This window comes from Hyla sarda, chromosome 11, assembly GCF_029499605.1.
Source record: "Hyla sarda isolate aHylSar1 chromosome 11, aHylSar1.hap1, whole genome shotgun sequence".
NCBI classification, from domain to species: domain Eukaryota; kingdom Metazoa; phylum Chordata; class Amphibia; order Anura; family Hylidae; genus Hyla; species Hyla sarda.
Genome location: NC_079199.1, coordinates 53,836,187 through 53,908,275, shown reverse-complemented (window position 1 = coordinate 53,908,275; position 72,089 = coordinate 53,836,187).

Below are 72,089 nucleotides of genomic sequence, written 5' to 3'. Positions count from 1 at the left end.
TGGGGCCGAGGAGGCCTACAACCTACCCCCGCTACCGGAGGACGACGAGTGGCCGGCTACTCTGGAGGGGCATTACCCGGGACATCGGAGACGGCATCACCGGTGAGACTGTCCCCTCACCACCGGACATTGGGGTCCTGGGCCAAGATCCCAAGGGAAGACTCGTATGTGACTACCCCGGCAGAAGCCAATTTCTCTTCCTCATCCAGAAAAGTAATTAATTTCTTTTGTTTGCTTACCATTAACTATGTGGTACTCCAGTACCTTTGTTTCTATACAGACTGTTCTATCCAGTTGTAAACTGTTCAAAAGGGAGTGCCTGGCAGGACTATGCCAAGAAGTTTGTTCACCTGTTCAGTAACGTAACCACCTAAGCTTGTGCCCGGCCTATGGCCAAGAGACTCCTTGTCCGAGGAGATTCATGTAAGTTTATGCCCGGCTACCATAGAGCCATGATGTTTTTGGACTCATAACATAGGTGGACTGCTGATCCTTACGGGTCTGTTTTTTGTACATATCCTCACAGTAATATATTTATGTGCACTAAATGTTGCACATATACAGCAGGTAAATGTACCTGAATGCATCAAATGTTGTGCTGCTATCAAGTAGCCTTTGTGTTCTAACAAATAAAATGTCTGTTATTATAAAATGTCAAATCAATGTTCATGGTTATTGTACAGAAGTCTCAATTCCTGTACACAAAATACTTATTTTCTTTCAGGTGTTATAGTGTTACTTAGGGGTGCCCTCCCAGCTCCTCTGGCAGTAACAAATAGTGCCACCCCTCACTAACGCCTACGGGAAATATTCCCATCAGATACCAAGACTGACTCTATTCATTCACTACAATGCACACACAGTACATTATACAAAATTCACTAGTGTACATTCAGAATCCAGTACACATAACTTAGAAATATATATCTCACACACAACAACATATTTCTTAGGAACTATAACATGCTATATCTCAGTTCTATACCACTGTTTAAGCACTAATGTGTTCTTTTGTCTCTTACGTGTTCAGGATGTTCTTCCTGGCCAGAAGGTTCTCCTATAGCTCAATAAAAAATGCATGTATCCAGAAAGGTAACAGTATGTCATTGTTATCTAGTTCAGAGAGTTCTAGGGGCAAGTGTGTAATACCTATAAACCCTAGTAACCAAGGCATTGGGCAGAAAGCCTCAGGCAACCCAATCGGCAACCAGTGTATAACTCTAGAAAATAAATAAGTGGTATAATAAATGTTTGGTGTAATATTTGCTATCTGTCCAAGGGAAAAAAAATAGTGAGATCTGTTAAAGTGTGTAGAAGCCTTGCTGTCACTATACATACTTCATAGTCAGTGATTAAACAGTAATTTACAAATCTGTTCAACTTTCTGGCACCAGTTGATTTAAAATAAATTGTTTTCCACCGGAGTACCCCTTTAAACAGAATGAAATAACAGCTGGTCATTCCCATTCATTAAAATTTTAGAGCTGCAATTTTATAGCCGTGAAATTTGGCCCAAAGTCCATTTTTTGCCTTTTACATCTTTAAAAAGATCAGTTTTCTGGAACATTCGTTCATATTTTTTATGGACTGTTTTTTTTCTCAGTAATGAGTTGGTTTGCAAATTGCATAATAACATTTCCTTTATCACAAATAAAAAATATAAAAGCAAGTCTGAAAAAAACAAACATTTAAAAGATGCCTAAAAGGTTAAAAATGGCAGAATAACAGCTGAAATTTACAGTTGTTTTATTTTTATTTTTACCAAATATGGACCACAAGACTGAGAGTGCAAATGGATGCGCCAAATATTTTACAGTGGCTCATTCTGATGAATAACTTTCGTGCATCTTTTAGACTTGTCTAACTTTTCATACCAGCTATTGGGTGGTATACTTTGTACTAACATTCTATGTCAGAATTTTGGTGCAATTTTGATGCACTATAAACTAGGCCATGGCTTTCCTGCTAAGCCACTACCCCTTTCAGCCAAACCACACCTCTTTTAGGGTGACACAGTAACAGTGTCCAAAACACATAATAAATATACAGCATCAAAGTGAGAATACATAAAAAATATCCATAGACGGTTTCCCACTTTGATACTCTTTTTTCCTGTAAATTTATAGGCAGGATGGTGTAACTAAATCAAATGTTCCTTTTTGGTAATAAAGATTATATACATTTGCATTATACTGTCTCAGTGTGGTTTGATGGGGAACCTATTAGATTCGTATCCACAAGGGACATATTCTATTATCCTCAATAATTGAGCCCTTCTTTTGGTTTACCTCCATAATAATATACAAAAAGAACAATCTGAAAATAGTAACAGATTAAAAAAAAGAATATGTTACAGTATTTACCTCCAATCAGTAAATAAAAACCTAGGCGATACAAAAGGTTAAAGGGGTATTCCAGGAAAAACTTTTTTTTTATATATATATATATATCAACTGGCTCCAGAAAGTTAAACAGATTTGTAAATTACTTCTATTAAAAAATCTTTATCCTTTCAGTACTTATGAGCTTCTGAAGTTAAGGTTGTTCTTTTCTGTCTAAGTCCTCTCTGATGACACCTGTATCGGGAAACGCCCAGTTTAGAAGCAAATCCCCATAGCAAACCTCTTCTAAACTGGGCGTTTCCCGAGACAGGTGTCATCAGAGAGCACTTAGACAGAAAAGAACAACCTTAACTTCAGAAGCTCATAAGTACTGAAAGGATTAAGATTTTTTAATAGAAGTAATTTACAAATCTGTTTAACTTTCTGGAGCCAGTTGATATATATAAAAAGTTTTTCCCTGGATAACACCTTTAAAGCAGTGATGTACAGCCTATGGTTCTCCAGGTAAACTACAACTCCTAACATACTAGTTGTTAAGGCCTGTAGGATGTTTTGTTCCACAGAAACCACAGCTTGCAAACTGAAGAGCTCAACATGTTGTAATAATAATCATATTCTCATAATGGAATAATCATATTCTCATAATGTTTACTTTAATTCAGAGTTTATCATCAGTAGTGCATATTTTATGAATCCTCAGCTCTGAACAGCTGAACTGGGTATATGAAACTGCGTGGCTGCAAACGATTTCTCCATCGCTGATTTACACTCCATTGATCAGAGTTAATCGCAGTAAAATAGTGGATTAATGAGGAAAAGCTAGCTGCCATGCTTAATGTCACACTGTGCCCTTGGCAAGTGTCTCTGTTACCTAATGGTGAATTTGGCTTGGGTGCAGGCTTTCTTGATCACAGTTATCTTGAATAGGATGTCCTGCATGCTGTAATTATTGTAATTATCCATAAATGTGAAAATGCCATATTCCTGAACTGCCGCTGAGGTGGTATGTGATACGTGAAAGGCAACCTGTCACCAAGACATCCATCAGATAAGCCAAGCATACGTTGCTCTAGAAAAAATAAAGCAGTAAACCCAATAAATTTCATCCTCCACCTAAAGTGAAGATTGCTCATAGAAATCAGATATCCCCGCTACTCATAAGTCTTGACCTATGCACTATGGAAGCATCTTCTGTGGCTTCTTTGAAACCCATGTATAGAGGAAATACCATTTCTACTCAATCTAACCTTCCTGTATCATAGATTGTAAATACCTGGGCAGAAATTGCTATCTAAAAAAAGACTGTCTGGGGGAAGGATTCCTTTTACCAGCTGAAATGCATAGCAAGCAGGTGCAGCATTAGGGCCAATGTACACTACCAACCTTCTGATCAGAATTAAAGGGGTACTTCAGGGGATAAATAATGTTTTCATATTAACTGGTGCCATAACTGCAACTCCCAGCATGCACAGACAGCCAAAGGGTATGCTGAGAGTTATATTTTTGCAACAGCTGGAGTTTTGCCCCCCCCCCCCAATGTGAATGTACAGGGTACATTCACACGGGCGGGGGTTTACAGTAATTTTCCCACTGCAAGTTTGAGCTGTGCTAAATTTTCCGCCACAGCTCAAATTCCCAGCAGGAAACTCGCTGTAAACTCCTGCCTGTGCGAATGCACCCTAAAAACACTACACCTACAAAAAATAAAAAGTAAAACACTACATATCCACATACCATTACACAGTTACCCCTTACACAGTTTTCTCCTTTTACCACTTATGAAAAGGTAAAGTTGGGGTCTACACCAGCATGTTAGTGTAAATTTTTTTTTTTTTACACTAACATGCTGATATTGCCCCATAGAAAAAACAAAAACAAAATTTGTAACAAAATTTCTCATGAGTACGGAAATACCCCATATGTGGATGCAAAGTGCTCTGCAAGCGCACAACATGGCTCAGAAGTGAGAGCACACCATGTACATTTGAGGTCTAAATTGGTATATGTGAATCAATGTATCATTTATTTGGGATGTCCATTTTCCTTATAAGCAGAGAGTTTCAAAGTAAAAAAAAGTGCTGAATCTTAAAATTAAAAATTTTTCATCAAATTTGGGATTTTTCACCAAGATGCAAGTATCGACAAAAATTTACCACTAACATAAAGTAGACTATGTCACGAAAAAACAATCTTAGAATCAGAATGAAAAGTAAAAGCATCCCAGAGTTATTAATGCTTAAAGTGACAGTGGTCAGATGTGCAAAAAATGCTCTGGTCCTTAAAGGGGTAGTCCAGTGGTGAAAAACATATCCCCATCCTAAGGATAGGGGATAAGTTTGAGATCGCGGGGGGTCCGACTGCTGGGGCCCCCTGTGATCTCTCTGTACGGGGGCCAGGCTCTCCGGCCAGATAGCGGGTGCCGACCTCCGCACGAAGCGGCGGCCAACACGCCCCCTCAATACATCTCTATGGCAGAGCCGGAGATTGCAGAAGGCAGCGCTTCGGCTCTGCCATAGAGTTGTATTGAGGGTGCGTGTCGGCCACCGCTTCGTGCTGAGGTCGACACACCCCCTTCCCGGGGGCTGTCGGGGCTCCGTACAGGAGATCGCAGGGGGCCCCAGCGGTCGGACCCCCCGCGATCTCAAACTTATCCCCTATTCTTAGTATAGGGGATAAGTTGTTCACCACTGGGTTCACCACTGGACTACTCCTTTTAGGTGAAAATGGGCTGGGTCCTTAAGGGGTTAAAGGAAAAGGTAATCCTGGGTTATACTGTGGGCGAACAGGGGACTGATGAGGGGTCACGGACTAAAATACGTACCCTAGGTCTAACTTATGTCCCACCGAAGATCCACTTCTCTCTTCTCTGAATTGCCTGCTGGAGGCAGACCCGCCAGCTAAATTTGCATATTTATTGTAACTCTACATCCTAGTGACCTCAAGCTGCTGGTCATGTGAGCGCATGCGCCAACTGAGCATTCACGTAACCAGCGAATTGAGCTGTCAGGGCCTGCCTCAAGCACACAATTCAGTGAAGATAGAAGAGGATATTCGGAGAGACATGTCCAGGACCTAAGATATGTATTTTAGTCAGTGACCCCTCATCAGACTCCTGTTTCCCCATAGTATAACCTAGCGTATTGGGTTTAGTGTGGGTGAACAGGATGACTGTTTTCCTTCCAGGCCCATTATCATTACTATGCATACATATGTGTGTCTATGTAAATTTAAGAAAAGGATCAGCGATAAATCATGCTTCCATTTATGGCTGATCTTGCGTGAGTATTCCCTAAAAATTATCAGCAAATGTAAATAAATGCTTTTCATGTGGACATTTCCATTTACACAACAACGTTTGAGCAGGACATAACCTGTATAAGGCCTCTTTCACACTACCATTATCCCCCTGCAAAATCTTCTGTCACAAACTCCCGTCTGAAAGTCCCTAATATTGCCGTCAAAATATCCCGTTCATGTCAATGGGATTTTTTGACCATCCTTCAGCACCAATTATGTCCTGTTATGACTAACGACATTATTTTTGACGGCACAAAAGACAGGGCATGTACTAATTTTTTTACTGTCAAAAATAAAGGTGGTAAAACTTTTACATTGAAGTCTATGGGTGACAGATGTTCACGAATGACATCTGTTAGTGCCCGTTATTTTAACGTCCCTTATGATCAGTTAGTTGTACTGCACATGCTCAGAACATGGAAATAAAATAAGAGACATAAAATAACAGACTATAACGGATGAAATAACAGGTGACAATGGATGGAACATGTCCGTTATTTTGACAGAATGTCCATTAAAATAACAGACATTAGTCATCCATCATCATCGTTATGTTCAGTTATTTTGTCTATTGTTTCATGACCTCTTTCAGCAGAAAAACAGCTGTCAAAATGCAGAAACATGACGGTAGTGTGAAAGAAGCCTAATGCTCCAGGCACCTGCAAGTGATAGTGCATGTGTGGTTGCTATGACCGCACTGTTAGGCTAGGTTCACACTACAGAATTTCACACTGGAATTCCACTTGCAGCAGAGACCCATTGCCTGCAACTTAACACAATGTGAAGCTCTAGAGGGGACTCACCCCTGATTTTGCGGCTATGGCCAGGCCTAGCCCATATTCACCACTCCTCCCCCTGCTCCCTGCACTACTAGATATCAGAGAAAACAGAGAGGGCTTGTACGGCGCTGACCAGGACCAGAAGCATAAGGTAAAAACAGCAGGTTTACCTTATGCTTCTGGTCCTGGTCAGCGCCATACAAGCCCTCTCTTCTTTGGAAGTCTCTGTTCTCTCTAGTTTTGTGATTGGGAAGGCTGCAGACCGGGAATTATTACCCCTCCACGCTTACCATTGTTGTGTGTGGGGACACGCAACCACCGATGATAAGGGTTTCTAGTTAATATACTAGATTACCCGAAGGTGGTTTTATGCTATGGAGCGCTCTCCTTGTTTCTCTTGCTACTAGATATCAGGGATGCCAGGACTGATCAGACCTTAGACGTACGTGATGTCATGCCCTGTTCCCCTGCATTTCTTAAGGGAACATGCAGAAAATTAACTCAACACCTGCTGCTGATCATTCCCTGCCCTCCAGGGTAGTAGTTTTCTTCTGTGGTGGGGCACACAGGGATAGCTGCAGCTGTAAATCTGCTTAATTGCTGTCACTGGTTGCCTGTTTGCCTCTGCAGCCAAAACAATTCACCTGTCCGGTACCCAGAACTACATGCCCCGGGCGTCGGGCAATATGAATTCCACACCATTGTAGTGGGATTATTTGATAACCATGCAAATAAATATTTTGTGTGTTTTTAAAGGAGAAATATTCCTTGTGGTTTGTGCCCCTGATTGTTTATGACACCAGAAACATTCCTGTCATGCCACCCTGCCTATATTGGCTGAATGTGGTAGTGGATGTAGGGCTTCAAAGGATCCCCGCTCACGTCGCTGATCGACCAAGCTGGAAGATATGCTTAAAAGAGAATTTATTGACCAGAATGCAACGCATTTCGTTGCGCATGCGCATCTTCCTCAGGCATCTGATGCCTGCGGAAGCTGCGCATGCGCAGCGAAACGCGTTGCATTCTGGTCAATAAACCCTCTTTTAAGCATATCTTCCTGCTTGGTCAATCAGCGCCGTGAGCCGGGATCCTTTGAAGCCCTACATCCACTACCACATATACTCCGGAGAGCAGCAGACGACCATCTTCTTTTACATACTTGTCCCATTGTGTTGTATGTGCCTACACAACCACACAGGGTGAGCAGTTTTAACTTATATATAATTGGCTCCCTGGGCTCAACAATATTATTCTATGGAGCGCTTACTACCTTGTTTCTATATTGGCTGAATGTGACAGCATTGATGGTACAATATATTACCATTTGGGGCCAGGCCTCCGGCTCTTATTTTTGTGCCCGCCCCAGCTCACCTGTAGACTACAGCCTGTAGTTGCCGGGAAGTGAACTCAGGAGGATGTATCCACCCCCAGTGCCGTACAGCTATGCGGTGATGCTCACATCACGTCACGCTCCCAGAATTCAAGGGCCGTCGTTACTATGTCCAGACGCCTGCCCTAGAGCGTGACGTGCGCGGTGCGCATAGGAACAGTGCAAGCAAGGTTCTGCCCTGATTCAGCGCCTGAATTCCTTCTGGCAACTGCAGCAGCAGAGCGGGTACCATTATCTAATGATAATCTAAGGGTACTACTACCTGCCTACTGGGTCTGGGTGGGAGGGGGTTCATCTGGGGGAACAACCTTCCTACGGGGGGGGGGATTCTGGGGCCCCCAGATTAACCCCCCCAGTAGGCAGATAGTTAATCTGGGGGTACTACCTGCCTACTGGGGGGAGGGGGTTAATTGGGGGTACTACATGCCTACTGGGGGGAGGGGGTTAATCTGGGGGTAATACTTGCCTACTGGGGGGACAGGGGTTTATCTGGGGGTACTACCTGCCTACTGGGGGGTTAATCTGGGGGTACTACATGCCTACTGGGGAAGGGGGTTAATCTGGGGGTACTACCTGCATACTGGGGGGGTTAATTGGGGGGTACTACATGCCTACTGGGGGAAGGGGATTAATCTGGGGGTACTACCTGCATACTGGGGGAGGAGGGGGTTCATCTGGGGGTACTACCTGCCTACTGGGGGGGTCTAATGTGGGGCTACTTCCTGCCTACTGGGGGGGGGAGGGGGTAATCTGGGGCTACTACCTGTCTACTGGAGGGGAGGGGTAATCTGGGGGTACTACCTGCATACTGGGGGGAGGGGGGCAATCTGGGGGTACTACCTGCCTACTGGGGGTCTAATTTGGGGGCACTTCCTGTCTACTGGGAGGGGGAATGTTAACATAGGAAGAGAATGTGACAAGGGGGAAGATGAGACAGGGGGTAGGGATGGGAAGGGGAGAATGTGACATGGTAGGAGAATGTGACTAAGGGGGGGGATATAAATGAAATGGGGGAGAATATGATTAAGGGGGATAGAAATGACACGGGGAAGATGTGAAATGGGTGGTGGTTATAAAATGGGGGAATATATGTAAAATGGGGAGATTGGACATGAAATGGGAGGATTTTACTATTTGTTTATAATATTGAAATTGCAATATTTAGTTTCATAATCGCAATCGCACAGTTTCCCCATAACGTGCAGCCCTACTAGCTATGTACCTGGCTACCTAACTACCTACATCAGTGTTACCCAAACATGGTGCAAAACTATAACTCCCAGCATGACCGGAAAGCCAGAGGTCGTCTGGGCGCTGTAGTTTTGCAACAGCTGGAGGCACCATGATTGGGGAATGGTGACCTACCTACATATCTGGCAACCTGCTCTGTTACTGAGTGGGACACGAAGGGGGGCATTATTACAGGCCTATAGATGAGGAGATTGTGTAGTGTTAAGGAGAGCACTGGAAAAATGCAGAGTCTAAGATGTTTATTCTGCAGATGAAGAGAGATGAAGTTTTGGCTGGAAGAAGACATCATGGCGGTCTGAGTCGGACAGAGAAGAAAAGGACCTGTGAGTTCCTTCATGAAGCTGTAATCACTTATATGGGGTATATATCCTGTGTACAGCTGGTATATACCTCTATATGGTCCTGTATATAATCACTTATTTGGTATATATCCTGTGTACAGCTGGTATCTTCATCTATATGGTCCTGTATATAATCACTTATATGGTATATATCCTGTGTACAGCTAGCATATACCTCTATATCGTCCTGTATATAATCACTTATATGGTATATATCCTGTGTACAGCTGGTATATACCTCTATATGGTCCTGTATATAATCACTTATATGGTATATATCCTGTGTACAGCTGGTATCTACCTCTATATGGTCCTGTGTATAATCACTTATATGGTATATATCCTGTGTACAGCTGGTATATACCTCTATATCGTCCTGTATATAATCACTTATATGGTATATATCCTGTGTACAGCTGGTATATACCTCTATATCGTCCTGTATATAATCACTTATATGGTATATATCCTGTGTACAGCTGGTATATACCTCTATATCGTCCTGTATATAATCACTTATATGGTATATATCCTGTGTACAGCTGGTATATACCTCTATATCGTCCTGTATATAATCACTTATATGGTATATATCCTGTGTACAGCTGGTATCTACCTCCTTTTTTATTTATATAAAGTGTAGGTGAACTTAAACTGTATGGCTATGCTGTGGTTCCTGTAGGTTTTGTGTGCATAAGGTGGGAAGGGGGTGAGGGGGGGGGGGGGGCCTCCATGTATATTTTGCTTTCGGCCCCCAAAATTCCTTCAAACGGCCCTGTTTGGGGCCCCACTTTTAATTTTATGCCCAGGGCCACACATTGTCTAAAACCGGCTCTGGTTAACACTCAGCCACAACTTTTTGGCCCACAAAAAGCCATGGGATGAGTATGTTTTTTTTTTGTGAGTGCTTTGCGTACACAAACAGCAGATGTGTGTTTTCAGCCCTATAGAAGTACTGTCAAATGTTAAATCATTTAAAGATAGGTTCACTTTTAGACGACATGTACACTCAAAAGTAGACAGTTTTAGAGCAGTTTTTCAGCTTATAAAAGGACCATAATACAGTGTCTGAACATAACCTTAGTGTGTATTGGCACACCGTAGATGTGTTTCAGAAATTTGTGTAACTGTCCCATACATCTGAATGGAGCTTGCTGAAATCCATGTGCTTGCTGAAACAACTCCATTAAAATCTGTGCAACTAATTTTCACTGGCAGATCTTTCTTTAACAGATCTGATGTGTGAATAAGCCTGATGAAGCTATTTTTCAAGAACTGGATGAGAGTGTTTGACAGACAGGACTTCTCTAATGCTACATCTGCCTACCTCTTCTGATATGTAACTGAGAGATGCTGACTGCTCGATTGCTAGAGTTTTAGGTCTGAGGTGTTCCCCTGAGGAGTGCTGTGTCCACTTATTCAGCAGTTTACTCTGTCTGTGTACAGTCCTCCAATTACATCCATAGGCATCAATAGAAACCCCTGTAAAATATGTGAGTATTCACATACACAGAATCTGTCGTGGATCTGACGTTCTCAAATTTGCTGTTGAGGATTTAAAATTGTAGTTGCAACTGCATATTTTACAAGGCAATTCCTATATAGTTTTGATTGCCAGGTAAAATTCACAATTGTTGGTCCGCAACAAATCTGCAGTGTATCCAATGTGTGTGAATACACCCTATAACAAAATCCCCAACTATTACAAGCTCCCTCAGTTTGGGCTCCTTTAGGCACTCATGTGCAGCGGGGCAATATTTATAGTTGGAAAAGAAAAAACACATCCCAGTTGGGTTGGGTTGGGTTGGCTGGGTTAACATATGTACGACATCCGGCATAGGTGAACTCAGCCTAGATCTGGATGGAACTGATGCCACAACTGATGACAAGTTGTCATCAGTTGTGTGGCATCCGGCGTCCATTGTTTCTGAACAGCCGACAGGGGAACTCAGCAAACTGCGTCCGCCTGTCCAGTGCTCTCCGGCGTATCCAACCATCTGGCATCAGAATTGAGAGGCTGGATGATCGTGGACTGTACCATTGAAATTAATGGGATCAGTTCGAGCATCAGTTTCCCTCTGGTGCATGCCGGAGGGGAACTGTGCTAGAGGGGAACTGTGAACCCAGCCATACTTCTCCACTATTCAGGTAGTTTGTTACAATCAAGCTTTCTACCCAAACATTCTATCCAACCATTTATCCTACAGGACTACATAACTAGACTGATTTGATATTCTGGACTGTAGGAAAGCTGGATGACATCCTGAGAATTATCGTTGTGGAAATTTAAGTTCTCAACCAACTTTTCCAGTAACACATATAACTAAAGATCATTTGCGCAGTGGGTAACACAACGGTGCAATACAAACTGATATTGATAAAAGTTCATTTTTATGGGAGGCTTTCACAGTTGTTGCATTAACTTAGTACATTTTGTATATTTTAGCTGCATACTGGAGTACTAATGGAGTTGATTCGCCATTCACTTGAGTTTCTTTCAATCTGGGTTAGGCCCCATGGTCTTTATTCACTGGTAATAGATTGTGATAGAACCAATGCCTTATTTCATGGGGTGACATGGAAGTCTGGAGGACAATGCCGGTTTCTAGGGCTACCAATGAAGAGCTTAAGAGCATTGTCGCTCATTACAGATTCTACTTGAGGTTTGAGAGCAGCTGGGGTTAGCACAAGCAGCACAATCCTCCTCCCGCAATGCCCTTGAACTGACACCTGTCTGTTCCTATAATTTAGATGGCAAATCATAGTCTTTGTAAACTTTCTCTGGTAGGAAAATTATTTGGCAGTTTTCCTTTTTTGTATAAATTGGATATAAAAATCTTCGCAAATATTCCTAGAGGGGAACTAGGGAGGGGCGCAGAGAGAGACTGGGCTAAGTTTAGGCTTTTAAAGTAATAGAACTGCATTGAGAGAGTTGTACATTCATAGTTGTTTACAATGTACTAAACAGTTCATATAATTTAAAGTGTATCGGCACCTTTAGCTGACTTTTCAAGGTAGGCTGTCATCATATGTGTGTCCATGAGGAGTAGCTCTATTTCTGACCATTATATCGCTTAAGTTTTCATCAGTTTTTCCATCTCCGTGGTCTATCTTTAATTTTCTGTTGTCTCTGAGCTACTGGGTTGAGACCACTACAATGTTTCCAATACGGTTAACACACAGAGAAGAAGAAATCCGGCTCCTCTATCTCTCTAGCGCATGGCCATAGAGCCAGCAGCAGCATGAAAAATACTACAGAGCTGTCCTCAGCAGTGTAAGCTGTATATCCAGCACTGGGGAGAGATATATCACTTATGCATCTCAGTGTATCTCTCTTCTTCCATCTTACTTTGTAGTATCCTCCACCTCCCCTGTAAAGGAGGTTGCTTTTCTCCATTGGTCCTTTAGAAAGGCGTGGAGTGGCGATTAGGCAAGTGAACTTCGGCTCCATTCATAAGAGGCACGCAGGGATCTCCATTCTTGAGATTTCTGGGGATCCTGACGGTCTGACCCCCTGCAATGATACTTCTCACCCGTTCTGTGAAATGCTGTTGGTGGGCCAACCCCTCGAATGCAGTCTACATTTTCAATGATGCCTCTGGCTTTGCAGACGGCAGAGACAGACGGCAGAGTTTCATTGCATCATTAGATCTTTTGTCAACAGGTTGTCTGTTATGACAACTCATAACATTTACTATAAGGCTAGGATTCCATTGAGGTTTTTCATGCAACAACAGCGATAAAAACACCCATTTTGCCGCGGACAGATGTTAGCTGCAAGTCAATAGTGAACTGCAAAATGCTGTTTTTCAGTTTGGCATTTTTTTTTTTTTTTATCCTTTTGGCATTTTTCAACTCTTTTTGGCTCCTTGGCAGTTTTTCAAAAAGAACCACTTTGGCGTTTTTTTCGGGAAAATCTTGGCGTTCCAACCAATCACAACTCTCTATGGGAAATATGAATAGGTGTATATATACAGTATGTCAGTGCAGGGGACCATAGAAGAGTGGACGTCCGCCCGCATCTATACATTATAAAGGAGGATCACAGCGGGTGTCAGGATTGATACCCACTGTGATTTTTCCTTAACTGCAGATACTACTGCTCCCAACATGGAGCACACTCCATGCTGGGAGCTTTAGTACTTGTATTAATAGACAGATTGCAACAGGTGTCAGAAGTTACACTCACTGCGATCTGTCTATTAATGCAGGTACTACAGCTCCCAGCATGGAACAGTGTGCGCTCCATGTTGGGAGTAGTAGTACTTGCAGTTAAGGACAGATTACAGTGGGTGTCACTCCTGACCCTTAATGCGATCCTCCTATCTATTGCAGAGATGCGGAGCAGCTCTCTACAGCGCTTGAATTTCTGCACTATACTCTGGCCGGCCAGTGACATGAATAGAATTCACATCACTCATTCATATTTCCCACTGAGAGCGGGGATTGGCTGCAACTATCCGGCCAATCACCACTCTGGGCAGAAAATATGAATGAATGAGGTGAATTCCTATTCACATCACTGGCCGGCCAGAGTACAGAGCAGAGATGCGAGTGCTGTATAGAACAGCTCCTCATCTCTGCATTAGATAGGACGATCGCATTGGGTGTCAGAAGTGACACCCAGGACGATCTGTCTATTAGTACAGGTACTACTCCTCCCATCAAGGAACAGTCTCTTCCATGCTGGGAGTAGTAGTACTACCTAAAAAATGTAAAAAAATAGAGGGAAAACAAAGTGAAACACACACACACAAACTTTATTAAACACATTATTAAAATACTTTACTAATAAAAATTAAAGAAAATATTTTAAAAAATATATTAATTTTACATTTAAATGGCCCCTTTCTACATTGCCCCTTTCTACAGTTTTATTATTGTCAGCTACATTTTTAGGTCCCTGCCCGCCCACATAAATTGGTCCCTCTTTAAAAATTAATAAAAAATGTTGTTATAAAAAAAAAAAAATTTTGTTAAATAAATTTTTTTCCATCCCTACTGGATTTTTTTTTTATTCTTTTTTTTTTGGGTACCCAACAAATTTTGAAAGAAATGCCAAAGGGCCCAAAAATGCAATTTCCCCTCAAAGGCAAAAATGCCAGAAAAAATGCCAAAACACAGGGAAATCAGTGGCAGTTTATCTGGTGTTTTTAAGCCTAAAAAAAAATGCAAGACAAAAACCTCAGTGGAATCCTGGCCTAATAAAGCCGAGGTGTATTATCACACACAAACCATGGAAGGTGTGGTGTTATTTTTAGATGAAAACCTCTTTGAAGTCTTTGCATACAAGCTCCTAAGCGCCCAATGATTTGTGATATTAAAGGGCTGTCCATGTTCTGGTAAATCATGTTTTATATATGGCAATTATCAATATAAGTAATTTACTAATATATCATGTGTTACAAATCTGCTTGTCCTATTCACTCTAGAAGATATTAATAAATATTATTGTCTGGTATCCAAGAAAAATGCCCATGGACAGAGAGTAGGTTTGGTGGCCGAGCCACAGCAGCATGTAGTCATACTGCCTCCACTTCCCTCCCAGCCACTTAGGCTTGCTCGACATCCTGAGCACTGGGAACTTCATGCAAAGCCCGAAACTCAAGTGTCAGTCAAGCCTTAGTGGCTGGAAAGGAGGGTGGAGGCAGCATGACTACAGTCAGGAGACTTAAAGGGGTACTCCCACCCTAGACATCTTATCCCCTATTCAAAGGATAGGGGATAAGATGTCTGATCTCGGGCGGCCCCCTCCCATAGACTTACATTGAGTGGACACGCGTGACGTTACACGGGGGTGGAGTCCTGACATCACGGACTTCCGTTCCCGTAGTCGCGACTCAGACCCTCCAGCGGTTCCGGACAAAAAACAGGTGGGTTCCGCATGCAATACTGCGGGGGTCCCCAGCGGCGGGACCCCCGAGATCAGACATCTTATCCCTTATCCTTTGGATAGGGGATAAGATGTCTAGGGTGGGAGTACCCCTTTATTAAGGGCACAATGACCTAATGCCCGACAGGTACTGGCACAGCATAAGGAAGCTAACTGGTTCCCTTTAAATAAGGGAAGGAATATAATTTGCTTAGTTTCTTGTGCTATATGTATGTTGGTAAAGCTAATGATATACTGTTTTTCCCAGTGTGTGATTTATCATTGTCTATTTCATGGCCTGTGCCCTGATAGTAAATTAACCATATAATACATAGAATTGTTAGTATGGCTAAAAAAACACTTGTTCATCAATTTACACCAAGGAGGGGAATAGATGGATGAGGGGAAAAGGTATGTGTGGATGGAGGGGAGGGGATGTCCCTAGATTTGAACTTAAAAGTGTGTGGTGCTAGAATGCAATTTTTTTGCGGTAACACTGGAAAAAATGCATTTAATAAATTCAGCACATAATATACTTGCCATTTGTGAAAGTCAGTGTCAGTTGAGTTCGTCTCTAAAAAGACACAATCTTTAAGAATTTTATGGGCTACACAATATTTTACAACAATTCAAAGCAAAATACACTGAGTAAATCAATGATAAATCGTCCTTTAGACTTAGAGCAGCCACAGTTCCCAGAATGCCTGATGACTTCATTAGTTACATAGTTCATAAAGTTGAAAAAAGACATGAGTCCATCAGGTTCAATTTATATCCTTAATGTGTTTCCACTGTGCTGATCCAGAGAAAGGCAAGAAAACCTTATAAAGCTGATGCCAGTTGTCCTATAACAAGGGAAAAAAATTCCTTGACAAATATGGCATCAGAATAAATTCCTGGATTAATGTTTTGTCCCTGTAAAACTATTATCCATATCCTGTAATGTTGTTACTCTTCAAAAAAAATGCATCCAGACCCCTTTTGAACTCTCTTACTGAGTTCACCATGACCACCTCTTCTGGCATAGAATTCCACAGTCTCACTGCTCTAACAGTAAAGAACCCCCATCTGTGCTGGTGTAGAAACCTTCTTTCCTCTAGACATAGAGGATGCCTTCTTGTAGATACAGTCCTGGGTATTAAATAGATCATGGAAGAGATCTCTGTTCTGTCCCTTAATATATTTATACATAGTTATTGGGTTGCTCCTAAGCCTTCTTTTTCTTTTTCTTTTTTGTCTTTCCAATATGTTTTATTGTTAACAAAAACAAAAGAAAATTCAGAATCATTATTATATTGTTACATAATCATGTTGTCTCAATTTATTTTTTTCATATTTTCACAATTTAAATTTTCTAAACTATACAAATTGAATTCTAATAATTTTTCTCTGTACTGTAGTCCTCCTATTCCCCTCATTACTATGGTTGCCCATCTTTAAACCCTCTCTAGCTCCACTATATCTATGTTATACACTCGTGCCTGTCACGATTCGGCTTCCAGGTAGTGGATCCTCTGTGTCAGCGAGGGATTGGCGTGGACCGTGCTAGTGGACCGGTTCTAAGAGGCTACTGGTGTTCACCAGAGCCCGCCGCAAAGCGGGATGGTCTTGCTGCGGCAGTAGCAACCAGGTCGTATCCACTAGCAACGGCTCTACCTCGCTGACTGCTGAAGATAGGCGCGGTACAAGGGAGTAGACAGAAGCAACGGCTCTACCTCGCTGACTGCTGAGAAGGCGTGGAACAGAAGGACTAGGCAGAGGCAAGGTCAGACGTAGCAGAAGGTCGGGGGCAGGCGGCAAGGTTCGTAGTCAGGATGGATAGCAGAAGTTCAGGTAACACAGGCTTTGGACACACTAAACGCTTTTACTGGCACAAGGCAACAAGATCCGGCAAGGGAGTGCATGGGAGGAGATCAGATATAGCCAGGGAGCAGGTGGAAGCCAATTAAGCTAATTGGGCCAGGCACCAATCATTGGTGCACTGGCCCTTTAAGTCTCAGAGAGCTGGCGCGCGCGCGCCCTAGAGAGCGGAGCCGCGCGCGCCAGCACATGACAGCAGGGGACCGGGACGGGTAAGTGACCTGGGATGCGATTCGCGAGCGGGCGCGTCCCGCTGTGCGAATCGCATCCCCAACGGCCATGACAGTGCAGCGCTCCCGGTCAGCGGGACTGACCGGGGCGCTGCAGGGAGAAAGACGCCGTGAGCGCTCCGGGGAGGAGCGGGGACCCGGAGCGCTAGGCGTAACAGTACCCCCCCCTTAGGTCTCCCCTTCTCTTTGTCCGGTAACTGCCTCCCCTGGGATGAGGACACCGGGAAAGAATGGAGGGTTTCCTCAACGGTAGGCAGTACAGCAGGAGTGGGAATGGGGAGGGAGGGCAGAGGGCGAGGCCTGGCACGGGGCAGTGTGACACCAGGACGGGGGCCATGGGGAGGCACAGAGGCTTGCCTGACGGGACTGGGAGGGGGGGAGAGGCACTTCCTGTGGCAGGCAGAGTCCCAGTTCCTGATCTCCCCGGTGGTCCAATCAATGGTGGGGGAATGAAGCCGGAGCCATGGCAGACCGAGGAGGACCTCAGAGGTACAGTTGGGGAGAATGAAGAACTCAATCTTTTCGTGGTGGGGTCCAATAGACATCAGGAGGGGTTCTGTGCGGTAATGCACGGTGCAATCCAATCTGGCTCCGTTGACCGCGGAAATGTAGAGCGGCTTGACGAGACGGGTCACCGGAATGCGGAATTTATTAACAAAGGACTCCAAAATAAAATTCCCAGAGGCACCAGAGTCCAAGCAGGCCACGGCTGAGAAGGAGGAGTTGGCTGAAGAGGAAATCCGCACGGGCACCGTGAGACGTGGAGGAGCAGACTTGGAACCAAGAGACACCACACCGACGTGAGCTGGGTGCGTGCGTGCGTTTCCCAGACGTGGAGGACGGATAGGGCAATCCACCAAGAAATGCTCGGTACTGGCACAGTAAAGACAGAGATTTCCTTCCCTGCGGCGATTCCTCTCTTCCTGGGTCAGGCGAGACCTATCCACTTGCATGGCCTCCTCGGCGGGAGGCCCAGGCGTAGATTGCAACGGATACTGTGGGAGAGGTGCCCAGAGATCTAAGTCTTTTTCCTGGCGGAGCTCTTGGTGTCGCTCAGAAAAACGCATGTCAATGCGGGTAGCCAAATGGATGAGTTCTTGCAGGTTGGCAGGAATCTCTCGTGCGGCCAGCACATCCTTGATGCGACTGGATAGGCCTTTTTTAAAGGTCGCGCAGAGAGACTCGTTATTCCATGATAACTCGGAAGCAAGAGTACGAAATTGGATGGCGTACTCGCCCACTGAAGAATTACCCTGGACCAGGTTCAACAGGGCAGTCTCGGCAGAAGAAGCTCGGGCAGGCTCCTCGAAGACACTCCGGACTTCAGCGAAGAAGGCCTGGACTGTGGCTGTGGCAGGATCATTGCGGTCCCAGAGCGGTGTGGCCCAAGACAAGGCCTTTCCTGAAAGAAGGCTTACTACAAACGCCACCTTAGACCGTTCTGTAGGAAACAAGTCCGACAACATCTCCATATGCAGGGAACACTGAGACAAAAATCCACGGCAGAGTTTAGAGTCCCCATCAAATTTGTCCGGCAGGGACAAGCGGAGGCTAGGAGCGGCCACTCGCTGCGGAGGAGGTGCAGGAGCTGGCGGAGGAGATGGTTGCTGCTGTAGCAGAGGCAGAAGTTGCTGTAACGTGGCGGTCAACTGCGACAGCTGCTGTCCTTGTTGGGCAATTTGCTGCGATTGCTGAGCGACCACCGTGGTAAGGTCAGCGAGACTTGGCAGCGGCACATCAGCGGGATCCATGGCCGGATTTACTGTCACGATTCGGCTTCCAGGTAGTGGATCCTCTGTGTCAGCGAGGGATTGGCGTGGACCGTGCTAGTGGACCGCTTCTAAGAGGCTACTGGTGTTCACCAGAGCCCGCCGCAAAGCGGGATGGTCTTGCTGCGGCAGTAGCAACCAGGTCGTATCCACTAGCAACGGCTCTACCTCGCTGACTGCTGAAGATAGGCGCGGTACAAGGGAGTAGACAGAAGCAACGGCTCTACCTCGCTGACTGCTGAGAAGGCGTGGGACAGAAGGACTAGGCAGAGGCAAGGTCAGACGTAGCAGAAGGTCGGGGGCAGGCGGCAAGGTTCGTAGTCAGGATGGATAGCAGAAGTTCAGGTAACACAGGCTTTGGACACACTAAACGCTTTCACTGGCACAAGGCAACAAGATCCGGCAAGGGAGTGCATGGGAGGAGATCAGATATAGCCAGGGAGCAGGTGGAAGCCAATTAAGCTAATTGGGCCAGGCACCAATCATTGGTGCACTGGCCCTTTAAGTCTCATAGAGCTGGCGCGCGCGCGCCCTAGAGAGCGGAGCCGCGCGCGCCAGCACATGACAGCAGGGGACCGGGACGGGTAAGTGACCTGGGATGCGATTCGCGAGCGGGCGCGTCCCGCTGTGCGAATCGCATCCCCAACGGCCATGACAGTGCAGCGCTCCCGGTCAGCGGGACTGACCGGGGCGCTGCAGGGAGAAAGACGCCGTGAGCGCTCCGGGGAGGAGCGGGGACCCGGAGCGCTAGGCGTAACAGTGCCCAAAACTGTACATAGTATTTCATGTGTGGTCAGACTAGTGATTTGTACAGTAGTAGAATTGTTTCTTTACTGTCAACTAAAACTCCTAAGTCCTTTCCATGTCAGGTGTCCAAAGTATTTTCCCATTTAACACATATATCCAGCCTGTATATAGTTACATAGTATGGTCGAAAAAAGACATACGCCCATCAAGTTCAACCGAACCAGCAAGGATCTTTCTTTCCCACGTGTATAACATTACATTTATCAATGTTGAACCTCAATTGACATTTCCAAGCCTAAATCTCAGACCTATCCAGATCCATTTGTAACAGTGCACTGTCCTCTATTGTGTTAACTGCTTTACACTGTTTAGCATCATCTGCAAAGATTGACACTTTAATGTACAATCCCTCCACTCAGAGTATGTACTATTAAAATCACCATCTGTTTGCTATCATTGAGCCAGTTACTCATGTTTATCCCTCATAAATCCAGGCTGATAGTTATGTGAAGTTATATAGGTATTTATATTTTTTGAGATACTCCGATTTAGTTTAACTTTTGTTGTGTGTAAATAGTTTGAGCATTTTCTAATAAGCCTATAATTCCCGTGGTGACTTTTTGCCCTATTTTTGAATATTGGCACCATATTTTTTATGCACCAATCCCGTTAGTGCCAGTCCTAGTAAGATGTTTTCATAGGGCAGTTATAACTCGTTATAACAAGATAAACAGATTATAAAATACAGTTATCAGCTCTTTGTCTGCAGTGTATTTGTATAATGTCATATTCTCAGCATAGTTATAGGGGTGATCCACTAGAAAAACACTTTTTAAATCAACTGGTGCCAGAAAGTTAAACAGATTTCTGAATTAATTCTATGTAAAATTTGTAATCCTTTCAGTACTTATCAGCTGCTATATGTTCCACGGGAAGTTCTTTTCTTTTTGAATTTCCTTTCTGCCTGACCACATGCTCTCTGCTGACACCTCTGTCCATTTTAGGTCCAGAGTAGGAGCAAATCCTCATAGCGAACCTCTTTTGCTCTGGACAGTTCCTGACGTGGACAGAGGTGTCAGCAGAGAGCACAATGGTCAGGCAGAAAGGAAATTCAAAAAGAAAAGGACTTCCTCTGGAGCATTCAGTGGCTGATAAGCACTGGAAGGATTAAGATTTTTAATAGAAGTAATTTACAAATCTGTTTAACTTTCTGCCACCAGTTGATTTAAAAGAAAATGTTTTCCAGCGGAGTACTCCTTTAAGGCTGGCTCAAGACATTGAGCTGCCTAGGTCCAGGACTGAATTCCTGTGGATAGGGAACCATTTTAAATTGTGTGAATACCTCCTTAACAGCAATAATATTGTCAGCCTGTCACCTGAGTTTAGGAGGACCTCCTTTACTGAGAGACTGACAACAACCACTGTCATTACCACTACAGACAATTTAAGTGATTACAGTGCAGGTATATCCTGTGATTCCCCTACTTGCTATTATTACCACTACAGACTACATCAGAGATTACAGTGCAGTTATATCCTGTGATTCTCCTACTTGCTATTATTATCACTACAGACTGTGTAAGAGATTACAGTGCAGTTACATCCTGTGATTCCTACTTGCTATTACAGACTATATAAGAGGTTACAGTGCAGCTAAATTCTGTGACTCACTTAGTTATTTATTCCAATATATACATATCGTGTTTGCTCAATTATAAGACGTGTTTTTTTTTTTTCAGGAGAAAACCCCTTAAAAAAGAATCTTGTCTTATAATCAAGGTCGTCTTAAATTCAATACTTAAGGGCTATGCCGGCAAAATGTATTTTATGTTACAATGCAGCGTCAACCCGGCTCCTCTTGGGAGGCTCAGGTGCGCTCTTCCCATCAGTGCCTAATGCTGGTAGAAAGTGGCATCTTCAAGTGAAAGAACTCCTTCTCCCGGGTAAAACAGTGGAGTCACATTGGAGGAACACAGGTATATATGAGGCTAGGTATACATGAAATGGGGAAGAATAAAGTTTATTCCTCACCATTTCATATCCAGTCCCCTCCATTTCATAGGGGACATGGAATGAGGGGGGCATGGAATGAGGGCAATGGATATAGAATGTCTCCTCTCCATAATATGGTCTTACATTCAGGCCTTGTTTTGTTTTTTCTTTCAATAAGATCCAAATTATGGGGGATCATCTTATAATCAGGGTCGTTTTATAATCAAGCAAATACGGTAGTTGATTTCACATTTTCTGATTCCCTACTGATGAGACCTTCTAGATGCCATCATTACATTTGTTAGTCATTTCTTAGACACAGGCAGCCATATTATCTGAGCTTCTGTCTGCTCTGCTACTAGAATAAAGAGATATGCTTTACAGCAGCTACATGGACATAGGGAACAATAGATGGGAGGGGACTCATTGATTTGAGGAATGGTGTGTGCAAGCTATGTAACCTGTGTAGAGTTAATTGAGGAGAAGAGGAGCTTTAGTGAATACTTATTGTGAATGGTCAAATTCCACCTCTTTTATATATTCCATTTTATTTATATACTGGTGTCACCTTTCAATGACAATGAAAAGAATACTAAAATGTTTCCTTACAGAAAAAGAAATGCCAGCTTTTCATTAGGCCTAGTGGCCAGACTGAAAACTGCATGGATTGCTTTAAAATATAGTGTGAGTAAAATGGAAAATTAGAAAAAACAACAACTCTTAACAAAATAAGTTTTAAGGGGTATTCAAGAGGGGAAAAAAAAATATTTTCAAATCAACTAATGCCAGGAAGTTATACAGTTCTGCAATATACCTCTAATTAAAAAACGTAAGCCTTCCAGTACTTAGCTGCTGTACGGCCTGAAGGAAGTCATGTTGTTCTTTCCAATCTAACACAGTGATCCCTGCTGCCACTTCTGTCAATGTTAGGAGCTGTCAATAGCAAGAGCAAATCCAGAGTTTAACTCCTTCCCTTCCTTCTCCTGCTCTGGATAGTTCCTGATCCAGACATGTGTGGCAGCAGAGAGTTCTGTGTTGAATTGGAAAGAAGTTAGAAATATCAAAAATGCAAAAAGTGTTAGAGAGCTGGGCAGGAAAAAAAAGAGTGCAAAGCTTCCTATAGAGTAGTATTGCAATGATAGAGATATATAAGTGACAATCTCAATGTGGAAACTGCTCACCTTTAGTTGTTGTGTTTCCAAAGACACAACAGCTTATAAAAGCATAGCGGGTAATCTGTGGTAGTGGTGCTGGCTCCCCGGTATCGGTGCTGCAGATTCTCCAGACCAATGAATTCAAAGCAACATCTGGATGGATGGAAGGAAAATGTTGGGTACACAGGCGTGATCCACAATAAATAACTTCCTTCATGTTCAGGTTGAAGATAAAAGTTGATTTATTAGCCAAATATACACAAACGCGTTTCGAGGTATAGCAACCTCTTTCTCAATGTGAGTCTGATGCTAGACTCACATTGAGAAAGAGATTGCTATACCTCGAAACACGTTTGTGTATATTTGGCTAATAAAACAACTTTTAACTTCAACCTGAACGTTTGAAGGAAGTTCTTTCTGGTGGATCATGCCTGTGTACCCTGCATTTACCTTCCATCCATGCAGATGTGGCTTTAAAAATGAAACAACACACACATGGGAATTGGTACTTTAAACATGTGGTTGGCACAAGTGCCAGTCCTACCACATACACCCTGAATGTGTCTAATACCTTGATGTGGACTTTGAGCAAACAAAAAAAAACTAAAGAAATGGAGCTACCGTATTTTTCGCCTTATAAGACGCACTTTTTCTTCCCCAAAACTGGGGGGGCAAAAGTTGGTGCGTCTTATAAGGCGAATACACACCTATCGCGGCGGTCCCTGCGGCCATCAACAGCCAGGACCCGCGGCTAATACAGGACATCACTGATCGCAGTGATGCCCTGTATTAACCCTTCAGACGCGGCGATCAAAGCTGACCGCCGCGTCTGAAGCGAAAATAACACTAACACGGCTGTTCAGTCGGGCTGTTCGGGACCGCCGCGGTGAAATCGTGGCGTCCCGAACAGCTTACAGGACACCGGGAGGGACCTTACCTGCCTCCTCGGTGTATGCTCCGTGCTGGGATCCCCTGCATGGCCGGCGCTCTCCTTCGTCGTCATCCCGCCGTCGCGCATGCTGTCCCGTCATCCAATAGGAGCGGCGCGCGTAGCGGTGTGCATAGCGACGTCATGGCGGTGACGGAGAGCGAGGATACCGGGCAGCAGAGACGTTCCGGAGCGACGGGGACACCCCGGGGACGTGGCGACAGCGATGGAGGGCGACATCCAGGGCAGCAGTGACGAGCGGTGACGGGTCCGGAGCGGCGGGGACACGTGAGTACTACCTCCTATACCAGTGGTCTTCAACCTGCCGACCTCCAGATGTTGCAAAACTACAACTCCCAGCATGCCCGGACAGCCAACGGCTGTCTGGGCATGTTGGGAGTTGTAGTTTTGCAACATCTGAAGGTCCGCAGGTTGAAGATCACTGTCCTATACTTTACATTGTATTTGTTTCAGAAACTTTATTTTCTAGATTTTTATCCTATAAAATTAGGTGCGTCTTATATGCCGGAGCGTCTTATATGACGAAAAAAACGGTACAAATTATTGTAAAAAGACATGTACATTTTCTATAAAAAAAAAAGATGAATAGATACAGATAGACGGCATCACCGGGACTGAAGAGAGTAATCAGGTCAAAACACAACCATATGTCATACATTAAAGGGTACCTTTCATCAAAAAAACTTTTGATATATTATAGATTAATGTATGCAGAATAACTTTACAATTGCATGTTATTAAAAAATATGCTTCTTTCTTTTTAATTTTCCACTTTGAAGAAATGACCACTAGGGGTCTCCCTACCAGTCCTGGCAGCAAGCATTTCAGACTCATGCTGGAGTCCTAAACACTACGAGCTGCCAGTCTGCTTTGTTCACAAAGGAGAACACTCAGAGCTGCCAGTCTGCTTTGTTCACAGCCTGTTTGGCTGTGAACAAAGCAGGTTGGCAGCTCTGAGTGTTTAGGACTCCAGCATGAGTCAGAAATGCTTGCTGACAGGACTGATCGGGAAAAATACAATAGAAAGAAGCATATTTTTCATTAACATGCTATTGGAAAGTTATTCAACATTCATTAATCTAAAATATATCAAAAGTTTATTTGATGAAAGGTACCCTTTAAAGGGAGGTACAGCAAGAAAAATAAGCAAAGACCAAACAATGTACAGATTCAATGCTGCAAGTCCCGGGATGCCGCCATGTTTTTATTGTACTGCACTTGTCCTAATAAAAAATTTACATGTCTTTACAATTTTTGTGAGTAGCTTCATTTCTTTTCGGTTGCGGAATTGGAAAGAACTACTCTACTTTCTCTTGGCAATATAGCAGTTGAGTACTGTAAGTGTTGATTTATTTTTTATTGTATCTTCATAGCAGCTGGAGCTCTATTTTCTGATTTGGGCTTCAAATCCTTTGCACAGACATAAATAATAAAAATTCTGATTTCTTTTCAGTCCCCACTAGGGAAGCACAGGAGCTTACTGCATACTGCTTTATTACTGAGTTCAATGTAAAGCCTGTCTGCAGTAAGCTTCCCTTGCGGATCATGCAGGTAATACAGAGGTCTTTTTCAGAAAAAACGACTTCCAGCTGGCAGAAAAGAGAATAATTGTATCAGCACTTAATTATAGACCTATTTAGAAAAAGAAAATACTAAATAGCGTTTAAGGGCAACGTTCACTTTATGGTTACAAAATAATTGTGCTAATCCTGAAATCCTTTCTATGACATTTGTCATCTGCCAAATTATTTTTTCTAAAAACAGGTCATTTTCAGTTCAATTCTTGGATGTTGCGTAACCGGAGAACAATTTGTTGAAAGCCGATGGCAGTTTTTTTTTTTTTTAGCAAACCTGTATATGCCCAATCGGATTTCTATGATGTGCAGCCTGCCCTGAATTGTAAATAGCTATGCAGACTCCTGGTGTTTGCAGTTTATTATACATGGCAGCATTCTTAGGGGCCTGACTAAGCAGAACAGAATGTATTGGAGCAGGCAGTACACTCACTGTAACTCCTTGCATGCCATGAACAGTTGGTAATGCATAAAATGGGTAATTTCTTGTAAATTTTGGGGGCAAATGACACTAATAACCTATCTGCAGGATAGGTAATGAATGTCTGATCGTGATCTAAACGCAGGGACCCCCACAGATAACACTCTGTTACTCATAGCAGCAATGTGCATGTCTGGCCTTTACTCCGTTGTAGTGGTTGACAGGGGACCCCTGTTCTTGTGATTGGTGGGGTCCCAGCAGTTGAACCTCCAATAATTAGTTAGCACCTATCCTGCAGATGAATGACATGTGTGCTCTGTGGGAAAACCCCTTTAGAGAAGTCTTGCAACTTGGGGAGTTGAATTTTGGTAAGTATGTAAGTATGGGTATCGTAACATTATTGTCACGATGCCGGCTGGCAGGTAGTGGACCCTCTGTGCCAGAGAGGGATTGGCGTGGACCGTGCTAGTGGACCGGTTCTAAGCCACTACTGGTTTTCACCAGAGCCCGCCGCAAAGCGGGATGGTCTTGCTGCGGCGGTAGTGACCAGGTCGTATCCACTAGCAACGGCTCACCTCTCTGGCTGCTGAAGATAGGCGCGGTACAAGGGAGTAGGCAGAAGCAAGGTCGGACGTAGCAGAAGGTCGGGGCAGGCAGCAAGGATCGTAGTCAGGGGCAACGGCAGAAGGTCTGGAAACACAGGCAAGGAACACACAAGGAACGCTTTCACTGGCACTAAGGCAACAAGATCCGGCAAGGGAGTGCAAGGGAAGTGAGGTAATATAGGGAAGTGCACAGGTGAAAACCCTAATTGGAACCACTGCGCCAATCAGCGGCGCAGTGGCCCTTTAAATCGCAGAGACCCGGCGCGCGCGCGCCCTAGGGAGCGGGGCCGCGCGCGCCGGGACAGAACAGACGGGGAGCGAGTCAGGTAGGGGAGCCGGGGTGCGCATCGCGAGCGGGCGCTACCCGCATCGCGAATCGCATCCCGGCTGGCAGCAGGATCGCAGCGCCCCGGGTCAGAGGACGTGACCGGAGCGCTGCAGCGGAGGGAGTGAAGCGAGCGCTCCGGGGAGGAGCGGGGACCCGGAGCGCTCGGCGTAACAGTACCCCCCCCCTTGGGTCTCCCCCTCTTCTTGGAGCCTGAGAACCTGAGGAGCAGACTTTTGTCAAGGATGTTGTCCTCAGGTTCCCAGGATCTCTCTTCAGGACCACAACCCTCCCAGTCTACTAAAAAAAAATTTTTCCCTCTGACCTTTTTGGCAGCCAAAATTTCCTTGACCGAGAAGACGTCCGAGGAGCCGGAAACAGGAGTGGGAGGAACAGATTTGGGAGAAAAACGGTTGAGGATGAGTGGTTTGAGAAGAGAGACGTGAAAGGCATTAGGGATACGAAGAGAAGGAGGAAGAAGAAGTTTATAAGAGACAGGATTAATTTGACACAAAATTTTGAAAGGACCAAGATAGCGTGGTCCCAACTTGTAGCTAGGGACACGGAAGCGGACATATTTAGCGGAGAGCCATACCTTGTCTCCAGGGGAAAAAACGGGGGGAGCTCTTCTTTTCTTATCCGCGAACCTCTTCATGCGTGAAGAAGCCTGTAAGAGAGAATTTTGGGTCTCTCTCCATATAATGGAAAGGTCACGAGAAATTTCATCCACAGCGGGCAGACCAGAGGGCAAGGGGGTAGGGAGGGGGGGAAGAGGGTGACGGCCGTACACCACGAAAAATGGGGATTTGGAGGAAGATTCAGAGACCCTGAAGTTATACGAAAATTCGGCCCATGGAAGGAGATCTGCCCAGTCATCCTGGCGGGAGGAAACAAAATGTCGCAAATAATCACCCAGGATCTGGTTAATTCTTTCTACTTGTCCATTGGACTGGGGATGATATGCAGAGGAAAAATTTAATTTAATCTTGAGTTGTTTACAGAGAGCCCTCCAGAATTTAGACACGAATTGGACCCCTCTATCCGAGACAATCTGCGTAGGCAACCCGTGAAGACGAAAAATGTGTACAAAAAATTGTTTAGCCAACTGAGGCGCAGAAGGAAGACCAGGAAGAGGGATGAAATGTGCCATTTTGGAGAATCGATCAACGACCACCCAAATAACGGTGTTGCCACGGGAAGGGGGTAAATCAGTAATAAAATCCATACCAATCAGAGACCAAGGCTGTTCGGGGACAGGCAGAGGATGAAGAAAACCAGCGGGCTTCTGGCGAGGAGTCTTATCCCGGGCACAGATAGTGCAGGCTCGCACAAAGTCCCCAACATCCGTCTCCAGAGTCGGCCACCAATAGAAGCGGGAGATGAGTTGCACAGATTTCTTGATGCCCGCATGACCTGCGAGATGGGAGGAGTGACCCCATTTGAGGATTCCGAGGCGTTGGCGTGGAGAAACAAAGGTCTTTCCTGGAGGAGTCTGCCTGATGGAGGCAGGAGAAGTGGAGATCAGGCAGTCAGGTGGAATGATGTGTTGCGGAGGGAGATCAACTTCTGAGGCATCCGAGGAACGAGAGAGAGCATCGGCCCTAATGTTCTTATCGGCAGGACGAAAGTGAATCTCAAAATTAAATCGGGCAAAGAACAGAGACCACCGGGCCTGGCGAGGATTTAGCCGTTGGGCCGACTGGAGGTAGGAGAGGTTCTTGTGGTCGGTGTAGATAATAACAGGAAATCTTGATCCCTCCAGCAGATGCCTCCATTCCTCAAGTGCTAATTTAATGGCTAGAAGCTCTCGATCCCCGATGGAGTAGTTCCTCTCCGCTGGAGAGAAGGTCCTAGAGAAAAAACCACAAGTGACAGCATGCCCGGAAGGATTTTTTTGTAGAAGAACAGCTCCAGCTCCTACTGAGGAGGCATCAACCTCCAATAGGAAGGGTTTGGAAGGGTCAGGTCTGGAGAGCACGGGAGCCGAAGAAAAGGCAGACTTGAGTCGTTTAAAGGAGTCTTCTGCTTGAGGAGGCCAGGACTTGGGATCAGCATTTTTCTTGGTTAAAGCCACGATAGGAGCCACAATGGTAGAAAAATGTGGAATAAATTGCCTGTAATAATTGGCGAACCCCAAAAAGCGTTGGATAGCACGGAGTCCGGAGGGGCGTGGCCAATTTAAGACGGCAGAGAGTTTGTCTGGATCCATCTGTAGTCCCTGGCCAGAGACCAAATATCCTAGAAAAGGAAGAGATTGGCATTCAAACAGACATTTCTCAATTTTGGCATAGAGTTGGTTGTCACGAAGTCTCTGAAGAACCATACGGACATGCTGGCGGTGTTCTTCTAGATTGGCAGAAAAAATTAGGATATCGTCCAGATATACCACAACACAGGAGTATAACAGATCACGAAAAATTTCATTGACAAAGTCTTGGAAGACGGCAGGGGCATTGCACAGTCCAAAGGGCATGACCAGATACTCAAAGTGTCCATCTCTGGTGTTAAATGCCGTTTTCCACTCGTCCCCCTCTCTGATGCGGATGAGGTTATAGGCGCCTCTTAAGTCCAATTTAGTGAAGATGTGGGCACCTTGGAGGCGATCAAAGAGTTCAGAGATGAGGGGTAAGGGGTAGCGGTTCTTAACCGTGATTTTATTAAGACCGCGGTAGTCAATGCAAGGACGTAGGGAGCCATCTTTTTTGGACACAAAGAAAAATCCGGCTCCGGCAGGAGAGGAGGATTTACGGATAAAGCCCTTTTTTAGATTCTCCTGGACGTATTCGGACATGGCAAGAGTCTCTGGGGCAGAGAGAGGATAAATTCTGCCCCGGGGTGGAGTAGTACCCGGGAGGAGGTCGATAGGGCAATCATAAGGCCTGTGAGGAGGTAGAGTCTCAGCTTGTTTTTTGCAGAAAACATCCGCGAAGTCCATATAGGCCTTAGGGAGACCGGTTACTGGAGGAACCACAGAGTTACGGCAAGGGTTACTGGGAACCGGTTTTAGACAGTTCTTGGAACAAGAGGACCCCCAACTCTTGATCTCCCCAGTGGACCAATCCAGGGTTGGGGAATGAAGTTGAAGCCAGGGAAGTCCAAGGAGAATCTCCGAGGTGCAATTGGGGAGGACCAAAAGTTCAATCCTCTCATGATGAGATCCGATGCTCATAAGAAGGGGCTCCGTGCGGAAACGTATGGTACAGTCCAATCTTTCATTATTTACACAATTGATGTAGAGGGGTCTGGCGAGACTGGTCACTGGGATGTTGAACCTGTTGACGAGAGAGGCCAAAATAAAATTTCCTGCAGATCCAGAGTCCAAGAAGGCCACTGTAGAGAAGGAGAAGGCAGAGGCAGACATCCGCACAGGCACAGTAAGACGTGGAGAAGCAGAGTAGACATCAAGGACTGTCTCACCTTTGTGCGGAGTCAGCGTACGTTTTTCCAGGCGGGGAGGACGGATAGGACAATCCCTCAGGAAGTGTTCGGTACTAGCACAGTACAGGCAGAGGTTCTCCATACGGCGTCGTGTCCTCTCTTGAGGTGTCAGGCGAGACCGGTCGACCTGCATAGCCTCCACGGCGGGAGGCACAGGAACAGATTGCAGGGGACCAGAGGAGAGAGGAGCCGAGGAGACGAAACGCCTCGTGCGAACAGAGTTCATATCTTGGCGGAGTTCCTGACGCCTTTCAGAAAAACGCATGTCAATGCGAGTGGCTAGGTGAATAAGTTCATGTAGATTAGCAGGAATTTCTCGTGCGGCCAGAACATCTTTAATGTTGCTGGATAGGCCTTTTTTGAAGGTCGCGCAGAGGGCCTCATTATTCCAGGACAATTCTGAAGCAAGTGTACGGAATTGTACGGCATACTCGCCAACGGAAGAATTACCCTGGACCAGGTTCAACAGGGCAGTCTCAGCAGAAGAGGCTCGGGCAGGTTCCTCAAAGACACTTCGGATTTCCGAGAAGAAGGAGTGTACAGAGGCAGTGACGGGGTCATTGCGGTCCCAGAGCGGTGTGGCCCATGACAGGGCTTTTCCGGACAGGAGACTGACTACGAAAGCCACCTTAGACCTTTCAGTGGGAAACAGGTCCGACATCATCTCCAGATGCAGGGAACATTGGGAAAGAAAGCCACGGCAAAACTTAGAGTCCCCATCAAATTTATCCGGCAAGGATAAGCGTATCCCAGGAGCGGCCACTCGCTGCGGAGGAGGTGCAGGAGCTGGCGGAGGAGATGACTGCTGAAGCTGTGGTAGCAACTGTTGTAGCATAACGGTCAGTTGAGACAGCTGTTGGCCTTGTTGCGCTATCTGTTGTGACTGCTGGGCGACCACCGTGGTGAGGTCAGCGACAACTGGCAGAGGAACTTCAGCGGGATCCATGGCCGGATCTACTGTCACGATGCCGGCTGGCAGGTAGTGGACCCTCTGTGCCAGAGAGGGATTGGCGTGGACCGTGCTAGTGGACCGGTTCTAAGCCACTACTGGTTTTCACCAGAGCCCGCCGCAAAGCGGGATGGTCTTGCTGCGGCGGTAGTGACCAGGTCGTATCCACTAGCAACGGCTCACCTCTCTGGCTGCTGAAGATAGGCGCGGTACAAGGGAGTAGGCAGAAGCAAGGTCGGACGTAGCAGAAGGTCGGGGCAGGCAGCAAGGATCGTAGTCAGGGGCAACGGCAGAAGGTCTGGAAACACAGGCAAGGAACACACAAGGAACGCTTTCACTGGCACTAAGGCAACAAGATCCGGCAAGGGAGTGCAAGGGAAGTGAGGTAATATAGGGAAGTGCACAGGTGAAAACCCTAATTGGAACCACTGCGCCAATCAGCGGCGCAGTGGCCCTTTAAATCGCAGAGACCCGGCGCGCGCGCGCCCTAGGGAGCGGGGCCGCGCGCGCCGGGACAGAACAGACGGGGAGCGAGTCAGGTAGGGGAGCCGGGGTGCGCATCGCGAGCGGGCGCTACCCGCATCGCGAATCGCATCCCGGCTGGCAGCAGGATCGCAGCGCCCCGGGTCAGAGGACGTGACCGGAGCGCTGCAGCGGAGGGAGTGAAGCGAGCGCTCCGGGGAGGAGCGGGGACCCGGAGCGCTCGGCGTAACAATTATAAGTATAGCTATCCACAGTGATTAGCAATAGGCTGCTCTAATAATGCATTAAAGGGGTTATCCAGGAAAAAACATTTTTTTTATATATCAACTGGCTCCAGAAAGTTAAACAGATTTGTAAATTACTTCTATTAAAAAATCTTAATCCTTTCAGTACTTATGAGCTTCTGAAGTTCAGGTTGCTCTTTTCTGTCTAAGTAATCTCTGATGACACCTGTCTCGGGAACCGCCCAGTTTAGAAGAGGTTTGCTATGGGAATTTGCTTCTAAACTGGGCGGTTCCCGAGACACGTGTCTTCAGAGATTACTTAGACAGAAAACAACAACCTTAACTTCAGAAGCTCATAAATACTGAAAGGATTAAGATTTTTTAATAGAAGTAATTCACAAATCTGTTTAACTTTCTGGAACCAGTTGATATATAAAAAAAAGTTTTTTCCTGGATAACCCCTTTAAATGGGCAATGTCAGATCCAAAAACTTTTTATATGTTGTCACTGATGAAAATTAAATACCCTTTGTAATATGGTTGCTAATTATTTTTTTTTAATATTTAATAAAGAAAAGCGCACTACTAGGGGTCCCCATACCTACTGACTCATTAACAAAGCTGCATGAGCAGACACATCAATCATCTCCCACCACCACAAGGCCCGCCCCCTTCCCTGATTTCTAACACTGTGAGCTAATGAAAAGAGGGATTTTCATAATAAACATAGGTGATAGAGGCATAAAAATTTGATGTACAAGGTAAGGATTAGGTACTGAGTAACATATTTATTTATTTTCTTTGTGGGATCTGACAGGTACGCTTTAAACACAACATATAAATAAATACCGGTGCTTAGGCTGGGTTCACATCACGTTTTTACCAATACGGGACTGCTTACGGCTGGGGAGAGCTAAAACCTTGCGCTCCTGTATGCCTGCCGTATACCACCCGTATGTAATTCATTTCAATGAGCCGACCAGAGTCAAACGCTGACTCCAGTCGCCTCATTTTTGCCCCATATGCGGTTTTCCACCGGACCTGAAACCGTGGTCGACTACGGTTTTAGGTGCAGTGGGAAAACCACATACGGTCGGTTCATTGAAATGAATTACATATGGGTGGTATGTGGCAGGGATACGGGAGCGCAAGGTTTTAGCTCCCCCCCAGCCGTATGCGGTCCAGTATTGGTAAAAATGTGATGTGAACCCAGCCTTATAAAGAATTTTTTAAAATAATTTATTAATAAATACAGGACTTTAAAAAGAAGTGTTGCCTTGCTTAGCAGCAATCCAATTATTCAGTCAATGATGCCTCAAATATTACAAATGAGGTAGCTATAATCGAGAATAAAAGGGTATAAGAATATTGATAGGGATTTACAAGAAAAAATACTGTATTTTTCGCCCTATAGGCCGCACCGGCATATAAGACGCACCCTATTTTTAGGTGCAAAATCTAAATAAAGATTTTGAACCCAATAGTGGTCTTCAACCTGCGGACCTCCAGATGTTGCAAAACTATAACTCCCAGCATGCCCGGACAGCCGTTTGCTGTCCGGGCATGCTGGGAGTTGTAGTTTTGCAACATCTGGAGGTCCGCAGATTGAAGACCACTGCATTGGATTTAATACTCACGTGTCCCCACCATTCCGGACCTGTCACCGCTGCCCTGGATGTCGCTCCATCGCTGTCGCCGTGTCCCCGTCGCTCCGGAACGTCTCTGCTGCCGGCCGGGTATCCTCGCTCTCCGTCATCACGTCGTTACGCACGCTGATGCACGTACGCAACGACGTGATGACGAGGAAGGAGAGCGCCGGCCATACAGGGGATCCCTGAACGGAGAAGACACCGAGGAGGCAGGTAAGGTCCCTCCCGGTGTCCTGTAAGCACTAACCCGGCTATTCAGTCGGGCTGTTCGGGACCGCCGCGGTGGTCCTGGACAGTGCGACTGAACAGCCGGGTTAGTGTCACTTTCCCTTCACACGCGGCGGTCAGCTTTGATCGCCACGTCTGAAGGGTTAATACAGGGCATCACCGCGATTGGTGATGTCCTGTATTAGCCGCGGGCCCCGTCCGTTGATGGCCTCAGGGACCGCCGTGATAGGGGTGTATTCGCCGTATAAGACGCACCGACTTTTTCCCCCCAGTTTTGGGGAAGAAAAAGTGTATCTTAAACGGCGAAAAATACGGTATATGTTTAAAAGTGAGGGTACGTGTTACATACCTATGTGATGAGGAACTTGAAAATCTGCAACTGTCCCTAATCAGGTGACTGCGTGCAGAAAGAAAGTGCAAACATGCAAACCTGAGTGAGAATAAGTGAGAGATCCCGTTATGCAAAATTCATAATATATATGATCCACTCGTTACATGCACGTATCCTAGAGAACTACGTACCTATTTGTTGTCTAGAGGAGATGGGACAACAAAGAGGCACCGTGTTACTCGAATGCTGGTAAATAATGATGTTTTTCTATAGAAGGAATAAAAAATGTATTAATTACCATCAGCACTATATGAAGTGAAAATATTTTTACAAAAAAAACACGTACTGCAAGTATCTTAATTATTCAATGTATCCAGTGTTGGTAAGTAAGGTATAATGTTCCTGTTCGTACAATAAGGGTCAGTGCTGCCACATGAGATCATTTATCACAGTCAGTTTTTTCTCTCTCCTTTTGCAGAGAACCTGCTGCTCCGCTGGTTGCTAGGGGCGCCTGCAGGTCTCTGCAATGGACGCGCCGCTCTGTTGGTTACTACGGATGCGTGCGGCTCACTGTTGTCCTGAGAAATTTAAACAGATGCAAAGCTAGTAGCGAATAAAACTTTCTTGCGGATGGAGTTTCCAGTGCAGGTGCAATCATCTGCAGCTGCACTGATACTCCTGTAGAATAATCGTTACTCCGTTTACTAACGCCTGTATTTGCAGTTAGTTACAGTTGTTTGTATTAGGGTCCCTTTTCCTTTGTATCCACGTCCTTGTGTGTCCTCTCCGGGGTTCTGGCTCCTCAATCTCTGTGTAGTGAACGGTCTGGGAGACATCCCCGGCCGATGGCATCTCTACCAGAACTCGTTCCTGCTGTCCGGTGTGGGGAGGGTAATCAGTTCTTCATGCAACTAGTGACGTCACTATGGGTGCAGGTTAGGACCAAAAAGCGCTGACGCGTTTCAGAAATCAACTATTTCCTCCGTAAGGAAAACCCCCCGGAAGGCCCATAGTATCGGGCATTGACTGTCTTACAGCAAACTTATCAAGCTATGTGGACATTCAACTGCAAAGTTGTGTTACAAAACTGCCCGCATACTTAAAGGACACAACACACATTTTGTAGATCCTAGGAGATATAAAATGGCAACAGGACTATTTTTTGGAGACACTTGATGTGACATCCCTTTATACAGTGATAGAGCATCGGAAAGGAAGAGAAGCTGCAGAATATTTTTTAGGGCAGGATAAGGAAATCCCCATGGAACAAGTGCAATATATTGGTGAGTGCATCATATTTATTCTGGAACACAATTATTTTAACTATGGCTAATTTTTTCTCCAGAAGTGGGGTGCCTCCATGGGGACCAGATTTACGCCCAGCTAGTCTAACCTATATGTCGGCTATTGGGAGGAGAAAGCAATATTTCCTGATGGCAAACTGGGTGAGAACCTGGTTCTAGGGAAACGTTTTATTGATGATGTGGTTTTTATTTGGAAGGGTAACAAAGATGAATTAGAACAATTATAAACTAACTTAAATAAAAATTACTTTTATTAGAATTTTACCGCTACCTTTAGCAATAAGGAAATCAACTTTTTAGACTTACGGTAACTATTAATATTATAGATTAAAAAAATTGTAACAAGAACTTTTTACAAATCAATGGTAATAGTTATATACACCGGAATAGCTGCCATCTACCCCTTTGGCTACAAAAAAAAATCCATGTAGCTCAGTTCTACATCTTAAGCGCAATTGTACATATGTGGATGATTACCAACAGGAAGCAGAAAATTTAAAACAAAAATTCCTGAAAAAGAGGTATGAAGAGACACATGTAGAAAAAACAAAAGAAGAAGTGATGATAATGGATAGAAATACGGTACTCACGCAAAAGAAGAGGAAAACACAGCAAAACACAGAAGAAAACACAAAGGGAAACCCCACGGAACACGCAGCAGTGGACATAGATATCCCAATAATCATGACTTATAACAAACAAAGCCAAGTAGTCAAGCAAATAGGGGCAAAACATTGGAATATCCTAAAAAAATTATAAAGTACTAGGATTTTTTTTTTTTAAAAAGGCACAAAACAGGGAACTATATGGCCTCCACTATCAAAAAAACGCAGAAAGTAAATAACGGTAAAGGGAATATAATACATTTTTTTTTAGGTACAACAAGCCGCATCAATCTGGGAGAAAAAATAGTTTTTTTTCCATTGTAAAAGTTGTAAAGCCTGCACAAGTACATAAAATAAAAATCCTGTTCATTCATTTATGCACCAAAATAAAGAAATAAAAATAAAACAATTCATCCACTGCAAATCAAAGGGTGTAATATACATTATAGAGTATCCGTGCAAAAAATTATACATTGGGCGAAGAACAAAAAAAATGCTTTCCAAAAGAATCTGTGAACATTTATATAATATTAACCGTCTGAAGGGAAAGTGACACTAACCCGGCTGTTCAGTCGGGCTGTTCGGGACCGCCGCGATTTCACCGCGGCGGTCCCGAACAGCCGACTGAATAGCCGGGTTAGTGCTTACAGGACACCGGGAGGGACCTTACCTGCCTCCTCGGTGTCTTCTCCGTTCAGGGATCCCCTGTATGGCCGTCACTGTCCTTCCTCGTCATCACGTCGTCGCGTACGTGCGTCGGCGTGCGTAACGACGTGATGGCGGGGACGGAGAGCGAGGATACCCGGCCGACAGCAGAGACGTTCCGGAGCGACGGGGACACGGCGACAGCGATGGAGCGACATCCAGGGCAGTGGTGACGGGTCCGGAGCGGCGGGGACACGTGAGTATTACCTCCTATGCAGTGGTCTTCAATCTGCGGACCTCCAGATGTTGCAAAACTACAACTCCCAGCATGCCCGGACAGCCAACGGCTGTCCGGGCATGCTGGGAGTTGTAGTTTTGCAACATCTGGAGGTCCGCAGGTTGAAGACCACTATTGGGTTCAAAATCTTAAATTTTTTTGATTTTGCACCTAAAAATAGGGTGCGTCTTATACGCCGGTGCGTCCTATAGGGCGAAAAATACAATATTTGTTGGCATGTTACTATGTTTAAGGTGTGTATTTTACTTCTGATAGTTGCATCAGAAGCAATATACACACTGGCGGAGATTGTATGGCCGAATTCAGTTCCCATCTTTGTTGTCTGTTTGTTTTTATTCTATTCTATTTATTCTATTATAATTTATTATACTGTATATACTATACAATATTATAATAATATTATATTCCCAGCCTTTATTGTCTGCCATCAAAATAACATCAGCAGCCCCTTATATGCATCATATATTTGTACACCCTACTTGTTTACATGTGTTTTGAGCAGCTGCATTTCTGCCCAATTTGTGACTGCGAGCCATGCCTGCTCAACACTCACTGTCATCTTCATCAAGCCATGTAGCAATTAAACACTAATAAAGATCTAGGAAAAATAGAGCAGGGCAGAAAGTTCCTCCATGAAGATTATAGATTATTACTGCAAACAGCAGCCTGTGTTGCCTCGGGGGACGTTTTCCAATTGATTGACTTTCTGTTGGTTCATCAGCTGGAAGACGCTTCGCTTAATTGTACTGAATGCAAAGTACTTCAAAGTGTCATAATAAAGAGATAGCCAGGAAACATGTATACCCTAAGATGTTGTGTGCTTCCTATCGTGATATAAGGAAAGAAGACTATGGAGGGAGGGGGGGGGGGGGGGTATTTATCAATTTTACCTGTTGACAGTTTCTTTTTAGCCTTTTTTTTTTCACTTTGGTTTTCGTGGACATGCACCAAATTTATCATTTGGTGCAAGTTGTTAGTAATTTTGGCGCAAATGTTGAAATCATCTGTTCACGGTGCCTTTTACACAGAACTTACCACTACAGAGGACGCGTGTTTTACCCTGTAGAGAAGCCATTTCGAAGTCCCTCCTGCAGTATATCAGCAAGCGACATGAGTTATTTTCTTTTGTGTGGTTTATAGCCACCATGTGAAATGGATTTTATTTTCAGCTTGTGCAGTTTTTTTTTTTTTTTCTTTTGTTACTTTAGTGCAGTGGTCTTCAACCTGTGGACCTCCAGATGTTGCAAAACTACAATTCCCAGCATGCCCGGACAGCCGTTGGCTGTCCGGGCATGCTGGGAGTTGTAGTTTTGCAACATCTGGCGGTCCGCAGGTTGGAGACCACTGCTTTAGTGCTTACCTTTCCGTAACCTGTGCGGCCATGTCCAATGCTGGCTCAACGGAGGGTGAAGGTTCCTCAGAGACAACTATGTCGCAGAATAGTATTGAGCAGCCCTGGAGGCGTCGCTGCTTTCACAAAACATTTTTTTTATGTATCGTATTTTTCGCCGTATAAGACGCACTTTTTCTTCCCCAAAACTGAGGGGAAAAAGTCGGTGCATCTTATACAGCGAATACACCCCTATCGCGGCGGTCCCTGCGGCCATCAATGGCCGGGACCCGCGGTTAATACAGGACATCACCGATCACGGTGATGCCCTGTATTAACCCTTCAGACGCGGCGATCAAAGCTGACAGGGAAAGTGACACTAACCCGGCTGTTCAGTCGGGCTGTTCGGGACCGCCGCGATTTCACAGAGGCGGTCCCGAACAGCCCGACTGAATAGCCAGGTTAGTGCTTACAGGACACCGGGAGGGACCTTACCTGCCTCCTCGGTGTCTTCTCCGTTCAGGGATCCCCTGTATGGCCGGCGCTCTCCTTCCTCGTCATCACGTCGTCGCGTACGTGCGTCGGCGTGCGTAACGACGTGATGACGGGGACGGAGAGCGAGGATACCCGGCCGGCAGCAGAGACGTTCCGGAACGATGGGGACACGGCGACAGCGATGGAGCGACATCCAGGGCAGCGGTGACGGGTCCGGAGTGGCGGGACACGTGAGTATTACCTCCTATGCAGTGGTCTTCAATCTGCGGACCTCCAGATGTTGCAAAACTACAACTCCCAGCATGCCCGGACAGCCAACAGCTGTCCGGGCATGCTGGGAGTTGTAGTTTTGCAACATCTGGAGGTCCGCAGGTTGAAGACCCCTATTGGGTTCAAAATCTTAAATTTTTTTGATTTTGCACCTAAAAATAGGGTGTGTCTTATACGCCGGTGCGTCCTATAGGGCGAAAAATACGGTATTTTGACGCCTTTAAATTTTCTGACATTGCTAAGTGTGTTTTCCATGTGCAAAATTTCTTGGCGGGGAGTTGCGCCAAAAAAACGGGATTTGATGGGCAAATGATGAATTATTGACTAAAGTTAAAATCACACACAGGACCGTGTAATTTTGAGAAAGTTGTAAAAATGACAGTGGAGAAGATGCGCCAAACTTTGGCGCAAAAAGACACTGCGCCAAAGTATTGCGCAAAAGTTACGTGAAAAAAAACCCACATAAATCCTTTGATAAATACCCCCCTATATATCTGGCCATGTTACACCTTTATCTGAATAGGAAACTTTGTCAAAGATTTTCAATGCATTCAGAAAGTCTTCAGACCCTTACACTTATTTCACATTTTGTTAAGTTTCCTCCATCATTCTGCATTCAATTCCCCATAATGAGAATGTGAAATGTAGAAAGATTAGCAAATTTATTAAAAAGGAACAACATAAATTTTGAATGGACATAAGTATTAAGACTGTGTGCTATGGACCTTTAAATGTAACTCTTGGGTCTCTCTTTATCATTTTTTAAAATGTTTTTTTGCACCTTGATTGAAGTCACATCGGGTAAATTTAATTGACCGAACATGACTTGGAAGGACACAGCCCTGTCTATATAAAGTCTCACAGCTCAGTGTATTCAAAAGCAAAAACCATTCCATGTGGTGGAAAGAAAAGCATGTAGAGCTCAGAGACCGGATTGTGTAGAGGCAAGGAGATTAATTCTTAAATGAAAGAAGTATGGACACCCCACCAAACTACCACCCCAGCAAACTACTGTATTTATCGGCGTATAACACGCACTTTTTAGGCAAAAATTTTTAGCCTAAAGTCTATGTGCGTGTTATACGCCGATACACCCCCAGGAAAGGCAGGGGGAGAGAGGCCGTCGCTGCCCGCTTCTCTCCCCCTGCCTTTCCTGGGGTCTAGAGCCCTGCTGCCGGCCCTTCTCTCCCCCTGGCTATCGGCTCCGCTGCCCGTTCTGTCCCCCTGATTATCGGTGCCGGTGCCCCATTGCCGGCGCCAATAGCCAGGGGGAGAGAAGCGGTGCCGACAGCCAGGGGGAGAGAAGGGGCAGTGGCACCCATTGCCGGCGCCGCTGCCCCGTTGCCTCCCCCCATCCCCGGTTGCATAATTACCTGTTGCCGGGTCGGGTCCGCGCTGCTTCAGGCCTCTGGTGTGCGTCCCCTGCGTCGTTGCTATGCACTGCACGGCACGGCACATAGAGTTAGCAAAACAGCGCCTCTGTAAAAAACAAGATTCTCTGGTCTGATGAAACCAAGATTTATGTTTTTGGCCTCAATTTTAAGCATCATGTTTGAAGCATTATCATCTCTGAAGGGACCTGAAAATGGCTGTCCACTGACAGTGCCCATCCATCTACTGTGGCTACTGGGAATTGATACAGGCCAGCTGGGAGTTGTAGTTATTTATAAGTGTCACATTGTAAGAGTTGTATGCTGTAGCTACTCTTGTGTTCTCTTGCGGCTCAACCATAACCTTTTGTCAAGAATGCTGTCCCCATACAATGTCCAGGAATTAGACCCATGGATACTAGGATTCTGTGAAACAACTTGTAAAATTTTCCTAAAACTTGATGCAAATCCAGTATACTACAGGTGATTAGGTATAACTTGGAATGTTACAGCTTTTAAAACAGAATAATGGATATTTGGTCACTTTCCCTTTTATTAGTACTTAGCAGTTTTACTATCTTAAAGTGCTTGTTTAGCAAGAAAAAGTGTAATGTCTTATGCAGATGTAATATGTTCTCTGGTTCCAACATAACTGAAACAGGTTGGCTTGCTGTGGTGGAAGGTCCAAAATGTAGATGTTTTTCTAGCATAAGCCAGGCCTAGACTGCTGACCAACAGGTTTTGGGTTCACCCCATCTCCTAGGTGGGAGGTTGGACTGAGGACCTCCCCTACAACAATTGATTGGGAGTTTCATGTGACCAAAGCATCATTCATCTGTATAATTAACATAAATATATATCTAATTCTCCAGTACCTCATACACATCTATGCAGTATGCAACAGCTTTTACTCTGAGCCACATGACAACATCTTTGGAAAGTAGTTGAAAAAGTTGTACTGGGACACTACAAATATACTGTCTGAAAAGTTTCTGATGTGTTTATTGGCATTGCTAGTGGAAATTGCAGACAGGATACAGGCCAATAAGTTTAAAGGGGTACTCCGGCGCTAAGACATCTCATCCCCTATCCAAAGGATAGGAGATAAGATGCCTGATCGTGGGGGTCCACGCCGCAACCCGTTAGGATCAGTCCCCCGAGCATGTTCGCTCCGGGTCTGATTATTGGCGATCACGGGGACGGAGCATAGTGACGTCACGGCTCTGCCCCCGTGTGATGTCACGCTCCGCCCTCTCAATGCAAGCCTATGGGAGGGGGCGTGCCAGCTTTGGATAGGGGATAAGATGTCTTAGTGCCGGAGTACCCCTTGAAACGTTACTGTGAAGGGCCTACACAGGTTGGCCTACTGTGGTGCTGATAATCGAACTTTACTCATGACCCTTTGTGCAGGGAGGAAACTAAGGAAAACTTCTGTCATATGTTGAGATGGTTCTTGAAACTGGAACAGTGTTGAGACTTGCATGAAGCAGGCTTTGACTTGAACAGGACACAGAATAGGCCTGAACTATACTGACTAAACCATAGGAGGTACACTCTGACTAGGTTTATGCACTTTTCAGTGACTGACCGGTCTACCTAATAGGAGCAGAAAACAGTTATACAGGTTAATGAACGATACCCCACACACAGATTCCTCAGCCACATAACAACTTCATATATGTGTACCTGTTACTGAAATCCTGCATGTACAGCTCTGCTGTATCTATATATTCATACATACAGTATATGACTATTTACAGGATTTGACAAACTGAATCTTGTCCCCTCAAAGAGGAATTTTTAGTGGCTGCTTATTGATTTTATCGAGGCCCTCAAATAACAGATCAGTCTACTGAAAGATCCCCATACCTTTTAAGAAGTATTACTGTATTTCCATTATCTTATGAATTTTTTTTGCAGTTACTGAGGACAAGCTACAGGAAAAGTCTACAATGTTCTTTCACATGAATATTCAGGCCCGGGAGGCCATTTGAAGTCTATTCACAAATGCTGTGAACAAAAAGCATCTGTGTGTTTGAGTGGCAGGAGACGCAGCTCCTTTGTATAAAATTGATAGTCTGTTCACGTAACTCATTGTTCTTCGGTTCAATAAAAGTGACCTCCCAAAATGCAGTCTAAGAAATCCTCATGTGTGACAGCCCCTGGACTTACTTTACTATTTAAAAACCTACAACTAAAATAAAAGATGATCAGAGATGCACACAGATATTTTTTACTTATTATGTAAAACAAAAATAGAGAATATAGAGAAACAGAAACATAGCCGCACAACCATAATTTGTATTTTGATCCACCAGGTTGTTAGTATACATTTTTTATCAAAAAGTACAAGCCCACTCACCACGTCAAGGCCACTTAGTCAGAGTGGGTCCCTAAACTACCACTGGCATAGCGCCAAGAAGCGACCACCGCTACCATGGCACCAAGCCCACAGGGGGAATAACCTAGTGGCAGGCAGCCCGACTGCTGCCCAACCAAGCCCCCTGTTCGGGGCTGCACCACCCAACAGACAAAGAATTACAGCAGCAATTGCCGCCACAGAGCACCACACAAGTGTGAACACCTACCATGTGGCTGGGAGAATGCTAGGAGGAAACCCATATGCAGTCTTTGCTGGTTAAAAAGTGCAGCGGCATTTTATGCTAGGGATGTTATACTTACTTACCCGCTACTTACAGGTGTCCGTGACGTGGCAAGTGGGCTTGCACTTCATGATCATCAAGTACACTAACGACCTGTTAGTTTAATAAATTTAGTTGAGAAGCCTTAGATCACTGTGCATGTTGTAGATGTGCGACCATGTCTGTTTTTTTTCTATTTGAATTCACATTCCTTTTTTGTTTTTACTTGGTCAGCCCAGGCCTATAAAAAATTGCAGGAAGCTGCACAGGGCCCAATTCTTTCTGGCAGTCTCCCAGTCTTTGACTGAGAGCACATGGTAAGTAAGCTTTGTCACTTGTTCACACTGATGCTATGTTGTACGGTGTCCATTGCTGCCACGGCATCGTGTCTGTGTGTCTGTCTGGCCTGGTGGCACTGGGGCTGTTCTGCCAGGGGTCGTTCCCCCTGTGGGCACTGGTGTTGCGGCAGTGGTGGCCGCTGTTCAGTGTGACGTAATTTTATGTTAGGGACCCGCTACTTACAGGTGGCCGTGACGTGGCTAGCGGGCTTGCACTTCATGATCATTGAGTACACTAATGACCTGTTAGTTTAATGCATTTTGCTGAGAAGCCTTAGATCACAGTGCATGTTGTAGAGGTGCATAACAGGAAAATGATAGACAGATAGATAGATAGATAGATAGATAGATAGAAAGATAATAGATAGATAATAGAATGATCATGTTCTAGAGGGTGAGGAGCTGAACAGATCGATATACAGTTTTGTGGCAAATGACTTGTAACCTTTATTATTTACATTGCTGCTCATTCTGAGTTTAGGTATCCAGTGGGAGGTCCTAATCAGTGACTTACACTTTACTTATAAGCCCAAATGAAATAGAGATTGTATCTAATAGTTAACAAATTCTATTGAATCTTTTCCCAAAAAAACTTTACATTAATTTGCTCAGTTCCTCCTGCTCTATAGTATGATGCTGCTAGAGCAGACTCCAAGTTTAATGTGATGAATTCCTTTTAACCCCTTAAGGACCCTTGACGTACGCGTACGTCATGACACCCTGGTACTTAAGGACCCATGACGTACGCGTATGTCATGGAGAATTCCGGTCCCAGCCTCCAGCTGTTGCAAAAGTACAACTCCCAGCATGCACGGTCTGTCAGTACATGCTGGGAGTTGTAGTTTTGAAACAGCTGGAGGTTTGCCCCCCCCATGTGAACGTACAGGGTACATTCACACGGGCAGGTTTACAGTAAGTTTCCTGCTTGAAGTTTGAGCTGCGGCTAATTTTTCGCCGCAGCACAAACTCCTAGCGGGAAACTCACCGTAACCCACCAGTGCGAATGTACCCTAAAACACTACACTACACTAACACATAATAAAGGCTAAAACACAACATATACACACCCCTTACACTGTCCCCGCCAATAAAAATGAAAAAAGGAATTGTATGGCAGTGTTTCCAAAACGGAACCTCCAGCTGTTGCAAAACAACAATTCCCAGCATTTCTGCACAGTCACTGACTGTCTAGGCATGCTGGGAGTTTAGCAACAGCTGGAGACACCCTGTTTGGGAATCACTGATGTAGAATACCCCTATGTCCACCCCTATGCAATCCCTAATTTAGTCCTCAAATGCGCATGGAGCTCTCTCACTTCAGAGCCCTGTCGTATTTCAAGGAAACAGTTTAAGGCCACATATGGGGTATTTCCGTACTCGGGAGAAATTGCACTACAAATTTTGGGGGGCTTTTTCTCCTTTTACCCCTTATGAAAAGGAAAAGTTGGGGGCTACACCAGCCCCCCAAAAACCATTTCAGATAAACTCACTCCAAAATCCCACTGTCGCTCCTTCCCTTCTGAGCCCTCTACTGCACCCGCCGAACACTTGACATACACATATGAGGTATTTTCTTACTCAAGAGAAATTGGGTTACACATTTTTAGGAAGATTTCCCTCTTTTTACCCTTGTAAAAATTCAATAACTGGGCCTACAAGAACATGCCAGTGTAAAAAATGAAGATTTTGAATTTTCTCCTTCAATTTGCTGCTATTCCTGTGAAACACCTAAAGGGTTAACAAACCTTTTGAATGTCATTTTGAATACTTTGAGGGATGCAGTTTTTATAATGGGGTCATTTATGGGGTATTTCTAATATGAAGACCCTTCAAATCCACTTCAAATCAGAACTGGTCCCTGAAAAATATTGATTTTGAAAATTTTGTGAAAAATTAGAAAATTGCTGCTATACTTTGAAGCCCTCTGGTGTCTTCCAAAAGTAAAAACATGTCAACTTTATGATGGAAACATAAATTAGACATATTGTATATGTGAATCAATATATAATTTATTTGGAATATTCATTTTCCTTATAAGCAGAGAGCTTCAAAGTAAAAAAAAAAATGCAACATTTTCAATTTTTTCCATCAAATTTTTGAATTTTTCACCAAGAAATGATGCAAGTATCGACAAAATTTTACCACTAACATAAAGTAGAATATGTCACGAAAAAACAATCTCGGAATTAGAATGAAAGGTAAGAGCATCCCAGAGTTATTAATGTTTAAAGTGACAGTGGTCAGATGTGCAAAAAATGGCCGGGTCCTACAGTGAAAATTGATTGGGTCCTTAAGGGGCTAATATTATATAATAATTATTCAAACTAAAACTGCATCACAAATTATATGCAAATAGTTGGTCTTGGTATAGATAGTGCATTTGTTTTGGTTCCTGGCTGGACATATGTAGGCCAAAGTCACTGTGGGCCCCTTCTCTACCACACCTTCTGATAGAAAAGAACATGTTTAGGCTTTGTTCACACTGTTATTGTTGCCTCTATTACAATTAAAACCATGACAGCAGTGCCAGACTTGTTGAATTATGGAAATCAGTTTCGCCAACAGCCCCAATTGGCCAATAAAAGGCTCCACCATGTTCTTTCATGATGTTTATCATTTTGATGGGCAAAATATTGCAGCATGCTGTGCTTTTTTCTTTACCCAAATCTTATAATGGACACTAATACATGAAGTGATAAGCACACCCCAAGCCCAATGAGCCCTCGCATCTGCCTAGGTTGGCTTGTTACTAATGTTTGCACTGGTCCCTGGGTAGATTTGAAAACTCCAAACCACTCATATCTGTAAAGAGTAACTTCCAAAATTCTTAACTTGTAGATTGAACCAGTACCAGAGAAAACAAAGTTCAACCGTGGCAATTTCAGAGAAATAGAGAAATAATATATAGGTAAAAAGCATTAGTATGCACTATATCTTCAAGGAGAGGAGAAGCAATTAATGGCTGATCAATCCCCTCTCCAGAACCTGCGTAAACCCATCGGGATAAGCCTGGCATGGCAATCTGGGATCAAGACTTAATATCTCATGATATTACATTTTATAATCTCCCAGTTCACTGCCCCCACCATGATAAACCACCCCCTGCCTTTATTTTTATTATTTGTTAGTTTTCTACCTTGACATTGCTCTGTATTTTCTGCTCAGTCTCAGTCAGTCTCACAGACTGGGAAGGGGATTTACCCAGCAGGCGTGACATCATCTGAAGCCATACAGGGGAGAACTTCCTCCCTCACTCTGCTACACACAGCCCAGAGCAGTTCAGTGTGTGAGATGAGCTATGGTTGGATAAGGCTGCACACACACCCCTCAGCATTTCCTGATTTTGGAGTCGTAAGTCTGTGCAAAAGATGGAGGAAAATAAGCTCTGGACAAGTAGGGAGCAGCTAGTGGCAGCTTTTTTAACCCCTGCAAAAAAAATGCAGTTTCTAAACGGTGCTGCGGCACGGGAGGGTTATGAAGCGAGCCAGGACCCGTGGCTAATGCAGGACATCGCAGTTCAGGCAGATGTCTTGCATTAAATCTTTAGACGCGGCGATCAAAGTTGATCGCCACGTCTAAAGGGAAAGTGAAAGCTGAAATCCAGGCTTGAGCAATCAACCGCAGATAACACTGAACAATGCATTGCAATGCAATGGCATTGATCAGTGTATTAAATCAATGTACTGCATGTTATAGTCCCCTATGGGGGCTATAACATTGCAAAAAAAAAGGGGAAAAAAAGTTAGTAAAGCTGATTTAACTTCTTCCCTAATAAAAGTTTGAATCAGTGTGAATGAAAATAAACATATGTGGTATTGCCGCATGTGTAAATGTCTGAACTATAAAAATATATCATTAATTAAACTGCACGGTCAATGGCATACGCTCAAAAAAATTCCGAAATAGAGTATTTGTGGTCACTTTTTATACTATAAAAAAGTGAATAAAAAGTGATCAAAAAGTCAGATCAAAACAAAAATGGTACCAAAAAAACTTCAGATCATGGCATAAAAAATGATAAATGATAAAAATACCACCCCTGTACTTGGAAAATAAAAAAGTTGTAGGGGTCAGAAGAGGACAATTTTAAACATATACATTTTCCTGCATGTACTTATGATTTTTTTTCAGAAGTACGACAAAATCAAACCTATATAAGTAGGGTATCACTTTAATCGTATGGACCTACAGAATAATGATAAGGTGTAATTTTTACCGAAAAATTTGCGTTGAAACAAAAGCCCCCAAAGTTTATAAAATGGTGTTTTTTTCTTCCATTTTGTCGCACAATTAATTTTTTTTTGTTTCGCCGTAGATTTTTGGGTAAAATGACTGATGTCAAAGTAGAATTGGTGGTGCAAAAAATAAGCCATCATATGGATTTTTAGGTGTAGAATTGTAAGGGTTATGATTTTTAAAAGGTAAGGAGGAAAAAACTAAAGTGCAAAAACGGAAAAACGCTATGTCCTTAAGGGGGTAAACACAAAAAAACATAGAAAACTTCTTTTTTTTTAAACAAAGTACATTAGAAAGATTTTTATATTTACCATTAGGAGTGAAATAGCAAAAATGTGTTTTAATGAGAGTGCCCATTTAAGTTATCTCTACTAAATCAATACTGCTGGCATACTGTCTTGAGTGCTTTGCCTTCTAATAATACATGTATTTGCATGGCTTTTGCTGTTTAGACCTTTACAGGCAACTTGGTAAAGGTTTGTGTCAGTTTTCAGATCTCTGAGCCTACTCAGAGCTACACAAAGCCCCCACGTTTTCTCACCACCCACCTGCTTGACGTAATTCACCATTCTACACTAAGCTGCTGTGAATCATTCATTTTAAGTGTACGCTGCCATGCCAACAATATACTGAGACTCTATAGCTGTGAAGCCAAACCTGACTGAAAAGTATCTTGCATGCACCAGTTCCATGGATTGGGATGAAACTGACATTATGAATGCATGTAGAAATGATTACTTTAAGGAGGTCTATGGAAAAGTTGGCCTAGCACATCACACCCACCACATCACTGCAGGATCGATAGTCCTCTACTTCCTATCCCAAGTTTTTCCATAAGTGTTATAGGCGCACTTTTATGTCAACCCATACCACTAAAACCAGGGAAGTGCTCACTTTGTTACATGATTCCTTTTTGTTTATTGTGGAACACACTTTGTTTGACCCTGACATTAGATATGTGATATTGTTGGGATTGATGGGGGAGAAAGTGTTATGCTTAGTCAAATATTATGCACCAACTGATGCTCCAATTCATTTTTTCAGGCAAATGTGTGCGTTACTTGGCTCACTGCTCTACGATTGGCTGATTTGGGCTGGAGACTTCAACTCCAGCTCACTGGATCGTACCACCTCCGCCCCGCTTCGCAAGTCAGGGACCCAATAACGTCAGGTACTTAAAATGTCTGAGGATTGTAATGTAGCTGATGTTTGGAGAGAACACAATGGTCAAACTAGAGTATATACCTATTACTCACCCTCACAATGTTCCTATGCACATATAGACTGGGTCCTCGCTCATACCTCATTATTGCAGAAACTACATTATGCCAGACATGTTCCCTTAGCTTGGTCTGACCATGACGTGGTGCAGGCAGTGTTTAATTTAACTGAATGCTTTACAGTCCCGTTTAGATGAAACTGAATCAGTCTCTGCTCACTATGCCCCATGTGAAAACTTAACTGGAGGCTGATATTTCTTCATACTTTGGTGATAATGTGTGCCCTGATAGTGACCCCAGTTGGGTCTGGTTAGCTCACAGGTTGTTCATTAGGTTGTCGCATTATCTCACTAGCTTCGGGGATTAAGAGGGACCATGAGGCTACAAAATTAGCTTTGGAGGCCAAGTTAGCTAGATTGTCAATCTCCCTCTATCCATCTTTATAAATCTGTTCGAGACACCAGGGCGCAGCTCGACGCACTCCTTTCCCATGATGTAGGAAAGGCAATGTGTTGGACTAATGCTACTAGCTATCGATTTGCCAGCAAACCAGATCATTGCGCAACATGGTGTCTTTTAATAGGGTGCACACCCTCCAGCTCCGCCCTGGTGTATGCACTTCTAACCCGGATCGTGTCTATGATGCGTTCCATTCTTTTTTCTCCAACCTATACTCAGCTAACTCCTATGGTAGCCCCTATGGTAGCCCTTGCTTTAGACATAGAAAAAGCTTTCGCTATCGTTACCTGGCCATATATGTTTGCAGTTTTGGATAAATTTGTTTTTTTTGGTTCCTTTTTATGGAAACTACGCCATTTATAAACCTCCCCAAAAGCTTATCTTAAATTACCAACTACTTCCCCCCAACCCCTTTCCATTCTTAGAGGCACGCGACAAGGCTGCCCACTTTCACCGGCTTTGTTTGCCCTCATGATGGAGCCACTTGCGGCTCAGATTCGGAATAATCCGGACATCAGGGAAGTGAGGGTGGATGAAGGTGACTATAAGTGCAATTTATTTGCTTATGATTTCTAACTCACTCTCACAGCTCCACTTACTTCAATACCCAATTTTGCACATGTCTTGGATAACTTTGCTGGGATCTCTGGTCTCCGCATCAATGCCTCCAAATCCGAAGCCCTGTACTGCAATGTTTCCACCTCGGTTCAGCACCTTATTACTTTAAACTTTGGCTATCGTGACTCCTCTTCTGGCCTTTCCTACCTGGGGGTGAATCTCACCACTATTCTTTTGACTCTATACATTGCGAATTACACCCCTCTATATCGCTCGCTGAGAGCTGATCTATTGAAATTGAATTTTCCTTATCTGTCATGGATTGGGAGAATCAATGTGTTTAGGATGGTGTTATTGCCTCGCATACTGTATTTATTCTGCTCCCTTCCCATACCGGTTTTGAAGAATGACTTACTCTCCCTGCAGAAGGAAACCTTTGCTTATGTATGGTCCTATAAAAGACCGAGAATTAGTAGGGCGATCATGTATTATCATAAACGGATCGGGGGACTATCAGTCCCGAACCTCTTAAAGTATTACTATGCTGCCGTATTGCTCAACTTTCTTTAATTAACTGTCGAGGGGAAGCCCCTAGGTGGGTAGGCTTGGAGGAGTCCTTAGTCTTTCCTTACTCTCTAACGTGGTCTACTTCTTCGATTTCCTCTCTTCTCCCCTCCTCTGTACAAGTCACTCTCTACGCTCTTTCTCTTTGGCATAAGGTTCACCTCAATTGTCCCTGCAATCTACTCATTCCCCACTGTTACCTTTCATAAAACATCCTTCTTTTAACCCTGGCTTGGAAGTCTCCTCTTTTTGTTGGTGGCAAACTGCTGGCCTACTTCGTCTACAAGATTTGTGTGGACGGACCCTAACCCCCTTTGAGACTTTAATGACTCGTCATGCTATTCCTGTTAGGGAATACTTTAGAGCACGTCAAATCATGTTCTATAATACCGCCCAAATGCCTCTTGCAGTGCAAGTTAGCCCGACACCTTATGAACGACATATGCTGTACTCACCAAGTATGAATTGATTATTTCTATTGTATACGCTTCTTTCAATGCACCAAACTCCCGTTTATGCTAGCCTGGGAGGAAGACCTTGGTGCTACACTCTCATTATCTCAATGGAGAGAGTGCTGCACTACTGTTAGCAAAGGGAGTTGGCAGGTCTCCTTTACTGAGACCTCCTTGAAAATAATGTACAGATCTTATCGCGTGCCAACTCTCCTTCACACAATCTTCACAACACCAATGTTTCCGAGGGTGCGGATCGAGAGGCACTCTATACCATACCTGGTGGAGCTGTCCTGTAGCGGGTTCCTTCTGGGGACAGGTCCTGGATATGCTATCCTCTACCCTTCCATGCCGAATGCTGAGGTTACCCTTTTATTGTTTAGTGGGCAATAAACCTGCTAGAATGCTTTATCGTACCTTTAAATTGTATCAATATATTCTATTGGCCGCCCATGTACATATAGCCTGAAAATGGAGGAAGCCTGACTTACATTTCCTGGGGGTGATAGAACAAATTAACATCATTATGCTGAATGAAAAACTAACAGCCATTAGGGAAGATCAGGTGGACCACTTTAACTTGGTTTGGGAACCATGGTTAACCTCCCCCACTGACCTGACATGCGCCATTGTTTTTCTCTATATTGACCCAGCTCATAAAATAATACCTGTTCATGGAATATGGAAGTTTTTCTTTGTATAATTTTCTGTGGCCTTCTGTAATGCACTGGCACTGTACCGCACCCTATGAGACATATCTGTGCAGATACAGTAATGGCCGTAAATGTTGGATCCCTGAAATTTTTCAAGAAAATTAAGTATTTCTCACAGAATAGGATTGCAGTAACACATGTCCCCGCGGCTCTCACTGACTGCAGGAATGGAGCAGCCGCAGCGTGGGAGAAAGGTGACGGGCGTGAGAAAGGGGAGTGGGGAGCAAATTATAAGTGAGAGGGGCAAATGATGAGTATGGGGCACATGTCAGGGGGGCATTATATGTGGGGGTACATGACAGGACCCCCCCCTGTCATGTGCCCCTCATATATAATACCCCATGTCCTGTGCCCCTCACATATAATGCCCCCCCTGACATGTGCCCTTCACATATAATGCCCCCTGTCCTGCCCCCTCAGGGGGCATTATATGTGAGGGGCATATGTCGGGGGGCATTATATGTGAGGGGCACAGGACATGGGGCATTATATGTGAGGGGCACAGGACAGGGGACATTATAAGTCAGGGTCACATGTCAGGGGGGCATCATATGTGGGGTCACATGACAGGGGGGCATTATATGTGAGGGGCACATGTCAGGGGGCAATATATGTGGGGACACATGACAGGGTCCCCCTGTCATGTGCCCATATAATGCACATATAATGCCCCCCTGACATTTGCCGCTTACCGTATATACTCGAGTATAAGCCGAGTTTTTCAGCACGATTTTTCGTGCTGAAAACACCCCCCTCGGCTTATACTCGAGTGAACTCCCCCACCCGCAGTGGTCTTCAACCTGCGGACTTCCAGAGGTTTCAAAACTACATCTCCCAGCAAGCCCGGGCAGCCATCGGCTGTCCGGGCTTGCTGGGAGTTGTAGTTTTGAAACCTCCGGAGGTCCGCAGGTTGAAGACCACTGCGGCCTTCAACATCATCCAGCCCCCTCTCACCCCCTTTAGTTCTGAGTACTCACCTCCGCTTGGCGCTGGTCCGGTCCTGCAGGACTGTCCGGAGAGGAGGTGGTCCGGTGGGATACTGGTTCCGGGCTGCTATCTTCACCGGGGAGGCCTCTTCTAAGCGCTTCGGGCCCGGCCTCAGAATAGTCACGTTGCCGTGACAACGACGCAGAGGTGCGTTCATTGCCAACGTACTTCTGCGTCATTGTCAAGGCAACGCCTCTATTCCGGGCCGGAAGCGCGGAGAAGAGGCGCCCCCGGTGAAGATAGCAGCCCGGACCACCTCCTCACCGGACCACCTCCTCTCCGGACAGTCCTGCAGGACCGGACCAGCGACGAGCGGAGGTGAGTACTCAGAACTAAAGGGGGGTGAGAGGGGGCTGGATGATGTTGAAGGCCGCAGTGGTCTTCAACCTGCGGACCTCCGGAGGTTTCAAAACTACAACTCCCAGCAAGCCCGGACAGCCGATGGCTGCCCGGGCTTGCTGGGAGTTGTAGTTTTGAAACCTCTGGAGGTCCGCAGGTTGAAGACCACTGAGGGCGAATGATGAGAAGAGGATGATGAAGGGGGGGTGTGGGGATGATGAAGGGGGGTGGGGATGATGAAGGGGGGGTGTGGGATGATTACAAGGGGATGATGAAGGGGGATGTGTGGGATGATAAGGGGATGATGAAGGGGGGATGTGTGGGATGATGATAAGGGGATGATGAAGGGGGGATGTGTGGGATGATGACAAGGGGATGATGAAGGGGGGATGTGTGGGATGATAAGGGGATGATGAAGGGGGGATGTGTGGGATGATGACAAGGGGATGATGATGAGGATGTTAATGACGGGTCTGGATGATGACAGGGGGGGATGAGGTATTTCCCACCCTAGGCTTATACTCGAGTCAATAACTTTTCCTGGGATTTTGGGTTGAAATTAGGGGTCTCGGCTTATACTCGGGTCGGCTTATACTCGAGTATATACGGTACTTATAATACCCAAAGTCATGTGCCTTGGATCATCTCCAGGGTATGGTTCCATTTTGGTGTTTAGTTTTTGTTCTTGATATTTTTTGTAGGTTACTACATTTGTAGATTTGTATTCATAGACCTGCTGAAAATGTGGAGAATGTGTAATGCATGTTCAGACTCAATAAAGTGTTTGAAAATAAACTTATATTTAGATGCATTTTACTTTAATTAAATCAGCATTTTCATAACAAACAATACATGTGCTTAGGGGGTAAGGGTTTCTTTAACTAATCTAGTGGAAGAGACTCGAGTGCTAAAATCCACGGGTTAGGGGGCGCAAATTACTTGCCTTGCCCCGGGTGCTGACAACCCATGCTACGTCACCCAATCAGAATAAGTACCATTAATAACCACCCTCTGTTTCCTATCACTGAGCCAGTTACTTACCCTCTTACACACATTCTCCCCTATGCACCAATCTTTTATGTGGCTCCATATCAAATGCTTTGGAAAAATCCAGATATATGACATCCAGCGAATGCCCCTGACGCTTTAGGATGTACATTTACGTCCATTGTCCTTAAGGGGTTAAACAGGGCTTCTCCTGTATTTAGCATTAAAAAAAACAACAAAGAACAAAACAGGTACAGTCTTCACACTCAGCCTTCGCATAAACACAAAAATAAATCCTGCTTATCCAACGCTAACTGTATAGATCCCTTTACTGTCTATACAGGTAGCTTACTTCAAGATAGAGCCCTGCGCGGGACTGTGTTCCACTCCTGCCCTCTCCCGCATCTTGTTTGTCCAATCCTGCCTACTCTTGAAAACATTTTTCACAGCTTTTAGAAATATTACCTCCATGCCATTTCATTACCCCTTTGTGCTATTGCATGACCCCTGTGCTTTTTCATTACCCCTGTGTTCCATTTTATCACCCCCTTGAGCCATTTTATTACTCCTTTGTTCCATCTCATCCCCTCCTTGTGCCATTTTATCAGCCTCCTGTGGCATTTGCAGGACCGCATATGTTATTGTTCTGTGACCGTTCCCGCTCCCATGCACAACAACCTCATTACCGCCTGCACCAGCAAGGCTTTTGTTGAGTCCCACGGGAGCTGCGGGATCCCAATCCAGGTGCAGGACTTTACTAACAGCCACCGAACACAGTAGACAACAAATGTCTCATTTTTGAGGCTGCAAACCTCCAGATTGAAAGTTTAAACAATGGTACAGGATCCTCACAGCATTACTTGCATACTGATTTTCCTAGTTTGAAAGCCCAGTGATAAGCTGTCTTCAGCACCTGTGCTGATCTGGTCTAGTCTAAAAACCTTGAATGGCCCAGGAAGGGGATGAAAGGCTCCACTATCAAAACTGCCTTTCATTCCATAAAAATCCAGGCCTGATAATAAACCTTACCAAAGTCCCTAGGAAGCAAAGTCTTGCCAGGAATTTAATTATTACTGGATTTCAAATATTTTGCCCAGATTTGCTTGAATATGTGCTTTTTGAAACCTGGAATCCACATATAACAAGTACTTTGGGGAATTTACATGAAAGCAAGGACCTGACTTCTTGCAAGGAGTTAGGTAGGGAGTCAGATTGATATAGCAGGAAAAAGTGTTTAGGTAAAGAACTGAATTACATCTATTATTATTTTATTCTTCCTTTTTTCCATGTATATATAAGTCTATAGTTTAGGAGGATGTGTTCACTTTTGATGCATTCAGAACTTGATATCACTTTTTTCTTAAGAAGTTCATGCTTATAAGATACATAAATTACTATGCAGCGCCATGGCATGGTACAGGTATGACGTTTTTCTTCACAACATTTTCTTGCTCCATTAAAGGGGTTATCCACCATAAGGTGATTTTAGTACGTGCCTGGCAGACAGTAATGGACATGCTTAGGAAGGATCTGCGCTTGTCTTGGGGATAAATGGCTATGTTGTTAGATTATCATAACACTGTGGCTATCTTTTTGTTAACTGGTATTTCCTGTTTGACTTATGTTTATTTTTACTACAAATCCCACAATTCCACTTTCCTCCCTCTCACACATCAGCCATCCCACCCATTGAAACAAAAGACCTGTGGTTTTCAATCAGGGTGCCTACAGCTGTTGCAATAGTTGCAGATTGATCCCATTGAAGCAGACAGGCTCCCTGTCATCAGCTGACTAGTGAGTCAGGTCTCGGCAGCATTGCAAGCTGGGAAAAATCTGAGACAACAGTCATTTTGTATGCTGACAAAAATAAATAGTGGGGTGAAAATCACAGAAGAATTGTGAGAAAACCATCACACAGGTACAGACACTATATTATGAACCACACTAACTTTTCAGACCCTGTAGCATGGTCAAATAAAAAAGATTCCTGGAATACCCCTTTAACTGATGATAAGTGGTTGATCATTTACTGGCAGGACATTTAGCCTTCTGCAGTTTACTGGAAATGTAAGAGAAATGAATGGGACATTTATTATTATTTATCATATACAGTATCTTACATAAGTGAGTCCACCCCTCACATTTTCGTAAATATTTTATTATATCTTTTCATGTGACAACACTGAAAAAATGATACTTTGCTACAATGTACAGTGGTCCCTCAACATGCGATGGTAATCCGTTCCAAAAGAACCATCGTTTGTTGAAACCATCGTATGTTGAGGGTTCCGTGCAATGTAAAGTATAGGACAGTGGTCTACAACCTGCAGACCTCCAGATGTTGCAAAACTACAACAATGCTGGCATGCCCGGACAGTCAACGGCTGTCCGGGCATGCTAGGGGTTGTAGTTTTGCAACATCTGGAGGTCCGCAAGTTGAAGACCACTGGTATTGGAGGTTATACTCATGTGTCCCCGCTCGTCACCGCTGCCCTTGATGTCGCCTTCGATCGCTGTCACCGCGTCCCCGGGGTGTTGTCGACGCTCCGGCAAGGCCTCTGCTTCCCTGGCATCCTCGCTCTCACGTCGCCGCCATCACGTCGCTACGCACGCCGCTCCTATTGGATGAAGGGACGGCGTGATGACAATGATGGAGAGCGCCGACGGTGCAGGGGATAAAGAAGAGGACGCGCCGGAGCACCGAGTACAGGTAAATGATAGTCACCGGAGCACACGGGGCACCATAAACGGCTATCCGGTGGCAGCTGAAGCAGTCAGCGCTGCCGGATAGCTGTTTATGCGATGGCCCCGACATACAAAAGCATCGTATGTTGATGCTGCCTTCAACATGCGATGGCCTCTAAGAGGCCATCGTATGTTGAAATGATTGTATGTCAGGGCCATTGTAGGTCGGGGGGGTCACTGTAGTGAGTGTACAGCCTTTATAACAGTGTTTAATGTTGTGTCCCCTCAAAAGAACTCTACATACAGCCATTAATGTCTTAACATTTGAGTACACCCATAAGTGCAAATGTCCACATTGGGCCCAAAGTGTCAACATTTTCTGTGGTCACCATTATTTTTCAGCACTGCCTATTGGGCATAGAGTTCACCAGCGCTTCACAAATTGCCACTCACAGGTCTGTAGACATGCTTGGTCAGTCCATCACCTTTAACCTCAACTTTTTTAGCCCTGCGACCCAATCTTTAAAGGGAGAGGATCATCCCTTGTTTCAGTACTTCACAGTACATGTTGGAAATCATGGTTCCCTCAATGAAATATAGCTCCCCAGTGCCAGCAGCACTCATACAGGCCCAGACCATGACATTACCACCACCATGCTTGACTGTAGGCAAGACACACTTGTCTTGTACCTGGTTGCCGCCTGCTTGACACCATCTGAACCAATTAAATTTATCTTGGTCGCATCAGACCACAGGACATGATTCCAGTAATCCATGTTCTTAGTCTGCCTGTATTCAGCTAACCTTCGGCTTTCTTGTGCATGATCTTTAAATAAGGCTTCCTTCTGGGACAACAGCCATGAAGACAAATTTGAGGCAGTGTGTGATGTATGGTCTGAGCACTGATAGGCTGACTCGCCCCAACCCTTAAACCTATACAGCAATGCTAGAAGCACTTATACATCTATTTTCCAAAGACAACCTCTGGATACGATGCTGAGCATGTGTACTCAACTTATTTGGTCGACTTCTAGCCTAGACCATCTTTATGCAAGCAATTTTGTTTCCAGATCTTCAGAGAGTTCTTTGATATCAGGCAATGTTGAACTTCAAATGACCAGTATTAGAGAGTATGAGAGGGATAATGGCAAATTTAAGACACTTGCTTCTATCTGGTAACTTGTTACATGTGCCACTTGGATGGGGAAAGTGGGTAATTGGACCCAATTTGGATATTGTCACTTAAAGGTGTACTCACTTTTGTTGCTAGCGCTTCACAAATTGCCACTCACAGGTCTGTAGACATGCTTGGTCAGTCCATCACCTTTAACCTCAACTTTTTTAGCCCTGCGACCCAATCTTTAAAGGGAGAGGATCATCCCTTGTTTCAGTACTTCACAGTACATGTTGGAAATCATGGTTCCCTCAATGAAATATAGCTCCCCAGTGCCAGCAGCACTCATACAGGCCCAGACCATGACATTACCACCACCATGCTTGACTGTAGGCAAGACACACTTGTCTTGTACCTGGTTGCCGCCTGCTTGACACCATCTGAACCAATTAAATTTATCTTGGTCGCATCAGACCACAGGACATGATTCCAGTAATCCATGTTCTTAGTCTGCCTGTATTCAGCTAACCTTCGGCTTTCTTGTGCATGATCTTTAAATAAGGCTTCCTTCTGGGACAACAGCCATGAAGACAAATTTGAGGCAGTGTGTGATGTATGGTCTGAGCACTGATAGGCTGACTCGCCCCAACCCTTAAACCTATACAGCAATGCTAGAAGCACTTATACATCTATTTTCCAAAGACAACCTCTGGATACGATGCTGAGCATGTGTACTCAACTTATTTGGTCGACTTCTAGCCTAGACCATCTTTATGCAAGCAATTTTGTTTCCAGATCTTCAGAGAGTTCTTTGATATCAGGCAATGTTGAACTTCAAATGACCAGTATTAGAGAGTATGAGAGGGATAATGGCAAATTTAAGACACTTGCTTCTATCTGGTAACTTGTTACATGTGCCACTTGGATGGGGAAAGTGGGTAATTGGACCCAATTTGGATATTGTCACTTAAAGGTGTACTCACTTTTGTTGCTAAAGTTTAGAGATTAAAGAGGGTGTCTAGTTAGTGTTTATACCGCTGATAAACTTAATGGGGATTTCTGGGCTAATTAAAAAATCCTGCCCAGGAGCAGTGGATGGTAGTAGATAAAAAAAATGTATACTCACCCCTTTGCTTACTCCAGGTCCAGTGCTGCTACTGCTCCATAGTCTACTGCAGATGTGCCCCGGTGATATCACTGTACAGTATATGTAGGGTAGGCTAAGATGGCATGTTTTAGAACATGTATGGTGTGGCAATAACAACCAACAGTTCATGATGCCAGGGTAGTGTTGGACTCCATGCTCCAAGGGGAAGTTACTTACTGGGCCAAGAGCTGGGGTAATAACCAACACAGATGCAGAGTTACAGAAACTACTAATTTTACTCAGAAACTTGCAAAAAAATATACAGGAACAGTTCAACAGTAGTGCAAAGTTTGCTGGACTTTGCTACATGGATCACAGTTGCTTTAGGGCAGTATGAGACTTGTAGTCCTTGTTGACTAACTAGCTTCTTGCTTGCTGAATTATGTTTGGACGATACTGGATTGGGTTGTTTAACTTGTTTGAGACATAGGAGCTGACAGTCACAAAATGTCAAATGTATATTTCAGTTAGAAAATTTATGGCACTTAAAAAGGTACTCCACTGGAAAACATTTTTCTTTAAATCAACTGGTGCCAGAAAGTTAAACAGATTTGTAAATTACTTCTATTTAAAAATCTTAATCCTTCCAGTACTTATCAGCTGCTATATGCTCCATAGGAACTTCTTTTCTTTTTGAATTTCCTTTCTGTCTGACCACAGTGCTCTCTCCTGACACCTCTGCCCATTTTAGGAATTGTCCATAGTAGGAGCAAATCCCCATAGTAAACCTATCCTGTTCTGTACAGTTCCTAAAATGCACAGAGGTGTCAGCAGAAAGCACAGTGGTCAGACAGAAAGTAAATTCAAAAAGAAAAGAACTTCCTGTGGAGCATACAGCAGCTGATAAGTACTGGAAGGATTAAGATCTTTAAATAGAAGTAATTTACAAATCTGTTTAACTTTCTGGCACCAGTTGATTTAAAAAAAAATGTTTTCCAGTGGAGTACCCCTTTAAGTGCCATACATTTTCTAACTTAAATATACTTTTGACATTTTAGACCTACTCAGCATTTTTTTTTTCATCCTCACTCTACATTAATAGGACTTACAACTTGTAGATGGACGAGCTTAAAACATGGACACACACAGAACAAACTCACTGCCCTTCCTCTTGAGGTGCGCATTTTCTCCCACAAAGGTACCTTGCTTTATTTTGGACCAGAGCTGCCGCAGGTTTTCTACTCCAGGTCCTGGCACTACGGGGCCCATTGGCTTTTAGCTGCTTCTCTCCGCAACTGAGAACACAGACATGCTAGAGCCCCTATGGCAACCATGGGGGGTACAACGAGTGACAGACTTCTCCTGCGTACAACTACATCCTACCAAGTACCCCTTAACTCTTGAGTACACCTACTGTACGGCAGAAGACATTTAACTGATATAACACTTAACAGGTACAGATATATCCTGACTAAGGATTATTTTGAAAATACATTTTCTGACTTCACACTTTAATTATCTGACATTTTATTTTTTTCTAGTTGAAAACATTTGCTGTTTGAAACATGCTCTAACTGACTAAGACTTTTCTAACTAAATAACCAGAATAGCTATTTTAAGGCACCTTGTAAAATTTAGCAGGAAGACTTAGGAAGTTCTTGGCTATCGCCAGGCAACAAAGCTTAGTGGTTGCTTCTTGGCAACAAGCCAGGCACATTTCACTTTGCACATTGCAGTAAACAGTAACTGAAAAATGGCATTTTGATTTAACAAAAAAAAAATAATAATGTTTATGACAATAAGGCATTTTCGCCATATAGCTCTCAATATGAGGGTAACTTCCCGTCCCAATTGCAATGATCTGCGCCCTTTCTTTGCTGGGATGTAAAATCTGGGTCCTCTTGACTGGGCTCACCAGTGCGACTCTCCCTGCATCACCGGTCCTGGAGATCCTGGACCAAAATCGAACCAAGCTTGAGTAGCTGCATTCTCTACCCTCTTCCAAGCAGCCCAGCCCCAAGAAAGAGCCCCAGTTCCCGAAGTCAGCACCCCGTTCACCGATGCCATAGTGGGTGATCGGCGATGACCCATACCTGATTGCCTTCATGCACGAATGTTTACTGCCCAAAACTTGCTGTAGAGGCTCCCAAGTATGCGTCACCTCAGTACATTTAGAGCTAACAGATTCCCTATTTTAAGGGAACCTGTTAGCTTTATATCATTCTCAGAGCTGCAGACACATGCAGACATAAAAAATTTAGCATATGGCTGTTTGCAAAACATCATGGTTTTCTTTCAAGCTAAAGTGTCATATAGCCTTGCTGGGCTACAGCATGTATGGGTGCCACCTGTGTCTGGATGGTGGAAAAACCTGTGGGAGCTGCTTCTGTTTGAGAGATCAAATTATTCTCTACTGGTGTTCTGTCTGGACTGTCCGAAGCCTGTTTACTGTTTTTGCGTGCCCTCATGTAGGCACTGCTCCCAACACCTTTTAACAGCTTGGGCAGAATGGTCTAGATGGGGGGGCAATTTTTTGAAGAAAAAAAAAAACATCCTGCTTCTCTCACTCCAATGATGTGCCACCTCTCAAAGTCTTTCGCCTGGAGAAAAAGTCATCCACTGTGTCGCAGAGGCATATCTGGCTGCAATCCTTCTCTAACCAAGAGGTAAACTCCCCAAAAGTAGCCTCTGAGAGTCTTTTTACAGGGCAGTGGGAGAAGCACTGAAAGCCACTCCAGCTTCGAAACGCATTGTACGTTTGTATTATCCTTTTAATATAAATACTATTATTCAAGAAGTCGTGGGCATTATCCTCCTTGGTGGTACGATTGTCGGAGAAGGCAGCTGCAGCCTTGCATTCAAGCCCTTGTACATGTTGTGCCAGCATTAGCACAACCACCCCAGGTGAGTCGGTTCTTGGCTCACCTTTTCAATTTGCTATTAGCTGGAGGATATCACACAAGGAAGCGCCTATTGTTCTTTTATTACTGTTGGAGTGACACACTGTAACAAACCCCATCCTCATGTAATCTTTTTACTACTGGGGTGACACGCCGTAACAAACATACATAATCGCGCATGTACACATGCTGTAAGAATCCTCACACAAGCCCCCATCGGCTGTCAGTAGTGTCATCCTAGTCCTCTATAGCCCGAGCGGTAGTGGAGGGGCGGAGACAGAGTTGTGATGTCATGAGGCAGAGGACATCAGCGATCACACCTGTCTACCTCTGAGGAGCACATCGCCACTGAAAGCAGTACTCCTCCAAGGCAGACAGACATGATCACTCAGGAGCGGAGAGGAGTTGGGCGGAGACACGCATGATGTCAAAATGCTGGTCGGACCTGACCTGCCTGTCTGCCTCGGAGGACTCCTCCAGTAGGCTGGAGAATGCTAATTATTATGGTGCTGTGGGGGCATTGCTTGCTGGGCAGGGGCTTTGGATGCTGGTTGGCTACTAACTTTCTTGCAGCAGGCAGAGCGGCACCCCCGTCAAGAGGGCTCTCTAGATGGCTACCTATTTTGCCTATAAACAGGACCAGCTCTGGCTTGAGATATAACTGATATGATAGCAATATGACATTTTGTATCTGGATGCATTATATTTTTTGTCACCCTCGTATTTATTTCCCCATATATCAATAGAGATTTCATAGTAAATATACAATTTAACATTGACTGTAGAAGAGACTCTCTTTTTTGCTTTGACAAAGTGTGGTGACCCCGAGTTGTAGGGTGACCACGGGGAGTGAAGGGTGTAGGTGGATGGGGCAGGTGGTATTAACCCCAGGGGCAAGATGTTATTAACCCCTAATGTTTTTCATGCCAGAGTGGTTTCTGGGGATCAGTTACCACCCAAACAATATCTTCGTCCTCCCAAGGTTAAGCAGGGCAAGAAGTGTCCACGACCAGGTTATGGTTAACGGAGGCTTTACTGAGGTCAGACAGTTGTTACAGTCTTTACAGCTAGGCCAGAATCCAATAGAGTCAGCCAGTAACACAGAAAGGGCCATGCAGCTTGCTTGGGGTTGCAATACTTTTGGATCAGACTTCTATGCAGCCACTCTGACTATAATTGACTTCACTGGTAACTTGATTTGGTTGTAGGTAGAGACAGTAGACATAGATGGCTGGACTTACTGACATATGCAGGCTTGAGGCCTCCAGGTGTACTGGATGCTGGATCTGAGGTGTCTGGTTTTTACTGTTCCTCAGCAGGAGTGATGGTGTAAGAGAGAGATTGTAATGGCTGCTCCTCTTATAAAGGGGGGCTGAGCAAGAAGCCCATAGGTCAAGCTGCAGGTCATGTGTTTAACTGGTGCTCTCTGGGTAACATAACAGATCAGGTGAACATAACATGTGATACCTCCAAAGGTCCTTAACATAACATGTGATACCTCCAAAGGGCCTTTATACTTTGTACACATTATACTGACTATACACAGTAACACTAGCTTCAATACCGGGGGGCGGGGGGGGGGGGGGCGGTGACACTGCAGGAGAGCCCCTAGGACAATGAGGGACTCAACCTGACAGGGCCTAAGTACTGTATAGGGTTATAACCTGTACTGGGACATTACAAAAGTCTTTAGTTTTACCCCATTACTGAAACCTGCATGCTGCAAGGGAAGCATCTGGCTTTAGCATCACAGGGAGTGCATAGGAATGTCCTCTCGCACCACGACCAACATGTAATAAGCAGGTCAAGAGGTCTGCACTGCTGTAAAATAACAATAAGTAATTGACCCCGGCAGAGGCTTGGGTGATTATATTGTACTGATCCTGTGGAGAGGCTCGCTGAAGCATACTAATTGGAACATTTTTATAAGACTGAAAATAATTCTCCGAGAAGCTTCTGAAGCAGATGGTAAAGCTTTTTTTTTTTTTAGATATTATTTATAGGTCACTTCCCCCAAATCCTGAGTAATCATAAGCACTGCAGAAAATGCATCCTGTTTCTATCTATAACCCAAGCTAAGTCCATAAGTAAATACACAACTATTTTGGATACAGGCTTTTATTATTACTTGAGTGTATTGACATTGTCTTCTGCTTGCTGAATCTATGGAATTAACCGCAGTGTTAAAGAGAGGGTTAAAGATAGGGTTGACATAAAATCTCTACCTTATGTAAAACACTGTTTATATGTCCTTGTTTAAAGACATTTTATTGTAAGTTTGCTTTGTAAATTTGTGTATGCTGTGTATATTCTGTTATTGGTGTGCCCCATATACTGTCTGAGCACCGCAAGAGCACCTTGGATGGCTTGACTGTTGTATGCTGTGAGGCCCGCCATATCCTGGCAGTGTCATTGGGCATTCGTTTCCCTGAGTGTGAGCTTGCAGAAAGAGGTACCAGCATCAACACGGCAGAATTTCTGCACTGAATTCTGCATGAAATTATAGCCAATACACTTCAATGGGATCCCATTATCCCATTCACAGAGCAGAATTTCTGCAGCAGGAATTCCATTGAAGTGAATGGGCTATAAATTCATGCAGAATTCAGCGCAGAACTTCTGCCGTGTGAATCCAGCCTAAGAAAGACTGACTGAAGAGCTGAAACGCTGTGCTGCAATGGAGACTATGGGGGAGATTTATCAAAACCTGTGCAGAGGAAGTGTGGTATAGTTGCCCATAGCAACCAGCAATCAGATTGCTTCTTCAATTTTTTACAGGCCTCTTTAACCCCTTAAGGACCAAACCCTTTTTCACCTTAAAGGGGTACTCCACCCCTGGCATTTTATCCACTATCCAAAGGATAGGGGATAAGATGTTAGATCGCCGCGGTCCCGCTGCTGGGGACCCCGGGGATCGCTGCTGCGGCACGCCGCCATCAATACTGCGCAGAGCGAGTTCACTCTGTGCATAATGACGGGCGATACAGGGGCCGGAGCAGCGTGACGTCATGGCTCCGCCCCTCATGACATCACGGCCCATGCCCTTAATGCAAGTCTATGAGAGGGGGCGTAATGACCGCCAGGCCCCCTTGCCATAGACTTGTATTGACGGGGGCGGGTCGTGACGTCACTAGGGGCGGAGCCGTGACGTAACAATGCTCCGGCCCCTGTATTGCCCGTCATTACGTGCAGAGCGATCCCCTTTGGATAGGGGATAAGATGTCTAGGGGCGGAGTACCCCTTTAAGGACCAGGCTAATTTTATTTTTGCATTTTCGTTTTTTCCTCCTCGCCTTCTAAAATTCGTAACTCTTTCATATTTCCATCTACAGACCCATATATGGGCTTGTTTTTTGCGTGACCAATTGTACTTTGAAATGAAACCTCTGATTTTACCATAAAATGTACGGCGAACCCCAAAAAATATTTTTTTAGGGAGGAAATTTAAATGAAAACCATAATTTTGAACATTTTGGAGGGTTTCGTTTTCATACCATACAATTTACATTAAAAATTACATGTGTTCTTTATTCTGTGGGTCAATACGATTAAAATTATACCGATGGCTAGATACTTTTATATTTTTGTACCGCTTAAAAAAATCTAAACCTTTTTTTACAAAATCACCTATAACTTTTTCATTTTTCCGAATATAGGGTGGTATGAGGGCTCATTTGTTGCGCCGTCATCTGAACTTTTTATTGATACCACATTTTCATATATAAAACTTTTATATAATTTTTTATTATTTTTTTTTAAAATAAAATGGGCCATTTTTTTACGTTTACGCTTTTCACCGTACAGGATCATTAACATTATATTTTGATAGTTTGGACATTTACGAACACAGCGATAACAAACATGTTTATAAAAAAAGTCACGCTTTTTGTGGGTAAAATGGGAAAAACTAACAATTTTTATTTTTATTGGGGGAGGGGATTTTTCACTTTTTATTTTTACATTTTTCAACTTTTTTTTTTTTTACACTTTTTATGTCCCCATAGGGGACTATCTATAGCAATCCTTTGATTGCTAATACTGTTCAGTGCTATGCATTGGACATAGCACTGATCAGTATTATCGGCTATCTCCTGCTCTGGTCTGCTCGATCTCAGACCAGAGCAGGAGACGCTGGAAGACGGCCGGAGGGACGGCCATGCTGGATGATCATCCATTCAAAGTACCACACTGCCGCAGATGCCGTTATCTGTACTGATCACGGCATCTGCGGGGTTAATGGCGGACATCCACGCGATCGTGGATCCGGAACCTGCCGTGTATGACGTGAGCACCGCTCCGATGCTCGCAGTCATACACAGGACGTAAATGTACGTCCTGGTGCGGGAAGTCCCGTCACACCAGGACGTACATTTACTTCTGTGGTCGATAAGGGGTTAAAAATTAAAAAAGCAATCTCATTGGTTGCTATGGGCAACTGCCCCACTCTTTCTTTAGGCAGGTTTTGATAAATCTCCCCCCCTATATGATACATCTCTACTAACCAAAATGGGGAGAGAGAGGCTGAGAGAGAAAGTCTGTGCTTGTCGGTGTGCCTGGAAGCCAAAGCAAGTAATACGTTCTAAGTAGCAGCTGTGTTAGGGTTGCCTGAGAGCCTGTAAAAGACCCTGAGTTTAGGAAGTGACAGACTGGTACAGTGCAGAATGGCCCGAATAATGTCACAGAAAGTCAATCAGTAAACTAGTTGCCATGATTTGGAAAGACTTTGGGGGAGATTTATCAAAACCTGTCCAGAAGAAAAGTTGCTCCATTTCCCATAGCAACCAATCAGATTGCTTCTTTAATTTTTCATAGGTCTTTTCAAAAATGAAAGAAGCGATCTGATTGGTTGCTATGGGCAACTCATCAACTTTTCCTCTAGACAGGTTTTGATTTGTCTTTAGTGGAGACTTACCTTGAAACTACAGTATATGACCTGAAATAAAAGCAAAGGCTTGGGTCAGAGGAACTCAAGGTTGTGAATAACAGCAGCTTCTGTGGCCTCAGTGTGTCACAGCCATGCAGGTGAATAGACTGACCACAGATGTTGGGATTAGCCCAATGGTAATCCATGGAATAAAGTAAGAGTTAGGGAAGAATTCCTCATCATACGTACGTATGTAAAGGGGCAACTGAAACGCTGCACACAAGTTATTCTGTTTGTTTATGCTACTTCACATTACTACAAGAGTGAGCAGTTGAGGATGGTTAATACAAAATGCATAGCAGCAAGTGACTTTGTTGTCACAATGACGTCTGATTGAGGAGGTTGAAGATGGCTGCAGCACTGAAGGATGGATGAAATCCAACAGCCACTTATAGTGGATCACTGGGGTACTGTACGGTTCATGTCACTAGTGAATTTTCTCTGAAGAGGAGAACCATAAGGTTTAATTGAGCAAGATTCATGTACTTCGACCATCAATCTTTGTGTACCAGCGTTTATGTTTCCATACACCAGGTGTATCATGCCTTTAATACAGTTCTGTAGCCATAAACTTTAATGTGCCACTCTTTGTGCTTGTTTAGTACCCAAGGAGATAATGGGTGTTATTGTGCAGTTTAGCTGGAAGTAGGAGTCCTATAGCGAAGCAGATAGTAGTGTCACGTGGCAGGGTGGTGTGCCTAGCCTCGTGGTTCCTTTTGAGTCCAACAACCTTTTTGTCAAAGAAGTTGTCCTTATAGTACTAAGTGCAGAAATAATGCATCTGAACTCTAGGATTACATAAAACATCTTAAACAATTTACTGAATCTTGCGTGTAAATACAAATGTAGCACAATCACAGTGATGAGCCACAAAGCACTAACTCTGACTGTAAGTCTTTGAAGAGATATGTGTAATCACAGGGACCGTTTTACAGTATTGTTCTCCTCTGGCTAAGACAAGACTCCTCCTTGGAGCTAAAGACTTGAGTCTTTTGCCTTTACAGTGTAGACTGGAGACAACCTTTTGGGCAAAATCCTCCAATCTTCGGCAGTGACATGATCACTGCATGTATGTCCAAATCTGTCTTAGATGATGGAACTTAATAAGCAGGAACAGGACAGTGACATGTTTGTAGCAGGCAGGGGCATAACTAATGGGGGTACAGAGGAAGCAGTCACACTGGGACCCTGATGTCAGAGGGGGCCTAAGGCACATCTTCCCAATAGGGCCCTGTTGCAGATTTTGCATTGGGGCTCAGAAGCTACAAGTTACGCCTCCGGTAGTAGGCTTTATCTTGAACACTCTGGACTAGGTGTATATGTATGCCTGGCAGAAACAGAGATGATAGGAGATGTTAACACTTTGCTGACATGATCATGACTATCACAAACTGGTTTGGGTTTACCCCTCTAGCTGGAATAGGTCTTCCCATAGCCATCTAGAAGTTTCTGTAGAGAAACTGCCTGGCAAGCATCATGTGATCAAGGTTTTTATTTCTCTGATACAAGGCATGTTCAAATATTTAACCCTTACACTCTTGTTATTCCTCAGTATATGCTATTAATGCTGTGGTGAGTGGTGTGATGAATGCTGCAATACTGGACACAGTTCAGACTTGGGGGTTACTTTAGGCATAAGGCGCACACCAGTATCCTGTTCGTAGGAAGCCAAAAGTTGGTGATGCAGGGCAGATGGAATTTCCCTAGGGGCAGATGGCATTAACCCCTTGTGTTCATGACGCCAGGGTGCAGTGTTACCATTTCACCACCCAAAGGTAGGCCGCTGGATCCTGGGCAAGGCACGGGGGCAAATAATGACTATGACGCAAAGTTACGGAACAACGGCAGCTTTACTGAGTCAGACAGATGTAACAGTCTATACAGCTTGGCTAGGTCCATGGAGGTGACCAGTGACTTCAGAGACCACAGGGCTTGCTGGGACTTATGGTGGACTAGCGCATTTTGATGCAGAACCACGTTGACTTGGTATAATTGACTTGGACGACTTGACTATGACAGACTATGACTGACTTCACCCCTTTCAGTAGCTTACCCGTGGCTGCGTAGTAGACTTTGGCCTCCTCTGGCCTCCTAGGACTTGACCTTGCTGCACTCAGCTTAGCAGGAACTAGAGCAGAGCTCCAAGAGCAAAAGAGAGGGAACTAGCTCCACCCAGGGATGATATGGGGGAGACTAGGAGGAGTCCCATAGGTCCCCCTATAGGTCACATGGTCACTGGTACCTTCCCTGGTTACAATCACATGACAACAGTTCTTAAAGGTATAACACATTTTATGTACAATACACTATATAACAGGCATAGAAGTAAATACACAAGGCACGAGTGCAGGGGGGGGGGGGGGCAGGGTTCACTGGATGGAGTCTGCCAGACAGGGCAGCTAGGGTACAGGGGTGCAACTCCTGTACTGGGCCATCACAAACTCCCCTCTTAACAACAGCCGTCCTTGGCACCCAGTCCTGGAGGGCGGACGACAGCAAGTGGCCACTGGGGCCTGGAGAAACATAACAGTTCCTGGGGAATTTACGAATGTCCTTTCTCAGGGCGGACACACAACTGAAAACTGGGATTATGACACATGTGGAATTTTTAAGTCTTGCAACTGCATACTTGAACACATATTTAATTCGGATCGGGCTGCCAGAGGCTTTCTACCCAAATGCCTTAGCTGCTGGGGCCCTTCGGCTATAGCTACCTCTCCCCAGAACATTACATAAACAGATAGACATTTTCTGACAATAGATAACAATTTGTACCTACATACATAGTAGCTCTGTCACTGTACCTGTTTACCTAGGCTTCCAGGAGAACTCTCTGGCCAGTAGAGCACCCTGTACATGATGGACAGGAAAATCGTTAGACATAAGACATTACTGACTATTATGGACTGGGTAATATACATTGGTCAGCTGCAGTCCTGACTAGACATGACATTTGACTAGTATAGATGCACACAATGCTATGTACAACACTAACTTAGCTATACATGAACTGACATTAGCATTATTTATGCTATACTGACTATTATACAAAAGCACGATCACTCTCTGTACCTGGCTGGAAACTGTCATGGCAGTGAGGTAGTGAATACGCTTTTCCTGACCTAGTCAGGATACCTCCTATACAAATTGCCATGGGTAGAAAAGACATTATACATTTCAGACATTTTGCCATCAACACGCTATATACAATTTATTACAATGTGCCTTAGACAATACAACAATGATAATATTTACATAAAACAGTATATTACTCTGAAAATATATATTTTTATAGTACCGTTCCACAGTTCTGGTACACTTAGAGTTCACAGTAAAGGATAACGGATATAAGCCGGGCACGTGAACTTACGCAAATGGTTACAGGAGTTCTTGGTGAGTCCATCAGGCACTTTTCTTGAATGTTGCAATAAACTGAAAACAACAATAATGCTTTACATAACAAAGTTAGTCTCATGAGTTAATAGCAAAGTTATCACACATAGACTCTTTAGCCTGGGAATTTTCCATCTCAGCCTCGCCTGTTTGACTGCTTCCAAGGCTGGGACATATAACGGGGTCCATGGGACTGTGCCCCCTCTAATGGACTTACTCCGGTGTTTCAATTTACCCTGGACAGGGTAGACTCAGTAATGGTGAGGCTGATGGTAACGACCATTTGCACAGCAGCAGCTTGCGCCACTGGGGGAACAGACCTTGGTGCCTGTTGAGCGGGCCAAACCTCCTCCTCAGCAGGAGTAGGCCGAGGCACTTTTGTTGATGCCCGCTGGTTAGGCCAAACCTCGTCAACAACAGGAGTTGGCCTGGGCACATCCACAGACAACTTGGATTGATACTTTGGTGCCGTGACAGGTGCCTCGGACAAGTAGATTCTTCCTCTGTCCAACACTCGTTGAGCTTAGAAGATAGTAGACCAAAGGGATCTGCATCCCAATCATCAGAGGGAAAATAGGCAAAGGGAATCTGTGAGGGATTCTTCGGATGGGTCACCGCTTCGGATGGGTCACCTCTGCCGCCCACTCTCCTCTCATGCTCTGTACAGGAGTGTATTCCATGATCTTCCCGTTCTCAAGAGAACGCAATGGTGTGGGGAGATAGTCCCTTTTAACAGCACGTCTATTTACAAAAATGGTTCCGCCATGACGACAGTCCATGAGGGTGTCAAATCCCCGCACTTTGTCAAATTTCACAACTGTTACTCTGCGCCTTTCCAGGGGTGGCTCTACCTCTCGGGGATGATTCAACATTCTAATTTATAGGGCCTCCAGGGCTTTGGTGTCTTGCTGCTGCGCTTGACGTACTTCAGAGGGTAGCAGCTTTGGCCCATACTCTTTCCTTCTTTGTGCTCTCATCTCCTCCACTATCTCAGCCACCTGGGCTTCTCTCTTAGCCCTCTTGGACTGGGCCATCGGAACCGGGGGGATGGGCTTCCCTGGCAGGGGAAGAAGGTGTTCTTGCATATAGTAGATCACTCCGGGCTCATCGCCAAATATCCACCAGGCAACAGTGGGGGCCGGGGGCAAACTGCAGACTTCTGAACCGGAGGGTTTGCTCTGGGCTAGGGGTAGAAGGAGGGGTAGAGAAAGCGGCCTCGGCCGGGATACTCACTTCTGACTCCTCAATAAGGATCTCCGCCCAGGATGCCCAGGTCCGGTGGTGAGGGGACAGCCTCACCGGCGATGCTCCACAGGAAGATGCCGGCGTTCCCTCCGCCGCGGTTGCTGGCCAGTCTCCATCGTCCTTGGGCAGCGGGACTTGGTAGCAGGCCCTCTTCAGCCCCGATGGAGATTTGTTTTAGATGATCTGCCAGCTCCTGAAACATGTGCGCCGAGGCTGCAGCAACTTTTCGGGCCTCCGGCGCCATCTTGGGACTCTTCGACCTCGTGCTTGCCTGTTCTGCCATGTCGCTCCACTCACAGACTTTCAGTAAACTGAGAAGATCCGGTGGCACTGCTTCTTTTATGCAGGGCTCAGAGAAAATGGCAGCCGGCCAGAAGTGCGTCAGCGGTGCAGTGCTGACTTCCGCTTCCCCGGAAACAAGGGGCGTATCTTTACAGTTCCACTTTGGCTTTGATACAGCAACAAGGTTTGCACGCCCAGGGGCGGGACGTTGACCAGCATGGGGCCTTTTCGCACGCTTCTCCAGCACATCTTTAACCCTTGCAGGTACAGGCAACACTTTATGACGTAGCATAACTTCGGACCTGATCTTACACAAATGGTCGGCACTGTACTTTGACAGACAACAGTCTTTTCTAACTCTCTTTTTCACAAGCGCCTCGTCTTCAACACTTTTTACTGACAAAGTCCCGAACACTTTCTGGCGCAATTTTTGTACGCATCTGCGTGCG